The sequence below is a fragment of the Myotis yumanensis genome, unplaced genomic scaffold (assembly GCF_028538775.1).
Source record: "Myotis yumanensis isolate MYYU_CA2020_CCGP unplaced genomic scaffold, mMyoYum1.0.hap1 SCAF_7, whole genome shotgun sequence".
Classification (NCBI taxonomy): domain Eukaryota; kingdom Metazoa; phylum Chordata; class Mammalia; order Chiroptera; family Vespertilionidae; genus Myotis; species Myotis yumanensis.
Window position 1 is genome coordinate 31,237,651 of NW_027223758.1, and position 71,852 is coordinate 31,309,502.

The 71,852-nt window shown below is 46.9% G+C and overlaps 1 protein-coding gene and 1 long non-coding RNA gene across 2 annotated transcripts; one reads left to right on the top strand and one right to left on the bottom strand.

Moving 5' to 3' along the window:
* Positions 1-6,498: 6,498 nt before the first annotated feature.
* TGM3 (transglutaminase 3) lies at positions 6,499-43,372 on the bottom strand. The gene is made up of 13 exons (XM_070420052.1): positions 43,282-43,372; positions 34,533-34,706; positions 33,610-33,852; positions 32,602-32,720; positions 31,779-31,907; positions 28,937-29,114; positions 28,695-28,830; positions 19,083-19,186; positions 16,858-17,103; positions 13,093-13,401; positions 10,117-10,274; positions 7,526-7,659; positions 6,499-7,110 (listed from the first exon to the last, which is right to left on the bottom strand). Exons 1-13 carry the CDS (start codon positions 43,286-43,288, stop codon positions 6,963-6,965), a joined length of 2,085 nt encoding a protein of 694 aa, XP_070276153.1. The 5' UTR covers positions 43,289-43,372; the 3' UTR covers positions 6,499-6,962.
* LOC139013759 (uncharacterized) lies at positions 41,826-48,021 on the top strand. Its single transcript, XR_011472120.1, has 4 exons — positions 41,826-42,027; positions 46,287-46,518; positions 47,622-47,689; positions 47,773-48,021. It is a non-coding gene; the product is annotated as an uncharacterized lncRNA (long non-coding RNA).
* Positions 48,022-71,852: the final 23,831 nt, after the last annotated feature.

Genomic DNA, 71,852 nt, shown 5'->3' on the forward strand with positions numbered 1-71,852 from the left:
TAGAGTAAACTCCTGCCCCCGAACTGAAGAGATTGACAGGCGAGTACAGAGAATCTCTACTTACAGGAGCAGAAGCCCAGGAGCAGCAGCCTCCATGGGAACCATTGCAGAGGAGGGAAACCTGAACTGTGATTGACAGATTGCTGGAGGCTCAGTGTGGACAAGTCTGAGAGTTAAAAACTCCATGGGGACCCCGTCTCAGAGGATTCCTGAGACTTTTGTGAGTTTACCTCCAGGAGCCCTATCTGGTCCTCACAGTGAAAATCAGAGCCAAATTGCCTCATGCTTCAGGCAGGGGTCAGAGGTAAGCAGCTATTTAAAAAGACTCCAGAGCATTCCGTTTTTCTTAACAAGGGCTGACTTCAGGGGAAACTATTTTACTAGACCCGAACCTGCTGGAGTTTTTCCAGAGTCTAGCTGACCAGGGGGAGGGAAATACCCAACTTTAGCCCTCACTAGCCTCCCATGTAGGAGAAAGGAAATACACAGCTAATAAGCTATTATAGCAAGGTTGCAGAATTTAAGGTTGATAGACAAAGTCAATCATTTTCCCATATCCCAGCAATGAACAAGTGGAATTTGAAATAAAAACCATAACATAATATTGCTTACTTTAGCACCAATAAGAGTGAAATAGGTATAATTCTAAAAAAATATGTACCAGCTCTACAGAAGGAAAACTACAAAACTCTAATGAAAAAAAAATCAAAGCACTAAATATAGGACAGCTATCCCATGTTCCTGGATAGGAAGACTCAATATTGTCAAGATGTCAGTTCTTCTCAACTTGATCTACAGAGTCAATGCAATCCCAATCAATATCCCACTGAGTTATGTTGTGGACATCAACAAAATGGTTCTAAAGTTTATGTGGAGAAGCAAAAGTCCCAGAATAGCCAACGCAATGTTTAAGGCAGTGATGGCAAACCTGTGAACTCATTTTTTTGGTTGATTTTTCTTTGTTAAATGGCACTTAAATATATAAAATAAATATCAAAAATATAAGTCTTTGTTTTACTATGGTTGCAAATATCAAAAAATTTCTGTATGTGACACCGCACCAGAGTTAAGTTAGGTTTTTTCAAAATGCTGACACGCCGAGCTCAAAAGGTTCGCCATCACTGGTTTAAGGAGAAGGATGACATCAAAGGACTAATTTCAAGACTTATTATAAAGCTACAGTAATCAGCACAGTGTGATATCAGCAAAATAATAATAATAATAATAATCCTATATAATAAAAGGCCAGCGACCATGACGGCATAATGACCAGAATGACCGATTGACCAGTTGCTATTTGGTACATTGCCCACCTCTTGGTCCCTCCCCCCAGCTTGCAGGCTCCAGTAGCTGGATGGCCAATGGGGAACCATGGGGACCCGGGGTGGGTATCGGTGGAGGGGCAGGACTGGGGACTGGCAAATGGATGGAAGATGGCCCTGATCGTAGGCTAGGCCTAGGGACCCTACCCATGCACGATTTCGTGCACTGAGTCTCTAGTAATAATAATAATAAAATACACAAATAGATCAATGGGATGGGATAGCCCAGACCCACATAAATATAGTAAACTGATCTTTGACAAAGGAGCGAAGGCAATACAATGGAGCAGAGATAGTTTTTTAAACAAATGGAGTTGGAACAACTGGCCATTTATATGCAAAACAATGAATCTAGACACAGACCTTACACTCTCCACAAAAATTAACTCAAAATGAATCACAGACCTAAATGTAAAATGCAAAACTATAAAACTTCTAGAAGATAACCTAAGAGAAAGCCTAGATGACCTTGGGCTTGGAAATGATTTTTTAGATACAACACCAAAAACACGATCCATAATAGAATTAATAAACTGAACTTAATCAAAATTAATAACTTCTCATCTACAAAGGACACTTTTGAGAGAATGAAAAGATAAGCCACAGACTAGAAGAAAATATTAGCAAATGACCTACCTGATAAAGAACTGTATTCAGAATATGCAAAAAACTTTTAAAGCTCACCAAGAAGAGAACAACCTGATTTAAAAATAGACCAACGATATTAATAAACACCTCAGCAGAGACGATATATGAATAGCAAACAAGCATATGAAAAGATGCTCCATGTCATATGTAATAAGAGAAATGAAAATTAAAACAACAACGAGATACCACAGCACACCTATTCGGATGACTAAAATCCGGAACACTGACAGCACCAAATGCTGGTGAGGATGTGGAGCAACAGAAACTCTCAGTCGTTGCTGGTGGGAATGAAAAATGTACAGCCGCTTCGGAAGATAGCTTGGTAGTTCTTACAGAATTAAACATACTCCCTGACCATACAACCCAGTGCTCACACTCCTTGGAATTTACTTCCAAAGAAATCACTGGCAAAAGGGGGAAACATCAGGATGGGTTTAGACCAGAGATTTTCAGCCGGTGTGCCACAAGAATTTTTAAAACATGCAATACCTGACTATTTAGTCAGGGGCAAGGACCTCTTTTTGTTTAAATTGTCAAATAAAAAAATAGAACACTCAGCACAACAATCGCTTTCCCGTGTGAGTGAATCAAAATCATAACTACTTTTTTTTTTTTTTTTTGGTCAGATCGGCAAAAAAATATATTTTTTGGTGTCCCGCGGAATTTTAGTCATTAGTGTATGTGTGCCATGAGATGAAAAAGGTTGACAATTGCTAGTTTAGACCAATTGGTATTGAACAACAGAGGAAACCAGGACTCCATTAGCAAGGAAGAAGGAGACATGGCTGTAGGCCACCAGAAGCATCTGACACACTATCATGGTGGCTTTGGCTCTGAAGGTTTTGGACCTTCAGAGAAGGGTTTGAACCCCAGTTTCTCCACCTCATGGCTCTGTGGTCTTGCACAAATAACATGCCTGAGCCTCATTGGTAACCTATCCCTTAGGTTTGTTCGGAGGATTAAATCAGGTATTGCATGGAAATGCTTGGTTTAGGGCCTGGCACATAGTAAACATTCTCAAGTGGCAGTGTTTAACTGGGTATTGAATTGCATCGTCTCTTCAAAAGTGTAAGGGTGGGACCCAACAGACGGACAGTTAAAACAATAGATAGAAGGGGTTCCCACGAATCACACTGTCCTTTCAGAGGAGTCACGGGTACAAGTGCACGCGTGAACACACACACTCACTCATGCATCAGACCTTCCGTGTGCACCGGGTAAAAACTCTTTTCCTGGTTAAAGAGGGCAGGGATGAAGTGCCTGGCCTCTGTCCTTGAGGAGTTCCCACACTGCTCAGGATTGCCTTCAGGGTCAGTGTGTCAGCGGTGAAGCTGTGCTGCTCAGCGCTCCCTTCAGTGAAACTAATGTGCCGATTATCTGCACAGAGGGCACCTGCAGCCCATTCAAGACCTGACTCAGCTTTCGAGCGGCGGCCATGATCGTCCAGCGCAGCCCCAGCCATTGCTGCCCAGGGTGACCTGTGTGGGAACCTTTGTACTGTGGTCCCAGCTTCTCAGAGCGGCACCTGGGCTCTTCTTCCCAAACCTCTTTCTTTCCGCTTTGTCTCTCCTTTCACAGCGGCAGACCGGCATTGTGGTCTGAAGGCTTACACGCTATTCCTGCTCCCACTTATTTTTTCATAGGCATCACCCCCAATAACTCTCTGTACTTCTAACTCCATCTTGACACTCCCAAGGATCTAACTGATGCATTCTATTTTTTTTTTTTTTTTTTTTTACCTCATTTGATTCTCATTTTGAGCTCCCACCAGGCGGGGACCCAGGTAACATCTGCCTGGTTCCAAACACTAGTGCAGTTTCAAAGGGCAGACTTCTGCCCAGGGAGGAGATTTTCTGAAGAGCATACCTGAGGCTCCAGAGATTGTCCCTGAGGCAGCAGGTTTGGAAGGAGCAAAGAGTGGGTTAAGGATGCCAAGATCAGTTCTGGGAAAAGGCTGATCATGCTGTTGATTACTACAAGGAACAGTTCCCCACTAGGCATGTCCCCAGCTTCTCTCTGCCCCTGGGCAGGTGGTGGGGCTTACCTTACGGAATAATTTGGGAAGAATAGCTAGGTGTGTGTGTGTGTGTGTGTGTGTGTGTGTGTGTGTGTGAGACTCAAGTTCACCTTTGCTGCTCTTGGCTCAAGGGTCCTCCAAGTTCCTGTGGGTGTTTTTGCCACCATGGAGGGGAGTGCCACCCTAGGCCTGCATGGCCCATGTCTTGGTGGGTCAGGGTAATGGAGACTGCTGGTTACCCCAATACCCAGTTCCCTTATTTCTATAGTGATTGAAACCCTGACTATTGGCTGGATAAACGTCCTCCAAGCTAATGACCACATTCCCCAACTTCCCCTGCACTAAGTTCCAGCCAATGGGATGTGAGCAGAAGTGAAATGTAGCATTTTAACTTTCAACTCTCAGATTGTTCCCTTAGTGGGAACTATTCCTTCTTGCTGGGTTGACTGGGGACATTTTGCCTGAGCTGGAATAGCCACCTGGAACCACAAGGTGGAAATTACACGTGGAGGATGACAGACTCTTAAGACCAAGCAGCCTGGGTTCCTGGACGGCCTCCTTTGGCTCTTTCACAAGAAAGAGGTAAGTGCCTACCTTGGTTAGGACCCTGGCATGTTGGGGTTCTCTGCGGTGACATCTGAGTATACACCCTAACCCAAGCCTCCTGTTCTGGGGTTCAGCTAGCAGGCCCCCTTGCATCTCACACTATGCTGCAGCCTCCAACTTCAATTCTACTAGAAATAAGTGCAGTGTTGGGCCTCTGCCTGCTATTTCTTTGTTTTATTGCTAAAATTCTTCAGAACCCACACCGGGTGGAAGAGTGTTATTAGATATAAGACACATGTGCCTGGGGTTGATTAAAAACTCCACATGAAATTTTAATGTCACACCTTAGGAATCGCTCTCGAGAGTAGAAACCCGCAGGCAGGGATCATGCTGTTGTGGATTTTTAATCTCTTTGGAGCCTGTGCGCAGCCCAGAGCCTGGCACTAAGCAAGCATTCAGGAAATGCTGGCTGACAAGGCTGAAGCCTGAGAGAATGAAGGTCCCGGGCAGGCCTCACGGGGCTGGGAGGAAATGGAAAACTCTGGATTTCTTTCTTTCTCTCAGAAACCAGAGCAGAAGTCTGTCTATTTCACCTCCCCCTCCTCGCTGGGGGCTGGTGCAGAGTGTCTGAGGGACAGTGGAGCACCCCATCTCCAGGCCAAGTCAAGGAGCAAGGGAGGCCCTGAGAACATTGGAGAGAGCGGCGAAGCTTCAAGATGAGAGACAAGACTGCCATTCTCAGGGGAGGCCCACTGTGCGGAGACTGGGCGCCCAGCTGCGTGAGGACACCGGAGCTGCTGGGAGATCCTTGACCTTGGGAGCAGGGCAGGTGATGGGCTCAGGTTCTTGTGCTGGCTGCCCCCAGGGACATTCTGGAGGAGGGAAGCTGGGGCTGGAGCACCTCAAAATGCAAGAGGAGAAGAGGGGCCCACTGGGCAGCTGCTCGTCCATTGTTTGGCGAGGCAACGAGGTCTGAGCACCCATGGGCAGTGGACCCCAGGAAAGGTAAGTGGGCTCCAGCATCATGAAAGCACCACGACTTCCAGTGCAGGGGGAGGTGATGGGTGAACCTCTGGGGGCCGACACTGAGGGGCATGTTGCCCGCATCAGGGAACATGTGGTGCAGAAAGCCTGCATTTACACGCCGGCCACACAGAGGGCATCGCTGGCCATGCTGCAAGAGCACTGGTGAAATAGGCCTCGGGCCTTTTTCTCCCAATTCTCTCTCTCTCTGCTCTGACCCTGAAGGAGCAGGCGGCACATAGGAGGAGGGGAAGGAAGCGGAGGAATGGGACAGAGCCTTCTGCAAGCCAGAGTCAGGCCCCAGCTGAGCAGAGGGCGGGAGCTTTGAGCTGGACATGAGGTTGGACTGGTCTCTTACATTCAGAAAGTGAGGTGTGATTGCCCAAATGGGATCCGTCAGCACAAGCAACAGCAAAGCTATGGGGTCTGCTTGGAGTTATTTCAAGGGGCAAAGACTGGGGAGCCATCAGAGCGTGTGTGAAGGCAGGGAATGTTCCGCTGAGTTAGCCATGCTGAGGCCACCAGAAGTGGCACATTCTCTCCTGGGGCTAGAGGAGGAGTGTGGCACCAGGAGGAAAGAGCCCAAGTGAGCCGCGAGGCCAGGCCATCACAGGTCCTGCTCTGTTCCCATGAAGACAGAAGCCTTCTCACTGTGACACCTGTGAGGGCCCTGAGCTCTGGAAGCCTGCGTGACCAGGAGCCCCCTCCCAACGCGGCCTAACCTAATGTGGACATCACATTAGAAACTTTTCCTAAACTGACTTGAAACATCTCCCTAGTTTTGCATCTGGAGCCACACATAACAAGCCGTGCCCTCTGGATGTTGGAACATTAAAAGCAAGTCTTCCCAAGGCCATCTCTTCTCCGGAAGGACCCGGCCCCAGCCCCTCTCTCCTTCCCCACCACCTTAGGCGAAGCAGCAGTCTTATGGAGTCGGTGCAGTGCGATGGTGCTCTTTTTAACATTTATTTTGAGTATAAGGGTGTGAGTTGCCATGACAGATGGCTAACCATCCCCTCCCCTCCACAGTGGCCTGAAGGAGGAGCAGGAATGTCCCAGCTGCAGGCTAGGGATCAGCAAACAGTCCAGACCGTCTTGTTCCCTGTATCCATCCAGAGAGCCGCTGGGTCAGGTGCCACTCCCCCTGCTGCACGGATGGGTGAGAGGGCTGAGCCGGACCATGGGGCTCACAGGCAGGCGGCCACAGGGAGAGCCAGGGGAAGTGCAAAGTGGTCACGTCTCAGGCCGGGTGGAGCCAGCCCAGCCTGGGAGTAAGGGAGGGGGTGTGCTGAGGCTGGAGCTCCTTGTCCAGGCAGCCTTGGGGGACAGAGTGGGTTTCCCAGGCTGGACAGGCAAGCCCTGCCTGCTCCGTGGTACCCAAGTTTGTGTGGCGCCTCTTGGGCCCTTCACACTGCCACGTCGACAGACAGCATGGCCTTGATCGCAGGGAACTTGTTGCAGGAGAAGTCAGCGACCAGCTGCTTGGTGCCACTCCGGGTGGGCATGATCTCAAAACGTACCCGGGACTGCTCCTTGGGGCGCAGGTTCGGCACGCTGGTGGGGAAGGGCATGAATGAGTGTTGATGGTGACATTCACAGACCGCAGGCTGGACAGGCCTCTGTGGCCTCAAGTCCTGCTCTGGTGGGGGCTGGACAAGGTCACTGCTTCTTTAGCTCCTTCTAGCTGCTGCCTGGGTCCCGGGTCCCTCCAGCCCTGGGACCCATCGGCAGGGGTGGTGGGGGTCCTCTGATCTCCCAAATATGCTAAGCCCTCGGGACCAGCTCCAAGCTTTGGTAACCTGGACTTTCCAGGAGTTTAGGTTTGGTGAACCCTAAACCAAAGGCACATGTGTGTGCCTATGGGCAGATCTCCAGTTCTGATGCTAGAGAACCTCTGTGTGCCCTGCCTGGGAGGCCCCCCTCTGGCCGCCTCCCGCCATCCCACATGGGCCCCAGGCCTGAGACTCACTCGATCTTGAGGTTGCCCAGCAGCAGGCCGCTCCCCTCCACCATCAGCACGCAGTTCTTCACCGGCTCATCCAGCGGGTTGGAGAAGATCATCTGCACGTTCACGGGCTTCCGCATCCGGGCCTGGTCCATCAGCTGCAGGGAGAGAGGATGGGAGTGAGTCAGCCGCCACTCACTGAGAGCTGACAGGCTGGGCGGGCGACTTGGTGACGGGAAGATGTCACTGAGGACGAAGGTGGAGAGGGCTGTCTGTTTAGTCCTCCTAAGTGCCAGCGCCATCCATGCAGGGTTTTCTAGGAGATTGGTAGAACCCCCCCCCCCCCCCCCCCCCCCCCCGGCATGCTACAGAAAGGACACCCATGCTTAAGGGAGAAGCTGAGAGCACTTTAACCTCCCTGCCGGGTTCACAGGCCCCCTTTCCAGTTCTTCCCAGGACAGCCTGGCTCCACTGTGGGCCGCTCTGAGGGTTGGGAAAGTTTTCATTCGGAACTTAATAACAGTATTTTTCTTGAACCTCCGCTCACTGGTTCTCTTTCTTCCCTTCCAGCCTGGAGGCTCCCTCCCTAGGAGGCTGCAGCTTACTCCCCTCCCATGGAGGGGCCCTCACCACCTTTCAGGCCATTCTCCTCTGATGACACCCCATCTAGTAATGCCCTTCTAAACTTCTGGGGCCTGGATTTTCCCCATATGTCATGTTGTGGTCTGGACAGGGCTCCAGCATTGTGCCATCTTTGGTCAGAAAAGCAACCTGGACGATCTGTTCACTCCCAAAGCTGAAAGTTATGGTTCTGCCAAGGAGGGGACACAACTGGGCCTCAGCTTCCTCAGCTGATGAAACTAGTCCTTCCGTCCTGCCCTCCTGTCCGGGCCTGGAGGAACCAGATGAGATCAGGGATGGGAAGGAAGCGTGTTGGGAATAGAAGCTAACAGCCAACCAGTACCAGACAAGATAAGGAGTTTTGGCCTAATTATTATCTTTTCATATAGATCGCCCCTCAAGAGTTTAAAAAATCTGCGCCCTGCTCTCAGTGAGCTATGCATTGATTCATTCAACAGAGACAAGAATGTCTTGATTCTCTGGAGGCCGAAGTAGAGGAGAGAATGCGCTGAGAGGAAATTCAGATGAAGATGGCCCAAAGAAGAAAGAGCAGATGCCTTTTAACAAGATTCAATAAGAAAGTTCTCAATGGCACATTTCCGGCCAGAGTTCCTTTCTAAAGATTTTATGGGCTCTTTAAAGACTTGATATGGCAATCCCAAAGAAATAGCACAAAAGTGTTGAATAAAAGATAACGCTATGAGAAAGGATGAGGATATTGAGTAAGGGAATATAATGGGGAAAACCTAACTTCATTTAAACACTGATCATTTTAACGCAGAAAGTTTTCATAACTGAACGGGCTGCCACCCAGCCTCGCCTCCCAGCCTCTGGAGCAGGAATCGGCAGTCAGCTGTCCACCATGTGTCCAGGGACCCTGCTCCCCTTAGAAGTGCCCTGGGAAGTAGGAGGGGCCTGAGCAAGCAGGGGACGAGCAGGGACTGACAATGAAAACTCTGTGGGTGGCAAAGAATGCAAGCCAGGAGCCAAGCGTCCCTGTGCCAGTGGAGAGGGGTGTTTCTGTTTTACAGACACTGATGATCGCTCAGAGAGTATGCTGGGGAGACAGACAGAGGCCCGGAGCCGGGGGAGGGCCGCTTCTCATGGAGTTTATGTCTGGGAGGGGACTCCCACCAAGCAATTGCACAGATAGAGGGGTAACGTCAACTCTGACCAATGGTGTGAAGCAAGAGGACACGGGCTCTGAGGGAGTTGAACTAGGGGCCAGGCCTAATCTGGGGAGGGGGTGGGATGCCTGGGAAATCCCCGCTGAGGAAAGGATACCCTGCAAGGGAAGCATTTTCTTATCCCCATGACACAGTTGGAGCAACTGAGATGCAGGGATGAAGGGACTTCCTCAGGGTCACTGCTGAGAAGTGGTGGAGCCTGGGTACAAGGTTACAGGCCCTGCTCGGCTTCCCCCCTATTGGTAATGGGCCATCCAGCCACTGGCTCCTTAGTGCAGGAGGTGGGGGACCGCCCCACTCATTCTGAAGCACCGATCAGACTCACCAGGACAGTGAAAGGGTCCCCTGACCTCTGTCTGGGTGCAGCTCAGGCAGGGGTGGGACCAGGGCAGCCACAGTTACCCAGCTGTCAGAAATCTGTGGCTTGGGAGGCTGCTGGCAGTGTGATAGAACAGAAAAAGGCCTAGCTGTCTGTGTCCTGAGCCTGGCATGGCCCAGGACCCAGCAGATGCTCAGGGCTGAGTGGGTGTGTGAGTGAACAGAAGAGTCCCTCCAGCCACTCCTCAGCTGGTCCCCCCAGTGGGTTCTAGAACAGGAAGCAAGAAGCCATGGGGCCATGTGCCTGTTTATCTCACCCATCGGGGCAAGGATATTGGTCTGAGCGAGATCTCTTGGCTGTTCCATCTGGCAGAGGCTGGACCCCAGTCCTCTGTCCCTTCCCCAGGGAAGGGCCTTCCTTGTGGTCTGGGGGGGGCTGTGGCTCATGGGGTTGGCTGGCGGGGGAGGCACCCCTTCCCCACTCCTTACCTTCAGGGTCAGGGTGGGGTTGTCCAGGATGACGTCCCTCTCCACCACCACCTCGGCCTCATCGGAGGCCCGGCACACGGCTGTGGTCCGGATCATGTTGTCCGCCTTCAGGTACTTCTCATACTGAGCATATGTGATCTTCACAGGATGCTGGACTTCTGGAAGGCGAAGTCAGGGGAGCAGAGTGAGAGAGCTGATGCCAGCCAAGTCCGTGCGAGCGAGCCAGGAATATCCGTAGCCCCGAGCTTGACCGAGCCCTCCCTGGGCCGGGCCCTGGAGGAAACTCCCCACCTTGCCCTGCGCAGGCTCCAGGCAGGGCCCAGGGCTCGGGCTGGTGGGGCTCACAGGGACTGAGCTGCCTCCACACCCAGAAAAGGTCGTGGGGGCGAGTTTCCTCCCGAGGGACAGGGGCCGAATAGGAATGTTAACTCACTGTCTAGTGATGATGACAACACAACAACTAGGAAGGGAAGCCAGGGATTGACCAACTGCCTGCTTACAGCCTCCCAGCTCCTCTAATAGCCTGGGATGCTATTGCCACAGCACCCGAACCACCTCCCCACCTCCCCACCTCCCCACCTCCCCACCTCCCCATTCTCCCTCCCCCCCCCCTACCCCCACACCTCCCCACCTCCCCGTCTCTCCTGCTTCCGAGTCATCCACACACATCCGTCAGACAGGCTTTAAAAGAAGCCCCCACCCCCTCTTCCAGGCCACCTCTAAAAGCTTCCGTGGCTCCTCGGAATACAGTTCAGACCCCTCAGTCTGGCCCTGCATGGCTGAGCCCTTCGCCTCTCCAAAGAACCTCTGTGCTCTCATGTTCCTTCGACAAAACAGGCCCAGAGTCACCTCCCTGCTTAGATTCACACGGTTCCCTCGGAGGGAAATGCCTTTCTCAGCTTTTCTCCATTTATCTGGCTACTCCCCAAACGTCACTCCTCTGTGGTCCAGGGCATCCCACTCTCCTTCACAGAGTCAGCTGGGTGGCCTGTTCCTCCCCCCCCGCCCCCGCCCCCACCAGTGTCCTATACCCTCTAAGGTAAGACTGTGAGGAGGAAGCAGCCTCTGCTTTGGGGGAGCGGGGGGGGGGGGGTGGGGGGGGGGTGGGGGGGGGGGGACATGCCCAGTCTGCCCCCAGTGGGGAGACAACAGGCCCTTGCACCACTGGTCCTACCCGCTCAGACAGTGAACCCTGGGGCTCCCTTCTGAAGAGGGAGGGACTAACAGAGTCACCCAGAAAGTAGTGAAGCGTCAGGCCTCCGAGAGCGGGCGCTTCACCTGCCTCCTTCCCTTTCCCATTTCACTGTTGCCTCCTGCAAAAACGACGCGTGTATTTTTTGGAACCATTTTCCTCCTGTGAAGGATTTTCGGCCTTCAAAACCAGCTCTCCCCCTGAGCCTGAAAGTAAGCAGCGGCCAGCCGGCTGCTGCTGGTGTGGGAGAGTTTCTTCGAGAATTCCGGGAGAAGTCAGCCTGCCTGCCAGCCGGCATGGGGAATGCTGCCCTCAGACAGGTGTGGCTCTCTGCGTCTGGGGTTCTCTGCAGACAGAATTCTTTCAGGATGGGCTGTGTAGTTAATCAGCCTTTATTAGTTCCTGCTGTGAAGCAAATAGCCACCCCACCCTTGTTAATCTGCTTTGTAAGTCCCAACTTTTCATAACAGCTTGGGAGATTTTGCCAATGCGGGCACACCTGCTTTCTGAGGCTTTCTCCGCTCCACCTGCTCCCTTTTTGTCTGTGCCACCCGGGGGCAAGGACTCACTGTTCCTCCCAAATTCTCGGGCCTCCCAGAAAACCCATCACTCACCAGGCAACTCCACTCACCCCCTGGCAGACCACGTGGCATATTGCCACCGTTCTAGGGTCAAACCTGAAAAGGGGCTCATTGTGGGGTAGGGGGGGTGGCATGAGGGTGTGTGTGGCAGCTATCTATACACATCCTAGATCCGTGGTTGGCAAACCACGACTCGTGAGCCACATGCGGCTCTTTGGCCCCTTGAGTGTGGCTCTTCCACAAAATATCACTTGCGGGCACGCACGTACAGTGCAATTGAAACTTCGTGGCCTATGCGCAGAAGTCGGTATTTTGTGGAAGAGCCACACTCAAGGGGCCAAAGAGCCGCATGTGGCTAGCGAGCTGCGGTTTGCCAAACCGCAGTTTGCTGACCACTGTCCCAGATGATGAGGGTAGCACTGGACTTTAGCATCAGGAAGCCGAGGACCGAGGCCCTGGAATTGCCACTTACCAGCTATGACACTTAATTTCTTAAGCAAGTCACAATCTCTCTAAGCATCAGCTTTGGCCTCTGTAAAATGGGGGTATTGGAATCTATTATTTTTTAGAAGATCAAGTGAGGCAGTGTATAAGGAAGTGCTCTGCACACTGTGGGAAGTGGTATAGACCTAAAGGCAGCAATTTTCAACCTTTTTCATCTCAGGGCACACGTAAACTAATTAGGAAAATTCTGCAGCACATACACAAAAAATAGATATTTTTTGCTAACATGATCCACAGAAAAGGTATAATTTTGATTCATCCACACCAGATGGCTAATGTGTGTTGGCTGCTGTCATTTTTTTTTTTTTTTTTGACAGTCTAAGGGAAAAGAGGTCAGTGCCCCTGACTAAATAGTCAGGTGTTGCGTGTTTTAGAAATTCCTGCGGCATACCAGTGTGCCTCGGCACACCGGCTGAAAATCTCTGCTGTAAGGGATACTGCGGTATGTCTACTATTTCCCAAGCCTCCCTCCTTCCTTGCCCAGGGCACGAAAGAATTTGGGTTGGCACCACCCTGACTTGCACTGCTTGCCATGATAGCAATCTCCCAAACCTCAAGACCCACGGCTTTTTAACCAGCGAGGCCGTGTGCTGCTCCTTCCTTAGACAACTGAGTCAGTTCCAATGTGAACTCTCCAACCCCAACAGAATGTCAGCGGCCTTGGACACACGGTGCCTCACAGCCTGCAGGATGAGTTACCTTCCTCAGGGTCCAGAGAGATGGTGACCGAGTCCTTCCACACCTCGTGGACCAGCGTGCCGTTGTAGACGATGGTCCAGGCCGTCATGTTCACCGTGACCGTCTTCATGTCCCTTGTCAGGTTCTTGAGCGTCAGGGCCAGGTTGACTTCTTTGCCCACTGCCAGGATGCCATTGACCTTGAACACCCCTGAGATGCTGGGCTCCCGTTCGTCTCTTTCGACCTCTGTTGACGACGTTGGGCCAAATGTTCTGTTGGGTTTCAGTTTCCCCACTGCCTTGTCAAACACTTGCCTTTCCTGCCTTGAACCTGTATAGAGGGAAAGAGAGAAGCATCTCAGGGATATGGTGGCAACCCGGACAAAGGATAGCGCCCTGCCTGGAAAGGTGGCCTGGGACTGACACTGGTTCTGCTGCCGCACAAGGATTTTGATCCAAGCAAGTGGTCCACCTCTCCAGGTCTCCATTCGTCCTCCTTAACGTGAGGCTCACAGACCAGCTGGTCTATGGGGCTTTTCCTATCAGCTCTAAGTTTCCGGGGAACTGTAGGGGGAGCTCTACCAGCAACTGTGTAAGATTACTATATGATTTGATATTTTGTGTAGGTCAATTAAGTTAGATTTATTTATTCATATTTTGGATAGAAAGTCCCTTGTAAGACTTAAAAAACAAACAGATAATTTGAAAATAAATAAAAACTGAGCTGAGGCCTGGCCAGTGTGGCTCAGTGGTTGCGTATCAATCTATGAGTCAGGCGGTCACGGTTCCATTCCTGGTCTGGGCACATACCCAGGTTGCGGGCTTGATCCCCAGTGCGGGGTGTGCAGGAGGCCGCCAATCAATGGAGTCTCACCATTGATGTTTCTCTCTCTCCCTCTCCCTCTCCCTTTCTCTCTGAAGTCAATAAAAAAATATATTTTTTTAAAAACTGAGCTGAAAAGGTTAGAATGAAGCAGAAAAAAAGGTTATGGTTTAGAATTGACTTTCAACCACTAAACCATGTTGTTCTGCTTTGTTCCTAAGGGTGCTTTACGAGTGAAGAGTGGTACTTTTGTCCATGTCAGTTGGCAAGAACTTCCCATGGTTGGTATGGTTCCAAGTTATGACTAGTTGTCGAGAGACTTCAAGTTTCAAAAACACAAAGGACAGGTTTTCTGACTCTACGTCCAATTGTGGGTCCTGCTGAATGTGGTGGTACAGGTGGCCCCAGGAGAGTGGCCGTGATGTGCAAGAGCTGAGTAACTGGCTCCACGCATCTGAGCCAGTGTCAATCACTCAGCTCACAGTAGGCTCCCTGCCTTGACCTGAAGACAGACACGCTATCAATGAGAAGGTGTTGACCTTCCAGGAATACGAAACACGAATAGAAGCCATAAGGAATTACCATGTTTATATCTGCAGACCATACTTCTAGTCCCACCTTGCCCCACCAACCTGAGAAATGTTTAAGACACCAAATGACTTACTGTAAGCACTTTACAACTTAGCAAGGCCTTTTCCATAAGTTACAGGTAACTGGCTGGGACCTCAGAGGTCCACTCATTTTAACCCATCACATTAGAATAAAGGCTCTAAGCGGGGCAGCAATTGGCCCAAGAGATAGTCTAATCTGGGGATTAGAGGCAGAGAGAGAGCCAGCCCTCAGGACCCATAGTCCTAGGTTCCTCCCATACACCTACTGAAAAGGAGGCAGGTGGCCAGATTACCCAAGCTGACAGCTCCTGGTGGGCTGGGTTCTTTTTGGCGCTTTGCCATCCTCTAGCCGAGCTGGACATCCACATCCAGGGCTGATGTCTATGCAGGGAGCTGAGCCTTCTGTGCCCAGGACCTTGAAGCAGGCATGTTTGTATAATGAGGCTCAGAGCCTAGATACCTATATAGGTCACCTGCTGGGCTTACTCAAGACTCAGCTTCCTGCTACTGTTTTTTTCGCCCTTGTGTTGCTATTGCGCAAATGCTTAGCAACCCATTTTATGAGCTTTTCTTCCCCGGGGCCCTCAGAGACAAACTGGCATCATTAAGTAAGGAGACCCGGGCAACCACAGGCAGGTGATGAGCCCTGTTGTCACGAAGGGGCCAGGGCCTTGCCAGGAGTCCTGCAGGGATTTCCCAAAACAGCTACAACCTGGCCCCATTGCTTAGGTTTGACTGGGACAGCCAGAGCCCCCAAGATGTGACAGTAAGATAAGGCACCCCACAGAATCATATATCCGAGTGCAGTGCACTCCAAAAGTCCCCTTGGGTGGTCCTTATTCCAACGAGGCTGCAGACAGTCACGCTGGGAAAAGTCACCACTATTTATTAAGTCCTCACTCTGTGGCAGGCACTGCACTTGGCACTTTAGGGCACAAGCTCATCTGTACTGATGACAGGCATTGCTACTCATTTCGAAAGTGAGGGAGGGAGGGAGGGACCAGGGCTCCTAAGAACCCTGCACAGTTCTAAGTAGTAGGGCTGGGGTTCAATTCCTGACCCGGGTGATTTGCTCCCTGGTCTCTTACACTGGTTTCGACACCATGACATTGCTGAAAACGCTGGCCCTGCCCCCGCCTTCTCCTGCCTGCGAAGCTCGGCAAGGGCAGGGGCCCCGTCTGAGTGATCTTTGTTGCCTCCCTAGAGCTGAGCTCAGAGCAGGCACTTGAGGAGGTCTCAGTCCATGTTCATTGACTGAGAGAAGGGCCATCTGACCCCAACGGTGGGAATGGCCAGCAGAGACAGATGGGGCCAAATTGAGGCCACTAATCTCATTGCCCTGGAGTTGTGCCTCAAAATGTCCACAAATACCACTGCCCAGAAGGATCGTCTACTTGACCTTGGAGTCAGACCCCGTCTCCAGTGCTCAGCTTTCCTCCTGTGTGAACTGCAGCCATCACCAACAGTCAGCAGTCGCACAGAGTTTTAAGGTTTACTTCGGGATGTATTGTGGGCACCTTACGACATCACCTTTCTTGACCCTCAGAACCAACTGTGAGGATCCACTGAAGCAACTATTTCAAAGCATTTGCTGGCCCCATTGAGGAGGGGCTGTGGCTGCTAGGGCAAGCACTGATTTCCTTGAGGCTATTTCTGAAAATGAATATCACCTTCAAATGTAGAACTTTTGTCACTATTGAGACTCCTCAAAGAGATAGGCTGTTGACTCTGATAGCAATTTCCAAAATAGAGCAACAATGTCATTTGAGTTAAGGGTGGCCTCACAACAACTAGTCTTCCTGGTGACTTTGAGGGGGAGGGGGGGACAGCAAGCATGTACATGCTGATTTCAGGGACCCAGGCATTCGCCTTACTTCCTCTAGCTTCTTGGGAGTTAGAAGTGTATATAGCACAGCCATGTCTTTGGGGTCAGGTCTTTGTCCATTTCTTTGTTCAGATCATGCTTCCTGCCTGTGTTACTTGGAGGCCAGGGAAGTGGGAGGACTGACCAATGTCTCCTAAGCACTTGGGGGTCTCCCATGGGGCCAGGTTTCCCCTGTGTGTTCAGTCACAGTGCTGTCACCCCATTAGTGCCATTGGCAATAGGACACAGCTGGAGATGAGCTGGAGTGAGAGCTGCCTGTGCCCCATGGCAAACGTCTGCTGGCGCCAGTCTGTCCTCACTGGAAGCAGTTTGGGGAACTGGGTGTTAGGTGCCAGGGAGCAGTCCTACCATTCAGGCAGAACTGGCTGAGAATGAGGGAGGAGCATGTGGATTCTACCTTCCCCACCCTAAAGCCGTCTTCCCACCCTCAGGCCCCGAGTGGCACAGCCCCACCAGCGCCCCTCCTACCTTCTGGGTACTTGTACTTTTCGGTGACATCCATGCGAGAGTAGCTGCCCACCGCCTTCGTGCTGATGTATCTGCCAATGGTGTTTGTGTCTGAGGAATTCTGCTTCTGGGTGTTGCGGCGGGCATCGTAGATCCAGGTGATGCGGTCGGCATTAACCTCCGCAAAGATGAAGGGCATGTCGAAGTCCAGGTTCACATCGCCCTCTCGGACAGCTACCACCGAAGCGGGGCCGCACTGGAACACCCCTAGTGGCCAAGATGCAGAGGTTGGGTGCATGCCAAAGCCAGGCCCATCTGCAACAGCCCACCCAGGACCTGTGCTGCTGGAGACCATCCATAACCACCCAAGTCTCCTGCCTCTGCCCTGCCAAGCTCCTGCAGCCCCAACAGTCTGCCCCCTCTCATTTGGCACTCAACGCAGACCACCAGTATCTTCTGCAATGGCACCCTGGTCAGACGCCACCTCTTTAGGAGACTAGCCCAGTCCGGAATTCTGTGGGTGCATACTTCATGCTGACACACTGCCCTCAGTCTTACTGTCTTGTGCTCAGGGTGGCCTCTTTTCTTCATCTGCGAATTGTTCTTCCCAAATCATCGAACCTCTATTCCTGGAAGACTTACCTGAACACCCAGCCCTCAGGAGTGTCTTGTTCCTCTGAGCTCCCAAGCCCTGACTGTCACCTCCCTTCTCTAGCACTCTTTGTAGGTAGCGCTGATAGATAGGTAGATAGATAGATAGATAGATAGATAGATAGATAGATAGATATAGACAGAAAGATAGATGGATAAGTAGGTAGATAGATAATAGATAGATGAATGGATGGATGAATATAAATTAGATCTAGATATATAGATATAGAGATAGAGATATAGATATAGATCTAAATATAGTTTAATTCATGAAATGCCCAGCTGTGAAAAAAGCAAGGTGCAGCAGAATAGAAAGAAGAGTGTTATCCAATTTGCATTTACAAAACAAATAAACAAAAAAGGTACACACACTTTTATGTGCCTAGAACAGTCACCTTCAACTGTTTCTGTTTCTTTAAACCATGACCTCTAGAAATAGATTTTACGTCTTGCACATATATAAGCCTGAAACAGAAGTTTCACAGGACAGTGCTTACTCTTACTATGTCCAATACATCCTGCTATTTTCTTTCTTCCCCCAACCCTTTTCCATGCCATCTTATTCATTCCTTAAATTGATGGTCACAACCCATTAACTATATTATTTTGTTGTTGTTGTTAACCCTCACCTGAAGATATTTTTCCCCATTAATTTTTAGTTGTATTTTTGAAGTGGTTGTTCGAGGCAGCAAACTCCGGCATTAACCTATGCCGCCATCTTGGTTTCCTCCCCCATTAATTTTTAGAGAGTGGAAGGGAGGGAGATGGGTGAAGAGAGAGAGAGAGAGAGAGAGAGAGAGAGAGAGAGAGAGATGTGAGAAAGACACATTGGTTGGTTGCTTCCTGCATGTGCCCTGACTGGGGCTGGAGATCAAACCTGTAATCCAGGCACATGCCTTTGACAGGAATCGAACCCAAGACCCTTTAGTGCTTGGGCCGATGCTCTAACCACTTAACACACTGACCAAAGCCCACTAACTTGATTTTATAACCACTAATGGGTTGCAGTGAAAAGTTTGAAAAACAGTGGTCCAAAACATATCTGGAGGGTTACTATCCTATCCCCAATCCCCCCCACCCCCCAAATCTGGTCACATTTGTTGCTTCTGATAGAGAGGCTGCATTGGGGAACTTAATGTTCATTATAAGTCCTTTGAGAATGATTTGAAAAAAAACTTTAAGCATGCGCACATGTTACTTGTATAATTAAATTTTTTTAAGTTTGAAAGAAATAACGAAAAATGAAGGTAATAGACAATCCTGTGCTAGGAGGAACAGACTACTAGAGGAAAGTCACTGTTGGCAGAGGATGGCTTCTTTTCCTTGTTGCCTAGCACATGCCAGGGCCTCTGCAGCAGCGATGGCATCCGTGTAGGCACAGGGAAGGCACTCAGTTAAATAGCAGCTGGAGCCAAGCAAAATTAGAAGGAAATGTTCTTTGGAAATACATTGTTTTAATCCCATTGTGACTTCCAGAGATGGAGAGGACTCAGGTGACCTTCCTGTGCCACTGTCCACTACTGTAAAGAACTGAGAGGCTGTGACTTGGAACCAAACCCAGATCAGGGGCCATCAGTGGGCCAGCAGGGGGTTACCTTGACTCCTCTCCTGGGGAGTGGCGTCCAGAACCTGCCATCCATTGTACGAGGGGCCCAGGTCATTCCGCACAAACCAGCTTTCATTCCAGACGTGGAAATTCCTGCAGAAAGAAGCAGAGACTGAAGAGCTTGCCCAAGGCCACACAGCTGCTGAATGGCAAGACCATATCTCTGATCTGACAGTGCAGGGCTCTGATACTGATCAAGTGAGTTTACTCCATGTCAGCTATTGTGCTAAACCTTGGCAAGCATTGTCTCACTCAGATTCTCACAGCGCTATGAAAGGATACTATTTGTTTTTTAATTCTCACCTGAAGACATGTTCATTGATGAGAGAGAGAAAAAAAAAGAGGGAAAGAAAAAGAGAGAGAGAAACATCAATGTGATAGAGAAACATCAATCGGTTGCCTTCTGACTGGGGATTGAACCCACAACCTAGCTAGGTATGTGCCCTGACTAGGAATCAAACTTACAACCTTTTGGTCTACTTGACGATGCTCCAGCCAACTGAGCCACCTGGTCAGGGCTGAAATGGGTACTATTTCTATGCCCAACTCATAAAAGGGGATTCTGGGCTCAGAGAAGTTAGCAGCTAACAATGACAGAATCAGTGTGGACCCAGGTATGCCTAACTCCAAACTCTACGTCCTTGACCACCATGTTCTACTGCCCTTCTGAGGAGCAGAACAGAACCAGGTTAGAGCCAGTGAACCAGCTGGTAAACCCATGCAGTTTACGCTTGTGTGCCCTATACTTATGTTTTGTGTGGGCTGAAAATGAACAGGACTGCAGTGCGAGTGCTGGGAGCCACAAAGCCTTTGGGCTGAGATCTGGATTGAAGAATGAGCAGCCCTAAAATATCCTTGATCAGTGGCATTCCCTTGCCTCCCAATTGGTATGTCTCAGTCACCAGTCCCCTCCCTCACCAGGTGCTGCCAATTAGCCAAAGTCTTATTCATTCTTGCTTCTGCCCTCTTCTTTCCTCTCCAATCCTACAGCAATGACATTAACATTGGCTTTGGCTGTCTGAGGTTCAACTAGAAGAAGATATAAGTCTGACATAAATCCAACTTCTTTTCAACTTGAAAAACCAATTTTTTTTAAATTACTCACAAGGTGGAGAAGGTAGTTTTAGGCAGAGACTCAACTTCAGAAGCCATAAAGGAAAAGACTGATACATTTGACTATTTCAAAATATTAGTCTTGCATATACCAACCAACCAAACAAACATACAAACTGTGATTCTGTTTCCAACATAGAGGAATAAGCTCATAGCGGATAGTTTCCTCTGCAGATAACAATAAACTGAAAAAAAAAAAAAAAAAAAAAAAAAGACAACACTCTGGGAGTGAACAAAGTTGGAAGGGAGGCAAAACCTGGAGGAAGGGAATAGCATGGGTTGAGTTGCACTTTTGATGACTTTGCCCTCGGATAGGCCACAGTTGGGATAAAGTTTAGGGCAGTAAAAACTCCAACAGACAGAGGAGGTAAGAAACGGAGGCTGGGTCAACCAAGGACACTAGGGGGAAGTCTTAGAAAGTAAAGAGTCAGAGAAAGAGAAGCCCACGCTTCTCAGTGACCTCTTAACCATGCATGTATGCGGCCCACTACAAGCAGTTCAGCTAAAGACAAACGTTCACTGAGACTTGAACTTCTGTCACCACAGGTGAGAGAGCTTGCAGTTTGAGTCTACCCCAGGTAGACAGCTGGGACAACATACAAAATATCAGAATGCAGACATACCCAATGTCTACGATAGAATTCCAAATCACTCAATATGTTTATATATCAACATATAAAAACAACAGAAAAACACGACTTATCCTCAAGGGAAAAGACAATCAATAGTGACTCATCCTTAGATAACCTAGATGTTGGAATTATTGGACAAGGACTTTAAAGCAGCTGTTATAACTATGCTCAATGAAATAAAGGAAAATATGCTCATAACAGATAAAAAGAGGCATTCTTAGCAGAAAAATAGAAACTATATATATGCTTAATGGAAAATTTTAACTGGAAAAAAGACCAATATCTGAAATTAAATAATTCCATGGATGGGCTTATTAGCAGAATAGAAATGACAGAGGGAAGAGTCAGTAAACCTGAAGATAGATCAGTAGAAATTACTCAAACTGAAGACGAATGAGAAAACAATGGGGAAAAAATCAACAAAGTGGGGGAAATACATGCAACATATATGGTAGACAGAAATTTACTATAATCAATATTATAAAGTACCTACAAAGCAATAAGAAAAATACACAAAGTAAAAAGTCAAACACGCCAATAATGGCCAATGAGCAGGCAATTTTAGTGACCAATGATCACTAAACATGTGAAAATCGTTTTAACCTCACTACCGTTAAAAGAAAATTAAAATGGCAGACACCATTACACTTGTTAGACTAACAAAAATGAAAGCATAGGATGATGGGCATTGTTCTGTGATACTCATTCCAGGCGGGGGAAAGTCAGCATTGCGGTGCACTGTGGGAGTTTAAACTGGTCTGACGTTTGTGACGGGCAAGTTGGCAATGAGTATCAAAAACCTTTACAAATCTGTAGATGCAATGAGCCAGCAATTCCACTTCTAATAATTTCTCTTATTAAAAAACTCTCACGAGTGCACCTAGATGCATATGGAAAGATGTTCACTGAAGCATTGTTTGTAATAGCAAAATTAATGGAGGAAAAGTTCATCAGTGAGGGAATGCTCAGATAAATTGTGGCACAGCCATGCAATCAAATATCACAGAGCTGTCCAGAATGAGCAAAATCGATCTGGCACGTACAGGGAAAGACGTCTAAAATATATCCTCAAGTAAGAAAAGCAAGTTACAAAATATGTAGGTGACGATGTGTAAGTTTATAAAAATATATACAAATATCATGAACATTTTTGGATTTAGAAAATCATACATTAAAAAAATCAGTCCCAATAATTCTATTATTTTAGATAACCACAGTTTAGATAACAGTTTGGTGTATATATTGTGCCTATGAATAGATTTGGGTGCACGTTAAACTAAGTTTTCCATTATTTATGTTTTGTAATGTTTTCAGTTTCTATTACTTCTATAATACTCTAATTACAAAATAAATGAATATTTTAAAATGTGTATACTATATAAACACTAATAGGTAATACGTTATGTGTCAACCTAGAAAGTTATCATGTGTTCTAACTTCCTTCCCTATATGTTAACTCATTTAATCTTCACAATGTTCTTATAAGGTAGGAATTATTATCCCTGTTGGACAATTCTGAAAACCGAGGCACAGAGTAGGTAAGTGACTTGTTTAAGGTCTCCCAGCGAGTAAAGAGGGAGAGTGGGATTTAAATCCAGGCAGAAGGGCTGCAATGCCTTTGCTTTTAACTACCACACTATACTACCGCTACATTTATTTATTCCTTTTTTAAAAATTTCTTGGGGTGACACTGGTTAACAAAATTATACAGGTTTCAGGTGCACAAATCCACAGCACATCATCTGTAAACTGTATTGAGTGTTCACCACCCCAAGTCAAGTCTCTATGCATCACCGTTTATCCCCCCCATAAACCCTTCTACCTCTCCCCCTTGTAAACACCACACTATTGTCCATGTCCATGAGTTTTTCTCTTTTTTTGCCTTTTTTGCTCAATCCCTCTACCCCCAGCACCTCAACCCCCCCCCTAAATTTTAATTTATCAACATAAAAAGATCTAAAAAACGATAAAATAGACCACTCAACTTGATCCTATTTGGGTAATTGAAACTCAACACACATACATCTAATGTGTGTGAATATAAACAGAATGAAATGTCTAAGGGATCTATAATGTCATTAGTATTTTTCTTTGGGTAGTTCTATTACTAATGACTCTTCTTATTTATTTTTTTATTATCAGGGAAAAATTATTTTCATTTTGGGTGTTGTGAGAGGCTGCCCGTGGGGACCAGAGGCTGCGGTGCACAAGGGCTGTCAGAGGAGTCCGAGTGCTCCGTAAATACTTGTCAGGAGCAGCGTGCCCTGCTGCATCTGGCAGGGAACAGGGAACTAAAGAGTCAGCTCCAAAACAAGGCAGAGAGGGAGAAGGCCACCAGAGGGGAGCCCACAGCTAAGTACAGATAATACCAACCAATGATATGAGTTTGGAGGAAGGCATACCCTTGTTCACTACAGTAATGAAGTATAGGTTATTATAATCTTTTGGGGAGGCAGCAGCCATAGATGTCAGAGGCCTTTAAAATGTGCATTTCCTTTAACCCAGGATATACCATTTCTAGAAATCGTCCTATGAGACTAAAAACAGACATGCTCAAGATTGACATATAAGAATGCTCATTACAGTGTTATATATAATAAGGGGAAACAAAGGGAAATAGATAGGTAACACAGAGAATGGGAAATAGGTAACAGCAGGGAAAGAGATATGGTTCAACCACTCAATGGAATGTGATACATTTAAATCTTATTTTTTGGAGATTATTTAAGGACAGAGGGAACATGCTGATAATGTTTAGTTAAAAAAATAGGATTTAAAACTGTGTGACATGGTTGATTTCCACAAGTGGGAAAAAGAAGGATGTATGTGTCATATGCTTTGTCTTGTACCCATGCCGTGTAAAATGTGCAATCCCAATTCTATAAACAACACATAGAGAAAATATTGGATAGAAAATGATCAAATATTAAAAGTATGTTAAACATCAGAGTACAGATGATATATTCTGCAATTTCTATAACTGTAAAAAGAAACAAAAGCCATCGTAAAAATGATCTCTAGGAAGACCCACAAAACGTCTTTTTGATCAGTTAGAATTTACCCAGGAGAAAGCAGGAGTGTGGGAAGATGATCCTAGATGGATACAAGAGGCAAGAGAGGGATGAAAAAGCAGTAACAGCACCAAGTTTCATATTTGTTTTCTTCCTGGTAGAGAACCCTAGGGGAAGGGTGGGTTGGTAAAAAAAAAAAAAAAAAAAAAAAAAAAAAAAGGTAAGTAGCTGTTTTAATACTTATTTGCAAGGCGGGAATTTGATAAAGAGCAGATAATAAACAAACAAGTCCTGGTTCCTCCCTCATTTAGAAGCCAACACTTTACTCACACTTCTTTGGGGTGTACTATGTGCCTTTCAAAGGCCTGAGGGCGCCACCATGGAAATTCTGGTTTGTTTCTCGGTATGTGCCACACTCCCAGCCCCTGTTCCTGTCTTGAGGGTTTAGCAGTAGGAGCTCAGGAAAAGGACAGGCTGTAGGCACTTATTGAAAGATGCATTCCTGCCCCGCCTGTCTCCCTCCACCCGAGTCAGTTCTAATGAAATCTTTGACGTTTATAAACCAGTGCCCTAGAGACAACAACTCAGTTATGCTTATCTTTGAATTTATGGGGTTAGAAGACCCAGTCTAGAAAGTGACCCCAATCCCTTACCCTTTCCACGGGTAAGCTCCTATTTGTCCTTCCAAGTGTAGTTAAGATTCTACTTCCTCCAAAAACTTTTCCTGACATGCCTGGAGAGTGCCAACCATCCCTGTGCTGTCTCTGAATCTTGCACATTTGACTTCTTTCACTCCACAATTGCCTATCTTCTCACGCAGTCGTGAACTTCTCCAATGTTGTTCCTGCGTCTCACTGCTTTTGGTGTCCAGGTGCTCAGTGCAGGGTCTGGCAGACAGTACATACTTATCATGTTTTCTGAATTGAATTACTCTGGGGCCTTGGTTTCCTTACCAAGAATCTGAGCAAGGGGCTGTAGGTACATTGGGGGCTGGCTAAATAGTGGTGGAGACTAACAGCCATGGAGAGAAATTGCAGCATTGGGAGCCAAGGACTCGGCTGATGGGTGGGGTGCCAACAGCTTTTCTCCAGAACTGGCTGACTCCACCTCCCTGATGACAGGGCAGGGCGATCCCACGTGCCTTCCACCTCGTACCTCTATAAAGTCTACAAGTAGAGTCAGGTCTGTGACTCCAGAAACTGAGGAATCAAGTAAGATAAATTAAGAAAACAAGTCTGAAATATCAAGATAAAGATAACCTTGGCCACACAGTTCCAGATCATTTGGTTACAGAGCAGGCCCCAGAGACCTCCTGTACAGGGGTCCAGAAGGGAGCCCGAATACAAGCATCCCAGACATAACTCCATACAAAGCATCCCTACTCTTAAGACATGATCACGCCAGAATCTTGTGCCTCTTAAGCCAAACCATTGTTATGTGCGGAATGGCTTAGAAGAATGTGATTTAAAGAAAGATCTGGAAGAAATTGCTGAGGTCCCCTAATCTAGCCCTTCATTTTCCAGATAGGAGATGAAGGTGCAGAAAAGTTAAGGAACTTAGGTGGAGTCACGCACCTATTTAGAGTGCCTACAGGTCTCCAGCTGTTTAGCCTTACTTCTCTGTGGGCCTTTGTTTTCTCATTTATGAAATGAGCAGGTCCCTCCCTAAGGTCCCTTTCAGCCCTAACGTCCTTTGACCCAGGAGAGTCCTGTCGAAAGAGCTTGGACACTAATTCACAGTTCGATTTTGGGCAAGTCACTTCCCTTCACTGAGCCCCTGAGACAGGGTTTAGTCTTACAGAGAAGTGGCACTTGCTGCCTAAGTGTGAACCCAAGAACCCAGCTTCTCCATCGGGATGGGCTGGAGAGCACCTACTCAGAGCCCTGGTTGGTGTCCAGCCAACCCCTCTGAAAAATTTCAGTTAAGCTGTCAGATTTCTCAAACATCAGTCAGGAGTCGTCATAAAAATATTCTCTGGCAGCTCTCTGGTGCTGGAGAGTTTACATCACCTTGGTTCCAAGGCCAGCTTCACCATTTCCTGGTCCCATGCCCGTGGGTAAATGACCAGTGTCTTGGTTTTCTCAACTATAAAATGGGGATGGCAGTGCCGACCTCATCATTTCTGAAGAGTAAAGGTAAACACTTAGAAAAGTCCCTGGCACACAACAGTTGCTCAACGAACTATTAGCTGTTGCTGTTAATATTATTAAGTACTTTCAGGTGCTTAATCTCACTTGATTCTTACCTTCTAATTCTTGGGGAAAGTCTGGACAATTTCTAAAAGCTTTCAACATTTGCAACATAGAAGATTCAGATCAAAGGTTTTCTGTCCAAACCCAAACTGTCCTGGTAATAATAGGTTAGTAATTTCACTCCAGGCAGAAAAGGACTGGTGGTTTAACTCCCCCACCCTGGGTGGGATCCATGTGGAGGGGAGGGGAAAGCTCCCTTGCCATCTCATACAAAAGGTCGTCTGAGCTGAAGTGGCAGAGAATCAAGAGATTAAAGCTGGTAAGAAACTTAAGGGAACACTTAGTTTTAGGCCAACCACTATAGCTCACTGATGAAGAAACTTGGGACCAGAAAGATGAGGTGGCTTATGTAAGTCCTAGAGCAAGATGGTGGTGGGGTTGAAACTAGGACCCAGGACTCCCTGTCCTCAGACCGTCCAGTGCTGGGTCCCCACCCATAGCCAGCAGGGAAAGGGGCCGGAGGAACGTCAGCTCCCACTGCTCTCTGAGGAGGGTTCAGGAAAAGATGGTGGGTCTTGGGAAGGAGAAGGGTGATGACACTCCCAGCAAAAGTCAGAGCTATGCGGTCTGACACCTTCCAATGAAGCCCCCCTAAAATGACAATGGAAACACCCTGGAATGTCTCCATGGGCCCCTACTTGCCCCACGGTGATTCTATTTGTGATGAATTATGACACTAATATGAACCAGTCACCAAGAGATCTGGGTTCTAATTCCAAGTTCAGCTTAGAAGCCCCACCTTCCTGCTCCCAGGGAGCCTTTTTTTGACAACTCCTTCCCTGAGTCACTCACCTGATGCTCCACACACCATCCCAAGTCCTTCATCAGCCTCTATTCATGGCTTCCCCATGCCCTGCTCCCTAACAGCACCAGGAATACTTCCAGTAGAGGGCTTTCTGGTCTCCCTGCAGTTTCTAGTCTGCAGGATAGTCATGGAAGGGTTATGCCAAACGGGACCCCTGCCACCCCTCCCGGAATCAGTCATCTTGTTGGACCAGTCATCTCCTTTAGTAAAGAAGGGCACTGTCCTAACAACCAGAACAGGTCGCAGTGGGATTTTGGACACAACAACAAAAGGAAGAAACCAGGGAGAAGAAAAGGTAACTAATTAAGAGAAACTGGAAAACAAAATCTGGCCAAAAGTAGCAATGTCATTGTCGTTGGAGAGAAAGCTGTGTACATGCAGATCATGAAAGGACATCCTAACAGAAGCTCCCTCTCCCCTATTAACACATGTGACCCTGAGTGACTTACATGAGCCTCGCTTTCCTGCAGAGGGAGCGGCTGCTTATATCACACACTTCCATTGTTGGCACAGGGCTGTTGCCTGTCCTAACAGCTTTCTCTATGAATTTTTATTTTCCTTTATTCCATTAGTTACAGCGAGCATATGCCAGTAAAGTGGGACCTACTTATTCTGGGAATAATGAGTGTTAAAGGATATTTTAGAGACTATCTCAAAGTTGAACATCTGGAAAGAAGATGGCATCTGCTCTCAGGTTATCTACCGTATCTATATGTGCGTGATTGTGTGTTTGTGTGTGTCCTTTGAAATGGATTACTGACATATGTGAGTACTTTATATATAGACACATAAATATCGAGTTGAATATACAGATATAGACACAATTACTTTCAGTTGCCATCTGGTAATAATTAGGCATGTGGCATAACCTTGAAGAGCTGTAACAATATCTATTTTATGTATATATACTGCAGTATGAAGTTATAGATATATGTATATAAGTTTTATATAACTTACTTCCAGTTTACATGTATTATACATGACATATGTGTACAGCTACATGTGCACATGGCCTATTTATTGTTAGAAATATACATGCCCATATACATATAAAACTTCTTATTTTTGGTTGAAATCCAGAATAAACTGATTTTTATTCTGTCAAGCAAGGTACATAAAAAGTATATACGAGTAAGAGAAAATGGATCGCTTTTTAAAAAGAAAGTCTATAAATTATATGAGCTGCCTGAAATGAGATAAATTTATATTTATTACTGTAAAATCAATGGCTTCAATGTTTATCTTTTAATTTATAGGGTCTTGTGGACCCTATAAATTAGGGCAGTTTCTCAGAGCCCCTGAGCCACACCTGGTATCACATGGGGTGTGAACTGGTGTCAGACTGTTCACCCGGCTGTAAAACAGAGCAAACCACTGGAGTTTGCAGAACCCCGAGAAGAGCTGTTTTGGGTCTTGCTAGATGTGTCATCAGCACTTTGGGAATCCTATTCTCAACCAGGAGCTGACACGCTACTTGCTTCCCAACTCCTGTTTGGAGCCAGGTCCCAGAGCCTGGGGAGAGCAAGAAGCTGCTCAGATTTGATGGTCAGAAAGGGTTAGACCAGTGGTTCTCAACCTTCTGGCCCTTTAAATACAGTTCCTCATGTGGTGACCCAACCATAAAATTATTTTCGTTGCTACTTCATAACTGTAATGTTGCTACTGTTATGAATCATAATGTAAATATCTGATATGCAGGATGGTCTTAGGCGACCCCTGTGAAAGGGTCGTTCGACCACCAAAGGGGTCGCGACCCACAGGTTGAGAACCGCTGGGTTAGACACTCACCAAACGCTATCACTGCCTTTGTCCAGGGGGTTTCCCATGGGGTCGTAGAACACATCCACGCTGAGGTTTCTGTCTGTGTCATGAGCTGAGTTGAAGTTGGTGATCACCCGGGCCGGAATCCCAAAACACCGCAGCACTGCAAGTCAAGGGCGGTGTGAGACTGCGGGTGGCAGTGGGGACGGCCATGGAGCACCCCACTGCTGCCCACTGACCCAGCAAAGGCACGTCACACGCTAGGGTACCTGTGTTGAGGGTCCCAGCAAAGACCCAGCACTGGCCGAATCGGACTGGCCTGAAGCCAGATTTCTTCCACTCCTTGAGAATCTCCACACTGCCGTTCCAGTTCCTGGGGTCCCGGCCACCAGTGTAGCTGCCACTCCAGTTCCCAGCTATCACACCGTTGTCATCATTGCTATTGATCTGGGCAGGAGAAAAATCCTCAATGAGTCATCGGAGAGTGACATGCAGTGTTCAGGGGACAAGGTGGGGAGGTGAGGAAGGAACCAGGGAGCCATCCAGTGAATTTCCTGTGTCTTCCTCGGTGATTTGGGGATGGTAATTGTATAATGTTCCCTTAGCAGCATTGAGTAGTTTATGAGTTTAAAAGTGCTTTGCTTAACGGGCCGTGTTTGGTTGCCCCTGACCCATGTGTCAGTTATGAGCGGCAGGCTCACATGGAAACGGGGGTTCCATGGCTTGTCAGGGGCAAAGCAGGGTCAGAAACCAGCCTGCAAAGGCTTTCTTGCCTCCATACATGGAGATCGCTGATACCTGACTTGGGGTCCAAGGTTTGAAACTCTCTTTGGTGTACTGGTTTTCTAAAAGATCACTTTAGAACTTTAGAAACTAACTTCTTCTTGGAAAGAATAAAGATGGAATATTGTTTTACATTCATTCATTCATTCATTCATTCAATTTAAGGCATGATTAACAATTAACACAACCATGATGCAGTGTGAAAAGAGCACTGGACTAGAAATTGAGAGACCCGAGTTCCATTGTCTTTTAGAGACACATATTGAAATATTTATGAATGAAATGGTGTAATATCTGGGATTTTTAAATAAATCTGTGGAGGAGGGGGTCAGAGATGAAGCAAGATTGCTCAGAAGTGGGTAACTGCTGAGCTGGTCATGAGTACGCAGGAGTTCATTTTACTTCTCTCTCTACTTTTGTGAAAGTCTGAACTTCGTATTATTAAATTTCCAAAATACAAAGCTGAAAGGGAGAGAAAGAAAGAGAGACCTGGGTAACAAGCCCGGCCTTGGCCCCGTCAGCTCGGTGGTTGTGGGTAAGTGAACTCACCCATCTGGACCTTCGCTCTTCAGGGAAAGTTAGACACAAACAAGCTCTCAGGGGTCTCCCAGCAGCCAGTGTTCAGAGTTTATGACTCTCTCACCAGCATTCATCCAAACCGACAGCGAGGGTCAGGACCAGGGTCTCTCAGCCTGCCAGTCCTGCTCCCTCTCTTTGTGGAGTCTGCAAGTGGCAAGGCCTGATGGGAGCAGACAGGCTGGGAGCAGAGGATCCTTGCCCAGGACAGGCTGGCCCAGTTTCCCACGGCCCCTCCGTGCGGTGGGTGAGGCCCGCATCCCTTCCAGGAGGGCCTGGACAGTAATACCAGGATCAAGCAAGATGGGCCTCCTCCAGGAGGGAAGGTTGTGCAGCCCATTCCCATGTCCTGAGTCACAGAGCTCCAGCCACCAAAGTGGTAATCAGCAGGGTCATCTCTGGCTAAAGCTGAGCATTTCAAAGCCCTGCACAGGTCATAATTAGCGCAGGCCCAGCCCAACCAGGAGGTCTGCAGAGAGCAGCAGGGAGGTGTAGTGAGGAAACTGGCATTGATGTAAAGCGGTTTGTCCCCAGGGTGAGAGTGAGTCAGCAGCCGCTGGAGCTCTGGAGCCAGCTGGCCTCACCCATCCTCTCCTGGGCCAAGGCGACTCAGCTTCGTAAGTCACCTGACTGCACCTTGTCTTTGGCTCCTTGGTTTTTAAGGTTCAGCCCACATCCCGCTTTCTCTCTGCCAGCCACCCTGGTTCCTACCCATCTCCTCAGTGCCTCCACGTCCCCTGGGCCTCCTCACTCCTGTCCTGCAAGGTTTGAGACTGCACTCTTTCAGGGAGCCCTCTCTGATTACCCCCAGATATTTATCATCCGGTCAGAAGGTTGTTCAAATTTCTAACCACATAATTAGTTTGCTAGCTTGGATATGCTCCAACTCCAAAGTTAAGAGACTTGGGACATGCCTAGTCCATTAAAAAAGGAGTTAAAGACATCTGTGGGGTAATTATTTAGTTTCAGAGGATTAAAGATCAAGAACTCTCTGACTTTCAGCTTTTTAATTTGTAACTCTTGAGCAGGTTAATCCCATAGTTGGACGCTTTCTGATGGAGACATTCTCTGCACACTGAGTGCAGAGTGAGAGATTCTCCCAGGATCGGCCTGTGCGTGCATGCGTGCGCGCGCGCGTGTGTGTGTGTGTGTGTGTGTGTGTGTGTGTGTAAGGGGGGGTGCAGGTCTCTCAAATGGAGAGACTGGGCGAGTGGGAAAGCCCTAGGTGGGCAATTTGAGGCCTCGTTCTGGTTTGACTCACAAGCTGTGAGCACCTCACTCAGCTCCTGGGGCTTCAGCTCCCCATGTGGATGGTGAGCGGGCTGGCCTTCTGCCTCTCTCGTCTGACAAGCACCCCCTCGGTGCTGAGGAGGGGGTGGATCAAAACAAAGGGGCGTCACACTCCAGCCTCACTCTGGAGTGTCCCTCCTTTCCAAGTCTCAGCTTGGCACCCTCCCAGCTCTGACGGGCTCTAAGGGGGCAAAGTCCTCCTGTCATCCGAGAAAGGCCTCCTGATCCCGTGGAAAGGGCTTTGGAGTCAGGCAGACCCGGCTCCAGTTCAGCGTCTGCCGCTCCCTCACTGTGTGAAGGCCAGTCCTTTCCTCAGAGGAGCCTCATGCTCCACGTGTGCAAAATGGGGCTGGGAATCGCCCAACTGCATTTGTGAGGCTGCGACAAGGTCACATGTGTAAAAGCGCATGTGCCCAACCCGTAGTTGGGTCTGATAGGTGGTAACAACTAGTTATCACTCACCATTGCACTCAGCACGCGGCCGACATACTTGGGGTCACCTCTGCGGGCCACGTCATGAGCAGGGTCACGGCGGAAATTCAGACTGCTATCCAGGATCGCGAGGCAAATGTTCAGAATGTCTCCTTCAAACTGTTCGAAATGGAACCATATGTTATGATGAAAGAAACGGCAAGTAGTGTTGGCTCATTGAGGGGACGGGGGCTATGCTGACGAGAACCATGACAAGTGCCTGGTTCCTTTCACTCTGTGGCCTCCAGAACTGAGAGCTACTGAGGAACAACCACCTCCCCCAGCCTTCAATCCTCAAACTCATCCAGAGCGCTCTCAGTACAGGAGGGTGAGCAAACCTGGGAACTCTGTGGTTTCAGATTTGGGGGGCGGGGGAGATAATAGTAATGAAGGACTCTCGAAAGGTTAAATACACACAGCAAGGAAGTTTCATCCCATTCTCACAGGAATGAATGAATGAATGAATGAATGAACAGAAACTATATTTTTGTCCCAAGTGTCTCTACTGGGCCTTATCCTCATTTGTGTATTGTAGCACCAATACCACATCATTGCATTGATTATTAGTACTAGATTTTGCCCACTAGATTGTGACCTTCTCAAAGACAAGAAATCTGTCATATTCATCTTCGGTATCGTTTCTGTGCAACCGAGGCCTGGCACATAGTAGATGCTCAGTAAATGTTTTCTGAATAAATGACTAGAAGGGCAGGCAAATAGATAGATTTGGGGACTTCCACCTGTCTGTGGGGCCAGCTTCTGAGCTTCTTGTGTAATAGGGATATTAGCCCCAGCGTCCCTATGACCCTTTTACCTGTCCGAAGTTCCAACCAATCATGCTAATTCGATTTGTGCTTCCCACAAATATGGCGCCGGAATCTTCCAGAACGTACTCCTGTCTCTCAGCTTGGCTATTCATAAAGACACTATCCGCTGTTTGACACAAAAATCAGATATCAGGGCTTAAAATCCTACAGGGAGCTATAAGACAGTCCTCCTCCCACTCTTGAATACTGGCCTGAGAGTTGGAGCAAGTCATACCTGCAGCCTTCCCCCAACCTCCACCAAGGAAGGAAGCCTTGGGCTATTATGCTTCCAACTGATATCGTGGGAACTATGAGTTTGAAAGAGAAGCTGGGATATCTGAGAGTCTGAAAATGAGACCCCAGGAATGAGACACTTGCTCCTTTAGGGAAAGAGCTATCTCTATGTTACAGAATTGTACTTTGGTCATTGTCCCTTATAATTAGACTAGAGGCCCAGTACACAAAAATTTGTGCAAGAATAGGGTCCCTAGGCCTGGCTAGCAATCAGGGCCAATCAGATTCCCTGCCTCTCCACCTCCCCACCTCTTCCTTCCCTCGCTCCCTCAGCGCCCCACCGCCGCAGCTGGTCGCCCGTCATGTTCTGCGCCGCCCCTGTTGTTCAGTGCACATCATAGCGAGCAAGCGAACTCCTGGTCTCCTGGTCGAACTCCCGAGGGGACACTTTGCATATTAGCCTTTTATATATATATAGATCATGCTATGCAGTTTGTAAAAGATCATGAGATTCCTGCAATACCCCCAAAGGAAATAGCAGGATGTCCATTTAATGGTGAATAATTTGAGGCTCAGAAAGATAGAGGGACTGTCCAGACTCACACAGCTGGATAATTGGCGGGACTCAGACCTATTGCTTCTGACTTATAGTTTCTATGCTTTTTCCATATCCCATGAACTTTTCCTAATCAAACCTAAGCCCATGAAAACCACCCCACTCATCTCCTTTCCACGGGCACTGCTTGGCTGATGGCTGGGAGTGTGGGTGGTTAGGTGCCTACCTTGTGACCAGGGGTTAAAGAGCAGTATTAACATCCCAAGTTTCAGAGTAAAGTTGTTGCCCTGGGAGGAGACCTGAAGGTTCAGCGTGTACCATCCTATGGGTGCATTAGCAGGACTGGAGATGGAGATGTTCAGAGTGTTCTCCCTCTGGGACACGAGCTGTGCATACCAGCTGCCACCACTTGTCCCACTGGAGAGTGAAAACACAGCCCTCGTTTTGGCTGATTCTGAGGGGGAGGGCCCTGTAAAAGAAGAAGGGGTCAATGAAAACCAAGGCGTACTGACTGGACTGTAGGGAGAGGTCAGGTTCCAACACAACCACAGGGGTCCTTCCTCGGGCTCATCCAAGGAAGCACCACATTGTGGCGCTGGAAGCAACTAGAGCTGTGGTTCTCAACCTTCCTAATGCCACGGCCCTTTAATAGAGCTCCTCATGTTGTGGTGACCCCCAACCATAAAGTTATTTTCGTTGCTACTTCATAACTGTAATTTTGCTACTGTTATGAATCATCATGGAAATATCTGATATGCAGGATGTATTTTCATTGTTACAAATTGAACATAATTAAAGCATAGTGATTAATCACAAAAACAATATGTAATTATATATGCGTTTTCCGATGGTCTTAGGCGACCCCTGTGAAAGGGTCGTTCGACCCCCAAAGGGGTCACGACCCACAGGTTGAGAACTGCTGAACTAGAGAGACAGACCATGTAGGCCAAATTCCTCTTGATTTAAAGACTAGGATTCTTGTGCTCAAAGGCAGGCAGAAACTTTCCCAAGGTCACACAGAGTCAATGGCAGAGCTGGGCTAGAGCCCAGAGCCCAGTGACCTCAGTGTCACCATCCTCACCTCTTGGATGCACAGTCCCATGGGCTACTCAGGTGTATGTGGGGGAGGGGGGAGCAGGGAGCAGATACCTGTGGAGACTATGAACCCCAGACTTTCTCCAGATCTAAGAACTCGGTTGAGGGTCAATGAGAAACTGAACGGTTGACCTCGTCGCAAGATGAGCTCCTGGCTGTTGTAATTGTCTGTGCTATGCGCTTGCCGATTGGCAGACATCTGCCAGTCGATATTCTGGGGTTTTAAATCTGTGGGACAGAAAAGAGAAGACCTTAGGTCCTGAGAGGCAAGGAATAGTGGCATGGCAAGGTATTTCAAACAATAGTACCTTATTTGGAAAGGTAGAAATTACCAAAGGACTAGTCAGTGAGGTGCCAAACTTCTAGGAAAAATCACATTAAAATACAAAGACATTGACTGAACATACTGAGAACTTCACAGACGGTTGGTTCCCCTCTGCCCTTCAAGCAGCTGAACCTCTGCCTACACTATTCGGACCATGCTGCCTGGTCAGCTGTCACGCAGCCCTCAAGGAAGTGGCCAGGTGCTCAGTGTAGCTTTACCCAACCAGCCAGGAGAGCTGTGTAACCAGAGGACCCACATTCTGTCCACTTTTAGCACCATTCCTTGGTGGATGGGGGCTCACATAGAATGGAGAGGAGGCTAGTTTTCTCAACTCCGCCGCCCTGGTTGGGCTTGTTTGCTTTTCCCTTTGCATCTGCTAGACACTCAGTGCCTTTTCCCACTCCAACATCCAGCAAATGTTTACTTGCGTATTTTATGCTTTATACATGCAACACCTTGGTGTTGGCCTGGGCCTCTGATGCTGGGGAGAATAGCATGACTCAGGGCAGGATTTGCAGGCCTAGAGATTGGACTTTCAAACACTCACTGGCAAGAGCAGTGTAAAGGAGCAGGTCAAAGGCCCATGAGATCTCTGGATGACACCCGAATGCAAACACCTCGAAATTCACTGCCCCTCCCCCCTCCCTCTCACTTGATTGTGGAGGTGATGGAGCTCAACTGAGCAGAGTTTACGAGCGGTACCATGAGGGCTGGGGAGGTTAGCCTACATAAACCTTTAAAGAGTTTTATTCCTCTGAGTTATGTTTGAGACGTTTCATCATCCATGCCTTTGCAAACCAAACTGATTTTTCTGTCTTTATGATGAGACCACAGCTATGCGAGTGTGGAAGCACATCCCAGCACCAGACACAACTTCTCTTTACGTGTGTCTGTCTCTCTTCACCAGAATGTGCCTTCTTGATTTTTGTATTCTGAAGCCCAGCACATTGTTGACTACATTAGGACAACTAGGAAAACAAAGGAATGAAGGAGTTCAATGAACAAACAAACAAAAACTAATGTCAAACCATGACCATCATGACTACACCTCAAGATTTAGTCCATAAGAAAAGGTGAATATGGGGCCTTTATTAAATAAATATATTGAGAGTACCTATTATTCACAGGACACTGGGTTAGGCACAATGTTGGCAGTATAAAAAGTATGAAAATAAGTTTTAACCCTCAAAGACCTTCAGCAGTGAGTAAGACACTGAATGATGGAGCAGGGTAAACCCGACCTCCCCAGCCAAAGGTGTCTAGGAGATGCAGGTGGGAAAGAATCACTTTCGAACTCAGGAATTAGAAAAAGCTTCATGAAGATGCTGGGCCCTGAAGGAAGAGGGAATTTTGTCAGGTGCAATGGAGCAGCCTGCATCCCGGGCAACAGGAAGAGAGGCCAAGGCACAGGAAAACAGGTGTGTCATGTGGCTAGAGCAAAGGCTCTGACCACAAGGGAAAGGTGAGGCGAAGATAGTGTGGCTCCAGGGCAGGCCTGGGGCTGGGGGCTCCCCTTCTAGTAGCTTTGGAGATGGGCAGAGGACTCATCATAGATACTCTTTCAAGTGAAATCCAGCCCCTCTGAGGTGGTGAGCCAGACAAAGCTCCCGGAGAGGAGAGGGGTGCTCAGAAGGTGGTCTTGCTACCAGCTCATGGTACTAAAGATTCATTCAGTCACACATCCTCTCATTTGTTCATTAATTCATTCATTCAGCAAGTAATTATTGAAAGAATACATTAAGGTTTTGCACAAAATCAGAAAAACAAAAGCATTCATGCAATTGACAAGTATCTATTGAATTCAGGGAAGGACACACAGAGGAATGAAGGGACAGAGGGAGGGAGGGGAGAAGATGAATGTTCCTGGACAGAAATAGCGAATGGAGACAGCCCAGATCTTAGACACTCTCTGGCAACCCCTATATGTGTAGATACTAGTTCTCTCTAGAGCAATGGTCCCACCTTTCAAACCCCTGCTTCCTCCCCAACCTTGCTCACGACCTGCTGTGCATCCCTGCAGGTTGACATTTGGTAGAACTTTATTCCTTGTCTTATTTGAGAAAAAAAGAAGAGCCCTGAGGACCAGGTGGGTTCAGATAACATGAACCCTCTAGAGCAAGCAGGTCAAACTCAAAGGCTAAGACAGGCCAAATCAATGAGGCATGCGGCCCGTGGGCCGTGAGTTTGACCTGCTTGCTACAGAGACTCTTCACCTCCCTCTTAAACGCAGAAGGATGCTTGTCTTCTTCCAGGTGAAGCTCTCTATTCCAGACATGAGCTCTTTGAGAGCAGAAAGAATGTCCCCAGACAGCCTCTGCCAAACACAGGGGTGAGGAAAGAGGGGTTCAGGGATTCCACATCTATAGTGGCGTCTGCCTCCCCTTCAACAGGTCCACATCCTTCTTTGCTCTGTCCAGGGTTATGCACTATACGCTGTGGCCGAGCCAATGGCAGAGGCTTCGCCCTTTCCTCCCAGAGTCCAGTGGCTCTTATGAACGTTTATATGCAAGTATTTGTTTGAATACCTGTTCTCAACTTCTTTTTCAAAATAGTTGGCAAATCCCCTCAGCCTGCTTACCTCCCCCTTCTTCCATCCCGCTGCCCGGACTGTGGAGGGATATGGACAGAGCTGGACCATGGATGATAGTGGTCATCCTGGACCATGCGTGCCCTGGGAACAGCAGTGTGGGCACTGCACAGTCCCGGGCCCCTGGGGCATGTGCAGCTGCCTTTTCTGCCCAGAACTGCCTGCATCCACACCTGTTATGTAAGGAAAAAGGAAACATCTATCTCGTTTATTTCTCTAAGCCATTGCTATTTGGAGCTTCACTGTCATTCACATATACCTGATGATGTAACCCCCCAACTTATTCTGGGGTCCACCTTTGGCAGGAGTAACACGAGAAGCGCAGAACAGAGTCCAGACTGTGAAAGGGGGTGACTAGTCAGCTGTCTCAGTCCTTATCGGCTTGACTCTGTAATTGAATCACCTACAGCAGACAGGTAAGTGGGACTGGGCTGTGGGTGAGTGACTGGGGTTTTCGCCTCCTCTTCCTGGGAGGACCACAGCACAGAGTTGCTGGCAGATGGCCCAACATGACATAACTGATACTCCAGTGGCTGGTCTCCCCCACCTGCCCAGACCTTATTCCCTGTGTCTCTTCTCTAGGCAAAGACGTATTTGTATCTTACAGATTTCTAGAGTTGATCAGGGCTGATAAATATATTAAAAATCCAGCCAAGTGTCCTTAGCATTTTTAGAGACCATGATAAGAAATACATTTCACAGTGTTTCTCTACAGGGGTCTATACCTGACGTGAAGTTTCACAGAACAACACGAACTCCTACTGCCATTTCCCTCTTCCACTTCATTTTAATTGCTGGTCTTAATCCACTAAATGATTTTACAACCTACTAATGGGTGACACATGGCAGCTTGAAAAACAGTGATGTAATCCCATATTCCCATATTACAGGTAACAAAACTGAGACCCCGAAAGGGGAAACCATCTGCTGAGGTTACCGGCGGGGTGGGGATGGGGGGTTAGAAGCAGAGTTTGGCTCAGAATCCGGGTCTTAGATCCTGGTAACTGAGGGTCTATGAGTCATTCTCAATGCCCCCTGAGCCCGTGGAACATCTCCAACTCCTGGCTGGCCCCACCACCAGCCCCAAGAACAGGTGCTTTCCTCTCCGCTCTCACTTCCTTCTCTCTTGGGCCTGTGCCATTCCCTTTATCTTTTCCCCACATTCAGACATTTGCAATCCCTGTGCAGCACACGTGGTAGGATTGCTTGGTACCCAGTTGGAGAGAAGCTGGGGGGTTCCGACAGTGGCTGAGTGAGAGGCTGGTCAGGCTCCTGGGATGAAGTGAAGGACCCTGGACTGGTTGTCTGGAAGGCTGAGGCCTTAGGCAAGGTCTCAGTGTCCCCAGAACATACTTTCTCCATATGTAGAAGGAGAGAGTGAAGCCTGCACATCCTTGTGGGGTTAGTATTCAGATCCTACATGTACTCATCACTAGCACCTGGACCTCCAGAAGTTGAGGATGCAAGTCCCCTGGGATCCCACACATAATGACAAAAGCAACACAGGAGGGTTTGAGTTTTTTGGGGGGCTGCCATTGAGGACGCCCGCTGTGCCAGGTGCTGTGCTAAGCATTTTACTTGCATTATGTCCAAAACCCTGTGAGATATTATTCCCACTTCACAGATGAGGGATTTGAAAGTCCAGTCAGGTGACGTCACTTGCCGAATATCACACACTCAGGCAGAGCCTGCACCCAAGCCCAGACTGGAAGCCAATGTTGTCTGACCACATCTGACTCCGAGCTGCCACCCTGCAGCCAACCGAGGTGGCTGGGCTGGCCATGTCTTGGCATGGCTCCAGGAAGCTGCCAGAGAGAACGGGCCGCTCACAGCCCACGGCCTGTCTCAACATAACATGGTCAGGGGGAGAGCAGAGGAAGGAAGAAGGACTCCTGGACAAGTTCACTTAAGAGAGCTTGACTCAGACCCGTGGTTCCCTACCTTTACTGCACCTGAGAGGCACCTGGGGAGTTTGGATGGGCCTGAGCCCACCCGGGACCAGTTAAATGAGAATTTCTGGCTTAGGGACAGCATTCGTATTTTTATTTTGAACTCTCCTGGTGTTTCTAATAAGCACCCAGGACAGAGAATGACGACCTTAGGTTGATATATCGTTTTACACTTATCAAAACTCTTTCACATTAATTATCTCACCTGAGCCACATAGCTCCTCTGGGAGGAGGTGGGATGGGGTGGGGACCGGGGACTCACTGCCTCCTTTTCCCGTAGGAGGAACACGAGGAGGATGTCAACTCTCTGTGAGCCCATCTCTCAGCCCCGACCACAGACTGTGGGGCCTCATTCCTGAGCGACGGGGAAATACTTTCCTCCCTTCAGCTCACACCCCAGCCGGCATGTGGGCCCTGGGGGGGAGAGTGATGCCCCGCCCGCCCGTGGAGTACGGCCCAGCGGGGTGGAGGCGGAACGGAGGACAAGTTATCCGAGGTGAACAAAAACAGCTCACTGGGGACCTGGAAGTGTGTGGGGGCTGGCAAGGGGGGCAGGGGAGCTCTTTGTGGGAGAGGTTCCCCTGAGAATTGCCCTCGATTCGAAAATGGACTTCATCTCATAAGGTTTTTCTTTAGGCTTATGAAAAGTTCCCCCAAATGAATGAGTTGTGTGGACTGAGCACCTATGAGGTGGGCTCTGCAATAACCCCATTTTAGAGATGAGGAAACTGAGACACTTCGGTTGAGTAACCTGTCCAAGATCGCTCAGTGAGTGGGGGACCGAGCGGAGAGTCAATCCAGACTCGTCCTTGGACGTGTAGTTGTAACCCGTGGGCTTGCCCCCCGTCTGTACTGATCCCAGGTAACCGGTGGAAGCATGGGCAGCCCTCGTTCCAGGTGGATGCAGCTGCTGGCAGGTCTGTGTCCGCTGACCTGGGAGCAGCTGCTGCCCCAGAGGAAAGAAAGCAGGTGGGACTGGGGTGGGGAGGGGGGAGAAAAGGCAGCGTGTCCCATCACAAAGGCCTAATGCCTGAAGCCATGAGCCTCCGAGCCCAGGGCGCGCTCTCTGCTTTCAGAGCGACCACAGATCTTGCTGGGGCTCAGGTCCCACTGAGCCAAGAAGCTGTAGCCCAGTGTGAGGAGGACCGGGGCCCCTCCTAGATTCCAGGCCAGGAGGAGGCAGGACCCCGAGAGAAAGAGCCGCTGTGCCCCAGCTCCCAGGAGAGACGTTTTGTGGCAGACCCACGGCCTGGAATGGTCCTCGCAGATTGAGGAATGAGGCCCGAGAAGGGAAGTGTCTGCAGCCAGGCCAGCACTCTGCCCAGCAACATAGTCGGCAGCGAGCCTCCTGCCCCGGCGGCCAGTGTTAGTCCCGGCAGGGAGGGCCTGGCCTCTCGCAGGCAGGGCCTGAGGTTCGTGTTCGAACCCTGAGAGCTCTGCCTCGAACCCGGGGCCTCCGAGTGGATGTGGGGATGGGGAGCGAGGCCTCCACTCCACAGGGAGCCCAGAGTCTGTGCTCACGGCCTGCATTCCCGTCCACCCTGGGGCCTGGACTCAGCGGGCAACAGACAGAGGGCGCCACGTTGCAGGGCTGGGGGGAAAGGGGTGCCGGCTGCCCTCAGTTGAAAACCCACATGTACCTTTGCACACAGGGATTCCCAGCTGAGGAGCTGACCCTGAACAACTCAGGTGTGAGAGTTAAGAAAATCTGCGATCAGTGGACCCCGTTCAGATGCGTGGTGTTCAAGGTCAACTGAACTTCATGCAGAACACTGGCAGGCCCTCCTGCACCCCCACCGCCCCACCCATAGCCCAGCTGCCCTCTCCACCAGGAGGCAGTGACTGAACCCCCGCTGATTCCAGCAAGAAGCTTAAATTGGGAACTGGACACAGTTCTCTCCAACCTACGCACATGGACCCATAGTCCCCTGGGTCACACCTGCTGACCCACCCACCTCCCATCCCCGCTGCCCAGAACACTCCTCACGCCACAAACTACTCCTGACCAAGCACGCCAGGCAGAGACACAGCTCCTTCATCTCCGCCTCCCACTGCGCCCACTGGGGCCCCTCTCCCTGGGTGTCCAGTGAATACTTTCATTCATTCCAGAGGCCCTGACTGAGCACTTTGTGGCTGAGCGACCAGGAGCTGAGCTGGGAACTGCGTGTTGGCAAACGGAAGGGAAGAAAGATTCTCTGGTCTGTTCCCCGCCTTTTTAAAAACTTATTTCCTTCCAACCAGCCGTTGTCTATGTTGGGTTGTGACCTCAGAAGGTCTCTGGTTGGTTTAGATGTTGAGCTCTAAGAGGTTAAGACCTCCTGACTCACAGGCACTGGCACACAATCCGGGCTCACGGCAGGCAGTGCAGCGGCAGGCCCGGGGCTACCCACCCACCCACGGCCCACGCCCGGCCCCGGCCCCAGGGGGTGAGCACTGCTGGGCCCATCGCTCTTTGTCCCTGGCTTCTTCTCAAGGTGAGAGTTGCCAGGACCGGAGGGAACCTGAAAGTCCATCTGTTTCAAGCCCTTCATCTTACAACCAGAGCCTGAGGCTTGCTTGGTGCTGGCAGGGAAGGCGGAGACTGCTGGTAGAGCTCAAGTGAGGGACCAGCTCTGCTAACAGGACACAGTGGCCAGGGTGCTGCTGGGACCGGGTCTGGGCTGTGCCACCCACTTTCCGAGTGATCTGGTAAGTCTCTAGCCCTTCCTGGACTGCCTCCTCCCCCTGGGGGAGGGCGATGGCCTCGGTGACAGCTGACATCTCCTTCTGCTACAGTCGACAGGATCCCAAGCTCCTCTCCTTAGCAACCCAGCGTGTTGCCGCATGTTCGCTGCAGGAAATGTGGGTGGGGGGTGGTGTCCATTTTGCTGCCCTGTCCTGATCGTGGTGATTCCTGAAGGAACCAGCATTCACCTTTTGTACGATGCTCAGCGATTTCTTTGGTAAACCTTCCTGAGGCCCTAACCACCATTCACGATGTTTTACAGGCTGGGTTCATGCCTTTTTTTGGGTTTGGCGAGGCACTAGGCCGAGCGCCCAGGACGGCGATAGTCAGCATGCCGCCTAGCGGGGGGCGGGGGGGGGGGGCTGTCTAGTAAGAGCCCGGATCCTCTGTAGCGACCGCAGAGCTCAAGGACCTGCACGCCTTGTGGTTCTTACCCACCCACCTTCCCTGGCGCTGCTCCTAGGGAGCCTGGCACACCTGCCTCTTCTGCTACTGGGAGGTTTCAGCTCATCAACTCACGTCCAAAGAGGCTGCCGCTGCTTCCAAATGCGTAGTTTACTTAGAAACATTCCCGTGCTGCTGCTGGCTTCTTTTAAATCAATTTACAGGCTGTCACGCGCTCACTGCCTTGTGGCTCTGAGATGTGCTTTTCTTTGCCTATGTTACTGACAGCTGGTAAAAGTGCCCCGAAAAACACGGGAAGCAGGTACCAGCTGGCTTGACACAGCAAAGCTTATATCCATCTGTCTAGAGCAGTGGTTCTCAACCTTGGCTGCACATTAGAATCACCTGGGAATCTTTTTAAAATCCTGATTTCTGGGCCTCATCCTCCGGAAATTCTGTTTCTTTGTTATGGGGTGGGGCCACAACATTAGTAACAAAGAAACAGAATTTCCTGAGGATGAGGCCCAGAAATCAGGATTTTAAAAAGATTCCCAGGTGATTCTAATGTGCAGCCAAGGTTGAGAACCACTGGTCTAAAGGGATGCTGAATATCCTGTCCCTTACTCAGGACTACATCCCACATATGTTCTACCCCTGGGACCACTCAAGAGGGACTGGGCAGCTACCAAGAAAGAACAGAATCTTAATAAACAAAGATCGAGCCCCCAGAGCCCCCAGGGCAGCTGTCCTGGGCTGGACACTGGCCTCTCCGCTGGCCCAGGAGGAGCCGGGCTTCCCGCTAAGACCAGGTAGAGAAGATGTCATGCACTCACCAGCCATGCTTCACCTTCTGCCGTCTCTTCCTCTTCTTGGCGTTTCACTGGGAATGGCAGGGAGAAGTGGGGAGATGAGTGCCTGCCCAGGATTGCCTTACCATTTATAGAAGCCTCTCCTACACACCCCAATTAGAATTGTAATGAGGTGGGCGAGGCACCAGGTCATTCCTGTAGTGCCTGTAAGCGTTTCCCTTACGACATCCCCGACATCCTCATCACCCAATGGCAGGGCAGCCTGCTTATGCAAGACCAACTTGGGGAGAAGAGGGGAGATAAGAAAGAAAGTTCACTTTTGTGAGTTTTTTCCCAAAGGCGAACACCTCTCCGGACTGTAGAGTTTGGGAAATTTTGTCGTGGTTTTCTTTCAGTATCCTGTCCAGAGCTGGAGCTGGGAAGTCTCCAAGAAATGTCTCAGCAGAATCCAGAAGCAGGGCATTCCTCGGTCTTTTCTCACTCGTCACACATATTGGGGTTTCCACCTGTACAAGGACGGGAGGCGCTCAGCACGCTCGCCTGCTCAGGGTAGCCAGGAGGAGCATTGGGGTTGGAGTTAGAAACACTCCGTTGCAAGGCTGGGGGGCGATCACTGAACCTCGAAGCCTGGGGAGCCTAGTCTGTGATGGGGTAATCACGCTCACTCTTCTTTTTTTTTTTTAAAATATATTTTATTGATTTTTTACAGAGAGGAAGGGAGAGGGATAGAGAGTAAGAAACATCAATGAGAGAGAAGCATCAATCAGCTGCCTCCTGCACGCCCCCCATCGGGGATGTGCCCGCAACCAAGGCACATGCCCTTGCCCAGAATCAAACCTGGGACCCTTTAGTCCGCAGGCTCACGCCCACTCTTCTTAATCACTGAGTAGAGGGAAGAAGCAAATGAGGTGATACAAGTCAAAAAAGTGCATAGATGCTGCCCTGGCTGGGTAGCTCAGGAGGCTGGAGCATCGCCCCATGCAACCGAAGGTGGCAGGTTCAATTCCCAGTCAGAGCACATACCTAGGTTGTGAGTTCCATCCCTGGTCAGGGTGCATCGGGGAGGCAAGCAATCGATGTTTCTTCCTTACATCAATGTTTCTGTCTCCAACTCTGTCTCTCATTCTCTCACACACCCCCTCTCTAAAATCAATTAAAAAACACACAACAACATATCCTCAGGTGAGGATTAAAAAGAAAAGTGCATAGATGTGATCCATAAGGGGGTAAATCCAGACCCTATCTGGATTTGAATGTCAGTTTGATTCCAGATTGGGGGAAACATGTGTTGTTTTTTTAAACTTTATTAGTATTTTTAAAAATATATTTTATTGATTTCAGAGAGGAAGAGAGAGGAGGAGAGAGAGAGAAACATCAATGATGAGAGAGAATCATTGATCAGCTGCTTCCTACACACCCCCTACTGGGGATTGAGCCCGCAACCTGGGCATGTGCCCTTGACCGGAATCGAAGCTGGGACCCTTCAGTCCGCAGGCTGATGCTCTATCCACTAAGCCAAACCAGCGAGGGTACAAATTTTATTTTTGTTGTTGATACTATTATAGATGGCCCCATATTCCCCTCTTTTGCCCACCTCCACCTAACCCCTGCCCCACTTCCCTCTGGCCATCACCACACTGTAGTCTGTGTTCACGGGTTATGTATATATGGTTTTTGGCTAATCTCTTCACCTTCTTACATCCATGCCCTTTCCCCCACCCATCTGACAGCTGTCAGTCTGTTCCACATATCCATGCGTCTGTTTCTATTTTGTTCATCAGTTTATTTTGTTCATTAGATTCTATGTATAAGTAAGGTCATATGGTATTGTCTTTCTCTGACTGGCTTATTTCGCTTAGCATAATATTCTCCAGGTCCATCCATTCTGTTGCAAAAGGTAAGAGTTCCTTTTTTATGGCTGTGAAGTATTTCATTGTGTAAATGTACCACAGTTCTTTTATCCATTCATCTACTGATGGGCACTTGGGGTGTTTCCAGAACTTTTTAATGAGGCAGCAGGGACAGCCACTGGTCTGGCAGTGGTGACATGGTTTCAACACATGTTCTCTGTAAGACTGGAGGGTAAGTCACCGACCCTCCCTGGGCCCAGGTTCTGCATTGGCGAAGAAAAGGAGGGGGGAGAGGGACCTGTTTTCTTTATATTTTTTGTTTGCTTGTGTGTTCTTTTAAGGAAATATATTTTTCGAAAGATCCAATAGGTAAATATTGTGAATATTTACCAGTACCAACACTTTTTGTGATAGGGAGTTTAACAAACTGATAGCGCTTTTTTTAAAAAAAATATATTTTACTGATATCTTACAGAGAGGAAGGGAGAGGAATAGAGAGTTAGAAACATCGATGAGCGAGAAACATCGATCAGCTGCCTCCTGCACACCCCCTACTGGGGATGTGCCCGCAACCAAGGTACATGCCCTTGACTGGAATCGAACCTGGGACCCTTCAGTCCTCAGGCTGACGCTCTATCCACTGAGCCAAACCGGTCAGGGCCTGATAGGGTTTGAGGATTCATGATAGAGCAGAAGTTTCTCACACCTTCCCCCAGAGATGGAGTGAAAATGAAGACCCAGCTCCATGATGATAAGATCTTTAGAAAAATGTGGGAGTGCTGGGTCTTGAGAAAGGTGAGGCTGAACAGACAGGTGGTTTGGAGAAAGAGGAATCTACGTCTTCTCTCTGCACAGCATTTTATACACCTAGGCCCTCTGCTACCACCTGCATCTGTTTATAATCTGTTTCTGTCTGCCCCTATCCCTAGACTGAGCTCCTTGAAGGCATAGGCTGAATATTATTCACATCTCAGAACCTAGCATGGGCTGGCCACACGGCAGGAGCACTCATATTTTTGAACACGTGAATCAATCACTCATCATAAAGATGGAAATAGCTACCCTCAATTTAGTGCTCACCGCAGGCAGGCACTGGCTAAACACTTCACATATATGACCCTTTTCCATCTTCATATCAATCCTATCACACAGGTACTATTATTACTGATATTTTTTCAGGGGCAAGGAACGGGTTAACATGAATCTGTGCAACCAGGAGACTCCCATCCACATGTGAGCGACTCCAGAGCCTGTTCACTTAACCTGGAGGTCAGCTTTTTAAGAGAGGCGGGGCCGCAGCCATTCCCAGGCTTCCGGTGACTTTACCAGAGAGGTGGCTCTGCACCCCGGCCGGGCAGAATGACCGCTGTTGGCTCTGGCCGATGACCCGGAAGTGAGAGCGGGTAGAGAGGTATGTGGCAAGGAGTACTGGACCCTGAAGAGAAGGCTCAAGTGTGGGTCTTGGCGCCTGTCGTGCCACGAGCTGGGATGTGGACAAGGCCTTCCTATGGCCAGTCAGTCCTGCCAGAAGCGCCAAGACCTGTGGGGTCAAATGGGATGAATGGATGTGAAAGTGCCCCGCACACTCTCAAGTGTGTTATAAAGAAACAGAGGGGTTTGCTTATTATTATTATTACTGCTGACATTTTTGGCCTGGGAGCCAAGAAGAACTGGACTCTGGACATTCCTTCGATGATTTGGCAAGAACACCTGCGGAGGAGACAGGGAGGCCGTGCTGTCCTTCGAGATTATATAGACATAGGTTTCCACTTCTGCTTCTGCCAGTCACCTCAACTCTCAGGGTCTCCGCTTCCTCATCTGTAAAACGGAGGAAGAATTACTCTGGGACTAAAGGAGATGATGACTATAAAATGCTTAGCACAGTGGCTGGCACTGCCTGGGTCACGTTAGTGTTGACAGTATTAGTATTCTTATTTCCCCCGCAGGAACCCCTCAGTCCTGAGTGTTGCAGATTTTGCAATGGAACCCACAAGTGTGGGCAGTGGTGCCTGACCACTGACCATGTGGTCTTCCTTGGGAAGGTCTGATCAGCCTTGACCCCAGAGGGTGTGGTAGAAAGATGCCCACCCTGGACTCAGGAGACCCCAGCTGGGCTCTGTGACTTACCCACTGTGACCTTGGCAGAATCCCTTTATATCTCAAAGCCTCAGTTTCCTCATCAGCCTCCCCACACACCTCCCAGGGCTGGAGTCAGGCGCAAAACCTTGAAATGGCAGCTGTGACACTCCTCTGTAGACAGAGGGGTGTTGCGCCAACCTCAGGGGCCCAGCTCCTGGCCTCCCCCCCCCGCCCCCGGCCGCCCCACCCGCTCCCCTGGAGCCTGCTAACTGCAGCGGGCCCCTGCCCTGGCCGGCCGCCCCGCGTCGTCTTCATGTTAGCAGCTGGGGGATTGTGCCAGGGCCGTGGCTGCACAGGGCCCCAGCCCCGACCTGCAGCAGGGCCATAATTTGCACACGATGTCACAATTGCAGCTAAATGATTTTCAATTCATAGGTGGAGTCACCCAGCTCCGAGTAGGATGAATTTCCTGCTTGGCCAGACTCCTGCACCTCGAACCCCAGGTAAGATGGAGCATGCAAGTATGGGCTTTTTGAAAAAGAAGACGCTAATTGATCTTTGCCTTTTTATCTCCTTTTAATTAAAGGATTTAGGGTTGCTGAAGATTTTGCAACACCCGGAGAAGCATAGAATCTCATGAGAAGTTACTGACCCCGCCTTTCTCGGAACACAATAATCCCCTTTCCAGACACATTTCTCTTAAAAACTACAGTGACAGGGAACTTACACCCTTCAGAGCAGCCTATACTTGCCCTAGACCAGCGATGGTGAACCTATGACACGCATGTCAGAGGTGACACGCGAACTCATTTTTTTGGTTGATTTTTCTTTGTTAAATGGCATTTACATATGTAAAATAAATATCAAAAATATAAATCTTTGTTTTACTATGGTTGCAAATATCAAAAAATTTCTATATGTGACACGGCACCAGAGTTAAGTTAGGGTTTTTCAAAATGCTGACATGCCGAGCTCAAAAGGTTCTCCATCATTGTCCTAGACAGTTTGGGCTGAAACATTCATTTCTGGGGTGATTCACTTTAAGGTACATCTTCCCCAATTTCATAGGAGCTCCGTGAGGGCAGGAACTTTGTCCTGGTCCATCACTGCTCCATCCCAGTGCCTCCCAGTGCCCAGATCATGGTTAAAGAGCCCTGAAAAGACCAGCAAGTTCTTTCTCATGTGAACTGAGAATCTGTCTCCTAGAGCTTCTACCCGTTTCCCCACAAATCCTTCATGGAGCCCACATGAAACAAGGCTCTTTCTTCCTTCCCCTAACAATGATCATGTCCTTCCCCAAGTCTGGCAAACACCCCAAGAAGTCTTCTCTTTTCTCGGCTAAGCATCAGTTTCTTCAACAATTCCTGATGAGTCATGACTTGGAGGCCTCTCCCCCTCTGAAACCTTCAATGGCTCCCCTAGGCCAATTACAGTTTCAGTTCCTTAGTCTGGCATTTAAGGCCCTCCAGTGTATGCTCAACCTTAACTCCATTATTTTCTACCGCTCTTCCATGAACTCTGCAGCAAAACATGTCTAATCGTTTTCCCTGGAGCCCAACCCGATTGTTCCTGCCTCTACCCTGTTTATAAAATGCCCTGCCTGGAACATTTCCCTAGTTCATCTGCATCCAGGTCTCGCCATTACTAAGGTTGAAAGCAATTCTCCCCCTCCACCTGATCATTTCAGTGTATTGTGGAAAGAGAGTTTGCAATGAACTAAGCGAACCCAGGTTTAAGTCTCAGAGACACATTCTAACTACTAGGAACACCTGTTCTGATAACCAAACGGACTGCGGGCAAATGGTTTAACTTCGCTGAGCCTATGGTCTCTCCTCTGAAAGATGGGTCTAATGGTACCCGCACTGCTCACCCTCCGGAGCATTCCGGGGAATCATGAGATGATACACATAAAAGCCCATTGAAAATGACAAGCTGCACTGACTTCCCTCCTTCTGGGCGTCTTGAATATGCCCCGAGTTAGATCAACCAATACACAATCTAAATCGGTTAGAAGATGATTCTAGAATTAGTGGAGTGATCACCATGTAAGGGATACAAACGTTGAATCACTGTATTGAACACCGGAAAATAATATAACCAATATGAAATTGTATACCCATGATACCTAAATAAAAATAAAAATAGAAACGTTAAAGTCTGTTAGGAGGGAGGGGGTCTAAGATGTGGTGAGGGAGGTTGGTTTGACTTCGGGTGGTGGGCACACAGTGCAGTATGCAGGTCTTGTATCATAGAAATGTACACCTGAAACCTATATGATCTGATTAACCAACGTCGCCTCAATAAATGTAATTTTAAAAATAAACAAATGAAAACCTGGCAGTGATAAGGTTCTTAAGGAGGGGAGCACAGGAGTCTGCGTGGCCCACATTTCCCGACCCCAGGCTCTGTGTTAAGAGTTTCACCTCAAACTGGGTGGAGGGGAGCTATGGGGGGGAAAAGGGGGAACAACTGTAATAATCTGAACAATAAAGATTTATTTTTAAAAAAAAAGAGTTTCACCTCAGTTAACTTTTAAGCCTCAGGCCAACCCTATGGGAAAGACATTGCTATTCCACATTATAGAAAAGAAACCAGAGGTTTAGAGAAGCCACATAAGATGGCAAGTAACTAAGCAACAAATAGCAACGTCAGGGCCTGAAGCCCGGTCATTCTGAGCGGAAATCCCATTTGTGACTCCTGGTCTCCGGCGAATCATCCAGTTCAGTGAAACCCGGGTCTTTCATTCAGGAGACTGTGATTACGCATTGACGCTGGTGATGGTGGCGTTAGTAACTCTCTGCTGAGACGAATATCGAAGCCTCGGCTTCACCGTGCAAGGCCTTGGCGGAAGAGTAGATGTGCAAAAGTCCCTTACAACTCATGCCAGCCAGGGCTCATCTCATCGAATGCTTGCTTGTATGACGTGGGGCACCCAGCCCTGGAGAAGACAGGCAGGGAGCAATGGAGTATTTTTGTTTTTGTTTTTAAAGACAAAAACTGATAGGAACTAAAAAAAAAAAAAAAGTGCATACCTCTCATAGAAAGAATTCAGAAGGAGTGGTGATTACCGATTATGGAGATAAAGAAGAGCGATTTTGTTGAAGGAGGCATTCCCTGAAGGAAAATACCACAGACAGAGGTGGGAGGAGAAAGAGTGGAGGGGGGCAGGCAGCTGACCCCGGAAGAAACTGCACATGAGTTTATCTGGAGCACATGGTATCTGGGGACATGGGAAAGGGCCAGAAAGGCCCCAGCTCCACCCGGAAACAGAGCAAGGATGCTTAATCCCGGGGCATGGGGAAGGTAAACCAGTGGGCAGCCTCGGCTCACCCTGTGTCAGAGGGTTGGTTTCCTCTGCTAAGCTGGCACCTGGCTATTTGTGAGCATGCAGCGGAAAAACCAAACAGAGAGAAGAGAAGAAACCACAGCCCGCCACCTGTGGACTCTGAGGCCACGCCTGGAAGGCGCCCTGGCACCCAGCGCATGTTAGGGAGCGGGGAGGACAGAGGGCAGGTCACCGGGTTGTGTAAATACTCAGGAGGGAAACAGATCACAGAGATCATCCAGCCAAACCCTTTCATTTTACAAATGAGAAGCCAAGGCCTTCGGAGAAATGATTTGCCTCAGATCACGGAATAACTGACCGGCATCTCAGAGCCGGAAGAGCATTTAGGGGCTTTTTTGTCCAATTTCCTCCTTTAACCCATGAGAATACTGAGGCCCAAATCACCCGGAGAGGCAGGCTTTCCCACCCTCTGCACTCTGCTCTTCTGCCGTATCATTTTAGTCCCTTCCATTCTGTCAAAAAATCCATTTTAGAAAAAGGCCTAAGAGGTTGGGCATGCAAGATTAGGGAAATGCTTTTCAATGTCATCAATAGTAGCAAATATTATTAACATCACTGAGCAGTTATACAATTATCACAAAATTTGCTTTTGTGTTCATGGCCTCACCTGATCTTTACCCAGCTCCTAGGAAGCAGATTTTTGTACAACTGCCGTGTCACAGGGGAGAAAATGGATGCCCACATAGGTCATGTCTCAGCAGAAGTTACACTCAAATCTGAAACTTTGGATTCCAAGTCCTATGCTCCTTCTTCTTCTCCATCTCATGTTAGGCACTAATTATAAATGAGTGTAAGGGAAAAGTATGTTCAAAATCACACGAGTGCTGGATGCTTTATAGTAACTTGTGCGTTCGGTGCTTTGCTGTATTTTCGCCATCCGACGTAGCCTAATCCGCTTGAATATAAATGTGATTCATGAAGAAACCTAAAGGTTTGGGAAGGGGGTGAAGAGCTGTTCAAGAGAGTGTGGTAGGCGGAGAAAGCTATATACTAGAATGTAAACAGTGGTGTATTAAAAGAGAATCCTGATTCTTTATGCAATTCAATATTTTCTCAATTTTTTACAATTATAATATACTAGAAGTCCAGTGCATGAATTCATGCTCGGGCGGGGTCCCTTGGGATGGCCTGCGGAGATCAGGCCCCAGCTTGCACCCCCAGCCTCGAAGCCCTGCCTGGCACCCTGCCTTGGCCTGATGCTGCCCCCTTACTTGTTCTACCATCCCACCTGTGGGGCGATCGGTTGGGCTGGGTCCCCCACCTGGCTCCCTCAGCACCTGGGAGCAGGGTGGTGGCCCCGCCCCCAACCACAGCTGCTGGTTGCTGTCTGTGGGATGATTGGCGGGGTGATTGGGCCTCTGCTTGCACCCGCGCCACCCGCTCACCTGCTCCACCATCCCACCATGGTCCTGCTCTTGTCAGGGCCCATCGGGGCTGGTAGTACCTCCACTGCAGCCTGCTGCCAGTGCTGCATCGCTGACACCAGCCATGTTCCTCGCCGACCCCTGGTGGTCAGCTCACATCATAGTGAGTGGTTGAACTCTCGGGTCGAATGACCACCCGAGGGGACAATTTTCATATTAGGTTTTTATTATATAGGATTTTTGATAATCAGAAAACATATGTCCATTTTTTTAAAAAACTACCATATTATCACAGAAAGATGTTAATGATACATAGTGATATACAAGTAGATTTTAAGACTTTACATATAGGATGATCCAATGTTGACATATCTTTATGGCAAGTGTAGGAATTTTAAAAGCTTAGAATGTGGTACAACAAAATCCAAATGGTTAGTATTCCCTGATTTTGTTTTGCTGCATTGTTTTGTGTCTATAATGAATATGCCTCAATATGCCTAAATTATGGAACAAGAAAGAAGGACAGGTAGGAGGGTTGAAGAGGGTTGAGCTACCTAACTGTCAAGCTTAGTCATCAAACTCATCCATATCTTTCAAATTAGGCAGCTATGAATGAGGGCAAAGGATGCATTTTCATCCCTGATTATTCTTGTTTCATGCCGAATGAACTAAGTAAAAATGGATTCAGCCCTAGATGACTTATTAGTGAATTATTTTACAGTTTGAGTATTGGCTCATAGCTGGATTGATCAGCAATTTTGATCTTCACCAAATTTATCCAATACTTGAATTCGTTAATTCTCAAGAACAAGTCGGAATTTTCCATGTAACAGATTTAGATCCCAGTTTTATGCATCCAGGAAGTTAATAACTTTAAACTGGAAGAGTAACACCGAATAATAGGGGTGCCAGAACAACAGAAAGATGAACATGGATTAGAAAACCTATTCGAAGAAATAATATCAGAAAACTTCCCTGAGGTGGGGAAGAAAAAAGTCACACAAGCCCAGAGAGTCCCAAACAAGGTGAACCCGAAAAGACCCACACCAAGACACATCATAATTACCATGGCAAATGTTCAGGATAAAGAGAGAATCTTACAGGCTGCAAGAGAGAGACGGAAAGTAACATACAAGGGATCGCCCATTAGATTATCAAATGATTTCTCAACAGAAACACATCAGGCCAGAAAAGAATGGACGGAAATCTACAAAGTGATGCAAAGCAAAGGACTGAATCCAAGAATACTCTATCCAGCAAGGCTATCATTCAAAATTGAAGGGGAAATAAGAAGCTTCACAGACAAAAAAGGGCTAAGGGAGTTTATCACCACCAAGCCAGCCATGCAAGAAATGCTAAAGGGACTGGTGTAAAAAGAAGAAATATCAAGCTCAGAAAGAAAACAGCCACACACACACACACAAAAAGAAATGGCTACAAACAAATACCTTTCAATAATAACTTTAAATGTAAATGGACTAAATGCTCCAACCAAAAGACATCGAGTGGCTGAATGGATAAAAAAACATGACCCATACATCTGCTGTCTACAAGAGACCCACCTCATTAGAAGGGACTCACACAGACTGAAAGTGAAGGGATGGAAAAATATCTTTCACGCAAATGGAAAGGAAAAGAAAGCTGGGGTAGCAATACTTATATCTGACAAAGTACATCTCAAAGTGAAGGCCATAACCAGAGATAAGGAAGGCCACTTCATAATACTAAAGGGATCAATACAACAAGAAGATATAACCCTGGTAAACATATATGCACCCAATGCAGGAGCACCCACATACATAAGAAAACTTCTGGAAGATATCAGGGGAGAGATCGACAACAATACAATCATAGTAGGGGACTTTAATACACCACTGACATCACTGGATAAATCCGCTAGACAAAAACTCAGCAAAGAAACAGCAATCCTAAATGACTCACTAGATCAGATGGACTTAATTGACATCTTCAGAACACTTCACCCCACAGCTGCGGAATATACATTCCTCTCAGGTGCTCATGGGACATATTCAAAAATAGACCACATATTGGGTCACAAGCAAAGTCTCCACAAATTCAAGAAGATTGAAATCATAAAAAGCTTCTTCACAGACCACGATGGCATAATGTTAGAAATAAACTACAATAAAAACAACCCAAATTACTCAAACACTTGGAAGCTGAATAGCATGTTATTAAATATTGATTGGGTTACCGATGACATCAAAGAAGAAATTAAAAACATCCTGGACACTAATGACAATGAAAACACAACAATCCAAAACCTCTGGGACACAATGAAAGCAGTCCTGAGAGGGAAGTTTATAGCTCTACAGGCCTATCTCAAAAAACAAGAAAAAATGGTAGTCAATCATCTAACTCTACAACTCAAAGAATTAGAAAGAGAGCAACAAGAAAACCCCAGAGTGAGCAGAAGGAAGGAGATAATAAAGATTAGAGCAGAAATCAATGAAATAGAGACCAAAAAAACAATACAGAAAATCAATGAAACCAAGAGCTGGTTCTTTGAAAGGATAAACAAGATTGACAAACCCCTAGCCAGGCTCACCAAGAAGCAAAGAGAGAGGTCCCAAATAAACCAAATCAGAAATGATAGAGGCGAAATAACAACAGACCCCACAGAAATACAAATGATTGTTAAACAATACTACGAGCAACTCTACTCCAACAAACTGGACAACCTGGAGGAAATGGACAAATTCCTAGAAAAATACAACATTCCAAAACTCAATCAGGAAGAATCTAAAAACCTCAATAGGCCAATAACTATGGAAGAAATTGAAGCAGTCATCAGAAAGCTTCCAGCAAACAAAAGCCCAGGGCCAGACGGCTTCACAGGGGAGTTCTACCAAACATTCAAGGAAGAACTAAAACCTACCCTCCTCAGACTACTACAAAAAATTCAAGAGGAAGGAACGCTTCCAAGCTCATTCTATGAAGCCAGCATCACCCTAATACCAAAACCAGGTAAAGACATCACAATGAAAGAGAATTACAGGCCAATATCCCTCATGAACATAGATGCCAAAATCCTCAACAAAATCTTAGCAAATCGGATCCAGCAGTACATCAGAAGGATCATACACCATGACCAAGTAGGATTCATCCCAGAGATGCAAGGATGGTACAACATCCGTAAATCAATAAATGTGATACATCACATAAACAAATTGAAAGAAAAAAACCACATGGTCATATCAATTGATGCAGAAAAAGCATTCGACAAAATCCAACACCCATTTTTGATAAAAACTCTCAGAAAGGTGGGAATAGAAGGATCATACCTCAACATAATAAAAGCCATATATGACAGGCCCACAGCCAACATCATACTCAATGGACAAAAACTAACACCATTTCCCCTAAGAACAGGAACAAGACAGGGATGCCCACTCTCACCACTCCTGTTCAACATAGTACTGGAAGTATTAGCCATTGCAATTCGGCAAGAAGAAGGAATAAAAGGCATCCAAATTGGAAAAGAGGAAGTAAAACTGTCCTTATTTGCAGATGACATGATATTATACATACAAAACCCTAGAGACTCCATCAAAAAGCTACTAGACTTAATACATGAATTTGGCAATGTAGCAGGATACAAAATTAACCCCAAGAAATCTGAGGCATTTCTATACACCAATAGTGAACTTTCAGAAAGGGAGATCAGAAAAACAATCCCATTTACCATCGCACCAAAAAAATTAAGATACCTAGGAATAAACTTAACTAAAGAGGTTAAAAACCTCTACTCAGAAAACTACAGGACGTTGAAAAAAGAGATAGAGGAAGACATAAACAGATGGAAGAACATACCATGTTCTTGGATTGGTAGAATCAACATCATTAAAATGTCCATACTACCCAAAGCAATCTATACATTCAACGCACTTCCCATTAAAATACCAATGGCCTTCTTCACAGATCTAGAACGAACTCTCCAAAAATTCATCTGGAATAAAAAAAGACCCCGAATAGCTGCAACGATCCTGAGAAAGAACAAAGTAGGTGGGATCTCAATGCCAGATATCAAGCTGTATTACAAAGCCACTGTTCTCAAAACTGCCTGGTACTGGCACAAGAACAGGCATATAGATCAGTGGAATAGAATAGAGAGTCCAGAAATTAGCCCGAACCAATATGCTCAATTAATTTTTGACAAAGGAGGCATGAACATACAATGGAGCCAAGATAGTCTCTTCAATAAATGGTGTTGGGAAAATTGGACAGACATATGCAAGAAAATGAAACTAGACCACCAACTTACACCATACACAAGAATAAACTCAAAATGGATAAAGGACTTAAATGTACGACAGGAAACCATAAAAATTCTAGAAGAATACAAAGGCAGCAAAATCTCAGACATATGCCAAAACAATTTCTTCACTGATACAGCTCCTAGGGCAGTTGAAACTAAAGAGAAACTGAACAAATGGGACTACATCAAAATAAAAAGCTTCTGCACAGCAAAAGAAACCATCAACAAAACAACAAGAAAACCCACCTCGTGGGAAAACATATTTGCCAACGTCATATCTGATAAGGGCTTAATCTCCAAAATTTATAGGGAACTCATACAACTTAACAAAAAGAAGATAAACAATCCAATCAAAAAATGGGCAAAGGATCTAAATAGACACCTTTCAAAAGAGGACATTCAGAAAGCCAAGAGACATATGAAAACATGCTCAAAGTCACTAATCATCCGAGAGATGCAAATCAAAACAACAATGAGGTACCATCTCACACCTGTCAGAATGGCCATCATCAACAAATCAACAAACGACAAGTGCTGGAGAGGATGTGGAGAAAAAGGAACACTTGTGCACTGCTGGTGGGAATGCAGACTGGTGCAGCCACTATGGAAGGCAGTATGGAGGTTCCTCAAAAAATTGGAAATGGAACTCCCATTTGACCCTGTGATCCCACTCCTAGGAATATATCCCAAGAAACCAGAAACACCAATCAGAAAGGATATATGCACCCAGATGTTCATAGCAGCACAATTCACCATAGCTAAGATCTGGAAACAGCCTAAGTGCCCATCAGTAGATGAATGGATTAGAAAGCTGTGGTCCATCTATACGATGGAATACTATGCTGCTGTTAAAAAGAAGGAACTCCTACCATTTGCAACATCATGGATAGAACTGGAGAGCATTATGCTAAGTGAAACAAGCCAGTCAATGAAGGAAAAATACCACATGATCTCACTCATTCATGGATAATAAAGACCATTACAAACTTTTGAACAATAATAGATACAGAGGCAGAGCTGCCTCAAACTGATTGTCAAACTGCAGTGGGAAGGCCAGAGAGAGTTGGGGGACAGGAGGGAGGGGAGTAAGAGATCAACCGAAGGACTTGTATGCATGCATATAAGCATAACTAATGGACATAAGACACTGGGGGGTAAGGGAGGGTAGGGGTTTGTCAAGGGGGGGGGGGGGGAAAGGATACTTATGTAATACCCTGTGTAATACTTTAAGCGAAAAATTAAAAAAAAAATAAAAATAAAAATAAAAAATAAAAAAAAAAAATTACGGAATGGAGGAAATTCTGCATTAGGGACTTAGATGTATTAATATAAAAGTTTGACATAGAAAACAGACAACATGTAATTGTAATTCTAAATCATGTATAAACAGTTTAATGTTTAAAAAAAAAAAAAAAAAAAATAAACTGGAAGAGTAACTTGCCAAGGATGCTGGAACCCTCTCTCCCAGGAATCGAGTCAGAACAACAGAAAGGGGGAAGACCTGGGAATGGCTCTGTTCACCTCTCTGGAACGTAAAGTCTGGAAAGTCCAAATCAGGCTGCTCTTAAGATGTGGCAATATTCATAGGACTTGTGCACAGGGAACAGAAGAAGGAAATGGAAATTTAAGTCAATTACAACACAGGACCAAATAAAGAATTTCTCAGCCACGATCGGCTTCCAACAGGCCTCTCCTCCCCGTCTGCTCCGCAGCAAAGCAATGAGGAAGACTTCCCCGGCTCAGTCTCTGTCCATGATGGTTGCACGTGGGTGAAGTTGGAGAACTAAAGTAGGTACCTGGAGACTTCGGTTCTAGTTCTGTGCTAGCTCACTTGGAGACCTTGGGAAATGGGGAATTTGGTCTAAATCAGTAGGTCCCAACTTTTTCTTCCGTCTCTCCATTACATGTTCTACACACGTGCGTCGCAAACACTTCTCACTGTCCACGTGACTGTCAACTAGGGTGGCCACCTCCACCCAGTCTCTGACTTGCCCTGAGAACCTCTGAACCAAATGATCTTCATATGTTTCACAGCCCCCAACCTCCACTCCTAAGTTTTAGGATCCTAAATTTAAATCACCATCAAAAGAACCTTGGAAAAAAAAATAGACACGTATATACTTGTATGTTCTTACACAATATCTGCAAAGATGTAAACGGAGTTGCTAACAGTGCCTTTTCTCTGGGGGAGGGAAGCTATGAGCCTGGTGGTTAAGGAAACAAAGAGACTGACTTTTCATTGTGCACTCATTGAATTTTTTTGTTGAATGCACATTGTCAGAAATTTCAATTGATTGCATCAGGGCTCACTCTTGATGTTGTACATTCTATGAGTTTGAACAAAAGTATAATAACATGTATTCACCATTGTAGTATCATACTGAGTGTTTTCACTGCCCTAAAAACCCTCTGTGCTCTGCTTACTAATCCTTCCTCTCCCCAGTTTCTGGCAACCACTGATCTTTTTACTGCCGTCCTAGTTTTGCCTTTTCCAGAATGTCATATATTTGGAATCATACAGTATGTATCCCTCCCCCTCCTGTGTTCTGTTTCTGGTTAAACAAAAAGGAGTCTGATTGCTGGATTATACGGTATGACTATGCTCAATTTTTGTAAGAAACTGCCAAAGTATCTTCCAAAGTGGCTGCACCATTTTGCATTCCCACCAGCAATGAATGAGAGTTCCTGTTGCTCCACATCCTTGCCAGCATTTGGTGCTGTCAGTGTTCTGGATTTTGGTCATTGTAGTAGGTGTGTGGTGGTGACATATGTAACAAAAAGCCTTAAAATAAGGAGAGAAGATAGGCACCATGTGAGAGGTACCCATGTGAATGGTGGGGTGGGGAACGCAACGGACTCCCCCAGCAAAGGAAAGCGCTACTCCAGGCAGCCATTCTTCCTCCAGTGCCTGCTCATCAGTGTCAGGTAAGGGTTGGGCCCTAACCTCAGACAGTCTGGATTTGAGGATATTTAGTCCCAAGAATTTTGTTTTGTTTTGATTTTAACAGCAGAGCCTATTTTTAAGGAGAACCACTTTGATTCTTTTAGGACTGTAAAGCCCAGATTCCTCACTATGACAGAAAACAAGAAATATGACCAAGGAATTGAGCCATCCAGTTTTAGGTACTTATTGTTTTCTTGGGCAAGTTACTTCCCCTTTTTAGATTTCCACTTTCTCAAGAAAAAAAAAAAAAAAAAAGAGCCTCCCCATCCCACTTTAACTTACACATTTAGGAAACAGGACTGTCCCAAAGATTCAAGAGTCATGCTCTGACTCGACTGTCCCCACAACCTTCCCTTCCTGTGTTCTATTTTCTCTCTTCCCATAGTAACTCTCATACTCTCTGTGTCTTTCTGTCTTTTTAAAAAATATCTATTTTTATTGATTTCAGAGAGAGAGGAAGGGAAAGGGAGAGAGAGAAACATCAATGATGAGAGAGAAAGATGAGATCAGTTCACAATCGACTGACTCCTGCACGCCCATCACTGGGGTTTGAGCCCTCAACCCAGGCATGTGCCCTGATGGGGAATCGAACCCTGATCTCCTGGTTCATAGGCCAATGCTCAACCACTGAGCAACACCGGCCAGCTATCTCTCTGTCTTTGTCTCTCTGCCTCTGTCCCTCTTTCTCTGTCTCTCTGTCTCTTTCTCATGTCCTTTAAAATGTTTACCTCCTGAAAAGCTCTGGAAGATGTATTGAAGTGTGTCGGAGATGAGGATTAGGAAGAGGTGTTTAGAGCTTCTGATGCCTGAATGTATCAGAAGATTTAGGCAAAAAGAATGTGTTAATGGAGGAGCTAAGAGCTATATTTAGGAAGAAATAAAAGTAAAGGGGCAATTCATTTGTAAAGGGAAACTCAGACAAGCAGAGTAGGGCTGAAGTAGACTTACAATACAAGTAGGTAGATAAGGAAGTAGGTTTGCTTCCTCCCTCATGCCTCCCTCCCTTTCTATTCTCCTTCCTTTCCACTCCCAAGAAAGGAAGAAGAAATCACCTTTAGTACCTGCCATGTTCCAGACACCATATTTAGTTCTGTAGTCACTCAGAGTTTCCCATTCTTCTGCCACTCACATAGCTTATTTTTTATGTGTTTTGACATATCTACATACCAGCCATACCATTATTGACTTAGTAATTTTTCTTTAAATCAACTGTCTTTTCTTTCCTCCACCTTCCCCCTTTAACTTACACAAATATTTTGTCCTTGTACCAATCAATAACATCCATAACAGAGTTTGGTATGTTGCCCAGCCGGTGTGGCTCAGTGGTTGAGCGTCGATCCATGAACCAGGAGGTAGCAGTTTGATTCCTGGTCAGGGCACATGCCCGTTTCGGGCTCGATCTCCAGTAGGGGGTGTGCAGGAGGCAGCCAATCAATGATTCCCTCTCATCATTTGCTGTTTCTATCTATCTCTCCCTTCCTCTCTTGGAAATTAATAAAAACATATTTTAAAAAGACTTCGGTATGTTAATTGCTTTTTAATGTAACTATGAGAATTTAAAAATGTTGGTTCCCCTGTGAGAGTCATGTGTCATACTTCAGGATACGTATAGATTAGCTCATTTGGTCTTCCCAGCTACACTATGAGGTAGGGATGATTGTTCTTATCCTACACAGGAGGAAATGCTCAGAGGGGTTACGTATCCTGCCCAAGGTCATGAAACTAGCACTTGAAGGCACTATGTCTCTAAGGCTCTTTCTCCTAACAGTGCTCTATAGTGGGAAGGGAAGAAGAAAAGAGTAGTACAAAGATGAGCTCAGTTCACAAAGATTTTGATGCGTTCGATCCAACCAGGTAGTTCGTTCTCTACAGGAAGCCAAGCCCCATTGCTCATTCTTGCCTCCCGGAGAACTCTTGGTTTCTACCACCTCATGATCAAGCCTTGTGTCTGGCACAGACCTGGTGCCTCATTTGTGCTTGTCAAGTGGGTGGTGGCTTTGCTCCAAGGGCAGGTCCTGCAGTGGCTGTCCTGGTGCCAATGCTCCTAGAAGCCACCCCAAACCCTGCTCTTTTGCTTGCCATCACGCAGATCAGCACCTTTGTTTCAGCCTCTTGCCCAGGCAAACAGGCCACAGCTTTGCCCTCATGTTGGGACTTGGGAAGGGTTTGCTATTTTAGGTAGTGGCTTTATGACAGTGGCAATTCATTCAGGAACAGTTTGAAAAATTATTTAATCTTCTCTTTTCAGCCTAGGATAAAAGATATACTTACTTGGCAAAAAGGGCGGGATCCTCTGGTACCACCCCTTTGGCCCCTTCACCTTGGTCCTGTTGGGGTGTGGTCCTTCCATTAAACCCGGAGAATGTGGTAAGGTCATGCGAGGACTTGGACTCAGCCTACCCTTCTGCAACATTCTCTGCCCTGCCAATGATGGGCTCTGGGCTTGGGAGTGTGGGGGTGAGAGGTGGAAGAAGGTGTCAGGAGTAATAGGGCAAAGAGGCTAATACTTATTATGGGTTTACTCTGTGTCAAACACTGTATTAGATACTTGATATCTGTTACCTCATTTCACACTTTTGACAACCTATAACCTTCACAAATTCGGGTTATCATGCTCATTTTACAGATGAGGAAATCCAAGTCTGGAAAATTAAGTGTCTTGTTTAAGGTGACGCAGCTAGTAAAAGGCACAGCCAAGAGTCAAACCCAGGCCTGTCTGACTCCAAAGCCCCTGGTCTTTTCACTATACCAGGCGACTTCATCTCTTGATGAGACATAGTTACAAGGGAACTTGGATGTCATCTAGTTCAGGACTTCCTAGGCTGTATGCTTCACAACACCAGTGCTTCAGAGAGGAAGAAGAGGCAAGAAGGTTTTGGAGAAAGTTGGTTTAAACAAAGTTAAAAAGATGTCTTTACTGTAGGACTTCTCAGAGCCTTTAATATTCTAATACCCACCTCCGTGCCACGCACGCAGCATCAAGTCCCGCTCACCTACGCACGCTCGCTGTGCACGCAGCCTCCTGGTGATGGATTGTTACGGCATGAGCACGTGACGACCACATAGGCTTTTATTAGTATGGATGTACACAAATCTCCAAGAAGGATCTGTCACATGACACATCATCCAGGTAACCCAGGGAGACGGCTTCTTTTCCTGCAAAATACTCAAGAATCCAGTGTGTTACAGAACAGTTTGGAAACCGTTCATCTAACCCAACTCTCTTATTTTATAAAAAGGGAGGCAGGAGACTTGCCTAAGTAATATGACAAGCTGAAGCAGAGTAATTCCAAATGCCCCACAACCTCACTCCTGTCCTTCCTGTCTCAGTAGAGAGAGAGGCTCTACCTATTTCACCCGTCATTAGGAATGAGGTAAATACCCACCTTGTGCCAGGCACTGGGCTAAACAAGCCACAGTGGAGGAGCAACCACATGCAGTGTGGTGATGGCATTGACGAAGCTGTGGCAGCACATGTGACTGCCCTTGAACCAGGATTGGGGGCTGGGGAAGGCTTCCCTGGAGACTGAGCAGGTCAAAGGCCTTTGCCCCTGCGAGGCACCAGCACGTCTCGTGAGAACCTGGAGCAGCTTTCCCGTGACCCACAGGCTCCACCTCAAGTTGCATCCTCAAAACTATTCCTTCTCTCCTGACAGTAAAAGAAGCAACTGGCAGAGATAGAGATTTCTTATTAGTTCTGCTAACAGTGGTTGAAATCTCTCTATAACATAAGCTAAACAAATTCCTCGTGTGCTTGACCACAGAACAATCTCAGAAAATCACACCTAGCAGGGATCTTGGGGATTGGCTAATCCAAATCTCTATATATAAAAGCCCAATATGCAAAATGTCCCCTCAGGAGTTTGACTGAGAGACTGGGAGCTCAATTGCTCACTATGAGGTGTGCTGACCACCAGGGGGTGGTGCGGAACAAAGGAAGGCTCCAGCAGGCAGCAAGCAAAGGAAAGCCCCAATCGGCCGATAGCCGGCCAGGCCTAGGAACCCTACCTGTGCACAAATTTCGTGCACCAGGCCTCTAGTATAAATATAAATGGGGGAAAATACAAATGGGGAAAGTGGAGCCTGAAAGCCAAGATCTCAAAGACATTGAGACCCAGCATAGGGCACACACACTCTATTTGTTAGCCCACAATTTAGGTTCAATGTGATACCTAAGCCATTTGGAAATTAAAATATAGTGTTTATGAGCCTGCATCCACCTGTATGAAATGGGTGAAGGAAGAGGAATGCCATTTCAAGTGCTCTCCTGCAATGGAGACTTCATGGAAGATCCTAGAAAACACAGGTTCCAGGAGATGGGTCCTTTAGCCTCTGCCTCTGCACCATTGCGCGCTCTTGATGGGGGTCACGTCTTCTCTCTGGATCTGTTCCCTCATTCTTAACAGGACGAAGTTGGGCTTGAGATGTTTCTTTTAGCTTTAAAGTTCCTTGGATGCTCCATGGGAGGGAGCTTCATTGTCAAAGGTTGAAGCATGGCTGACCCTTGTTTGACCTCAGTGTCCCTGCTCTCTGGTTTCATTTTTTAAATTTCTAGCCATTTACTGGGTTCATTTTCTCTCTTGAGGTTACAGAACTTGTGTTGGAGAGACTCAAGGCCCAGGATGGGCAGACCGTGCTGCTGTCAGAATATAAGTTACAACTAGCTTGCTGGGACAAGAGTGGGCCTGATGGGGCTGCTGCCTGAGCTGAGGGAGAGTCAGCCTGCCCCTGAGGGATCCTCTGGAGAATGTGGTCCCTCACCCTCTGCTGGGCCCACAGCCACAAGCCTGGGCCAAGGCCAGGCCCTAATCACTATGCTGTTGAGGTATTGACATGGTGCTGCCTGTTGCCTTGACAACATAGAACAGTTCCAGGCTGCGGACCCTGCCAGTGCTAAAGCCTCCAGCCCTGAGATCAGAGAGCATGCTTCCATCCTGTGCTTCCTTTCCACTTAGTAGGCCTTCTTCTGAGAGTAGGATAGGTGTCGGGGGTAACCATCCCAGAGGAAGGGCCCCCTGCAGTTTAGACTATTTCTGGAGTCTGGCTTTCAATCCTGAAATTTGTCCAGGAGGATGGCTGTGATGATAATGGGTCTGGAAACCCAATTCTCCTTGGAATATTCTAAGGAGCTCCCCTCTGGCTGGAGATATTATTTAGCTTCGACCTTTAGCTGCATGGGACAGAAGCATCATGATTACAGTCTTCAGTGGTTGATGGGCTGTCACACAGAAGAGGGATTCCCTTTGTTTAGAATGGGCTGCAACATAGAAGGGATCTGGGTAGCTGTTTGGGGCTGAACACAACGACAACACTTTATAGAACTCAGGTACAGAGAAACAGTACTTCAAAGGGTGTTGGATTTGCCTGCCACTCAAGGACAAGTGGAGGCTCAATGACAGAGATGGTTGGCCAACCAGCCAGGGCCAAGGAGATTATACCAGATGGTCAATCTAAGGTCCTTTCAATTTGGAGACATGAATTATGGAAAATTTCTGATAAGATATCGCCCTTCTTGTCAGAGGTTGTCCAGTAGTGCCTGAGTGCTTCCTGAAAGAAAACAATTTGTACATTTCTCCAAGCACCTCTGGATCTATACAAACCACACCTTTTCCCTCCCCACCAACTCTAATTCCTCCTTTTAGGCTTAGTAAACACCTGAGTTTCTAATTTTCTTCTAAGATTTCTATCTTCAATATTAAAATTCCTAGAGGATAAACTCTCTTCTCTGTTGAGGCATCTGTGCTATAAACTGGGATCAGTACCAGGTGCTGCTCAGAATTTTAAAAAAAGTGTGTGTGCGTGTTTCACTTTCTTTGCCAAGCTGGCGTTAATTTATTGATGGCTCATAAATTAATCCTTCTGCTTCGGGGTCTTGATGAGATGATTAGAAGTTTGACTACTGTTCATTGCCATCTTCACTCTACCTCGGGCTGTTTGGGAAGCAGAATGCCAATTTGTTCTTGTTACTGCTCTTCCAGAGAGAGTGAGTAATGACTTAATCTATAGAAATGTAAGTGATTAGAAATACTTGGAGAGACCCCAAGTCCCCCAAATCTTTGCTTCATGGAAAATATGACAATTTCTCCTGGTGGTACTCCATGGGTGTATGTTCAGAAACCAGATCTCAAGGTATAATTCATGTAGGAACATGATCAGACTTGAACTCAGAAACTATGGGTTTCTGTCATGTTTCCCTCTTTGGGACAAACCACTCAACCTCTTTGGACCTCAGTTTTCTCATCTGTAAAGTGGAATCATTCATTCATTCACCCAACAAAGCACTGTATACTAGAAGCAGTAACTGTTCACTACTCGTGGAATTGCTCCACATCTGAATTGATTAAGTCTGAAAAAGTTTAATAAATTATAAAGTGCATTGTGAACAGAAGGGGTTATCATATATAAGGAGGGATATAGAGTATTTTTTTCTTTCTAATAACGCTCAGGATGTTCATTCTGGGGAAGTGTTTCTTAGCAACAATTCCACTTCTTGTGTGGTTGCTACCACAAGAAATATAGTGAATGAGAGCAGCAATTTTCCTTTCCTCCCATCCTGTCAGAAGTGAAGTCTATGCATTTATGAGAGAACGAAGGCCAACCTCCTTCTATGCGTGAGTTCTCTTCAGTTAGCTGAAAGTCAGCTTAGCTGCTAGGACCTCTCAAGACACACACTCTGCTAAGAAGCTCTGTATATGCCCTGAACTGTATCAGGCATCAGTGCCAGGCTTCTGTTCTGGAAAAGCTTAGGAAGACAACAAGATGAAGTGATGATAAACAAAACCAAAACAAACAAAAAACCCATCGCTCTTAAGATATCTTTGCCATTCACTATTAGCCTCTGTCTCCTTATCTGTGAAGTAAGGATTACAACACACAACCTACTTTCCACGCAGAGCTGCTCCAATGAAACGATGTTATGAAAGCACTTTGCAAAGTTAAAAGACCATGTACCAATGTCAGGGATTATTTTCTGGTGCTTACCACCCGGACTTGCATTAGCAATTGCAAGGTCTGCCTGTGCCTGTGTTTCCCCATTACCCGGGCTGGTTTAGGCTGCCACCACCAGTGATGGTATCTGGTTTTCTGATCATTATCTACTTAAGTTTCCAACACTTGTATTTTCTAAGAGTCATTTTCTCTCTTTCTAAATACCTGTGTAGAATCGTTCTCCCAACACAGAAGTTGAAAACTGATTTCACCTGATAGCCCCAGCTGAGTGGCTAATGCCACCCTGTTCCCGGGAAATGTAACTCCATTTCCTTGTTCTGCTTAAGCTGTAGCCATGCCTAAGTCATGGCCACCTACATGTTAATGAATGCGACTTTATTTCTGAGCTTTAGTGACCATATTAAGACAGTTCCAGCGCCATTCCTTGCAATACCTCCTAGACATCTTCCCACAGTCAAATCTACTGGTAGACAGGAATGATTACTTAGCTTTATAAAACACTTGGTGTCACAAAGGAATTTATGACTTGTTTTATGGTTCTCCCTTACAACTTCCCTAAAAGGATGGTCAATAAAACACTGGTGAAGAAATCGGGGTCCTGGGCAACGCCATCAGCATGACAAATCACCGTTTCCATGGAAAAGACTTGTGTGATTAATGCCCCCAGTAAAATCCTATGGGGTTGATTGAGTTTTCACATTAATAATAAAGGGATTGTGAGAGCTCCATCAACACAATCAATGCAAGTGATTGGTATTGAAGGCCTTTCAAAACTCCACCAGTAAGCTCATGATTTCTAGATGTATTTTCCTCCAGCGGGTCCAAACAGTTCTCTCCTTTTTATATGGCATCTTAATTTTCCCAAAGGCAGAACAGGGAGCTTGAGGCCTGAGAAGAGAAGTGACTTGTCCAGAGTCATCGATTAAGTTGGCTGCAGACCTGAGACCACAGCACTTGGCACAAGTAGGCGCTCAGTACACGATGAATGGATGACTAAATGAACCCGAGTCTGGAAAACGTTTTTTTTTTTCACCCCCACTGCTGTACTCTACAACAAACTCTTTAGATCCCTGCCATGTTTTCTGCTCTTCAGAAATGAAGTAACTTTAAACCTAGCTACGTTCTAGTCCTGCACTAAGATGACAGCCACGAGCCACTTGTGGCTATTGAGCGCTTGAAGTGTGACAGGTCCAAAAGGAAAATGAGATGAGTTACGAGTGGATGTCAAATTTTGAAGGATTCGTGTGAAAAAATGTTGTAAAATATCTCATTAATTTTTATATTGACTACATGTTCAAATGATAATAGTTTAGATATACCAGGCTAAATAAAATATTATTAAAATATATGTGTGGTTTTTTTTTTTTATTTTAGAGAAAGAGGGAGAAGGATAGAGATTTAGAAACATCAATGAGCTGCCTCTTGTATACTCCCTACTGGGGCTCGAGCCCACAACACTGGGTATGTGCCCTGACTGGGAATTGAACTAGCGGCCTCTTGGTTCATGGGTCAACACTTAACCACTGAGCCACACCAGCCAGGCCAAATTATTTTTAAATAATTCCCACTTGTCTCTTTTTTTTATGTGGCTACTAGAAAATATTAAAAATTCTGTTTACAGCTGTTTATTGCTTGCATTTGTGGCTTGCATAGCTCTATTGGGTAGCACTGTAACCCATAGACATTTTAGAAAAAGAATGATATATGAATTGTTAAACTTTCAATAAAAATTTCCTTCAGGCTAGCCAAGAACCTAGGAAACAAAGGTAAGGGTAATTAACTTTCTTTGCAACAAAAAAGAAAGATCCTTTCTCTTTTCTCTACCTTAATCCTTCCCCTAAAGTTTCAACTGTGTTTTCCTAACCATGTAACTGAAAAGCTGGGAAATTCACTAAGGTATTGATAGGTGGTCGGTGGCTGGCCAGTCAGCCCAGGAGCAATACATTTAATCAGAAGAGCCACTGCCCCATTCCCAACTGCCACAGGCACAGAAGCCTTACTGTGCATCAGAGAACGTATTTTTGGAGTATACTCTTAGCAAACAAGTTTTAATAAAAATAATTACCACAATAACTGACATTTTTATAGCACTTTGCAATTCATAAAGTACTTTCACATATATCATCTCATTTGATTCCCCTAATCTATAATAATAAAAGTGTAATATGCTAATTAGACCAGACATCCTTCCGAACTGAGCCAGGGCTGCAGCCCCCTCGGCTGAGAGGGAGGGATCGAGGCAGCCGCCACAGCTACAAAGGCCTACTCTTGCATGAATTTCGTGCATTGGGCCTCTAGTAGCTTTATAATGATCCTGTTTGACAGATAAAGACACAAAATTCAAAGAGGCTTATTCATGATCACACAGCTAGAACGTGGTTTTACATCCTGATCTGCTAATTCGGGGCTTCAGCTCTCATCTCAGGGCACGTTAGCATCCAGCACGTGAGCTCCAACTGGCCTGGCCTGGGGCTCCGTGGCCCCGCGTTTCCTTGCCTGCTGTGCCTCTCTCACACAGATCAGCAGTGGAGGAGGAAAGGAAAGGTGTAAGAAGCAGTAGAAAAGAAAGAAATCCAGGTATGGAAATGCATATGTAACATCTTTTTTTTTTTTTTAAATATATTTTATTGATTTTTTACAGAGAAGAAGGGAGAGGGATAGAAAGCTAGAAACATCGATAAGAGAGATCGATCAGCTGCCTCCTGCACGCCCCCCAGTGGGGATGTGCCTGCAACCAAGGTACATGCCCTTGACCGGAATCGAACCTGGGACCCCTGAGTCCGCAGGTCGACGCTCTATCCACTGAGCCAAACTAGTTCGGCCATATGTAACATCTTGAATAGAAACTTCCCCACGGCACACCGTAATCCCCACTGTAACTATCTCTCATGCCGACGCAAAGGAGAAAGGAAGTGCTACCACCGACAAATCCTTATTGGCGAAAGCCCTCCCTACTGCTGGGCAGAGTTGGGTGTTTTTATCTCCATCTGAGCAAGGAGGTAACTGAGACTCAAAGCTATTAAGTTCATGTTCATTCCACCACCATAAGTTGATTTGTGCCTCAGTACACAAATCACATGTATTGTTATTATAACCATTTTTCATGCTTATTAATTAATTACTCAATAATTACTTCGGTTGTTTATATCCTCGTTCTGTTGGGTTTGCTTTGTTTTCTTTCTCTGGCTTTAGGTTCTTTTAAAAATCTGTGTTTTCGAATAAATGCATTTCAGGTTATGAACTTTCACTTTGGTTACATTCATGGGTTTTGATTACTTCCCTTGTGTATGATAGTATCAAAACCCATTTCATTAATTTTCATTTCTAAATATTTTATAATTTTCACTGGGTTTCCTTTTTAACGCATGGATTATTTGGAAGTATGATTTTACTTTCTAAAAATATTATCTATTTTTTGAATAGATAATCTATATACCTGGTACAAAATTAAAAAGGCACAAAAAGTATTTCAAAATTCTTTCAAAAGCTACATCTGTGACATAACAGAGAAGGCAAAACTATAGGGAGAGAGAACAGGTCTGTTGTTATGGGCTGAGGGTGGAGGGAGGAGTTTGCTCTCAAGTGAAAAGAGGAAATTTGGGGGGTGATAGAGCTCTTTCATACCTGTACGGTGGTGGTGGTTACATGGCTATATGCATTTGTCAAAACTTGGAGAAATGTGTACTAAAAAGGGGTGAATGGCATTGTATGTGAATTACACCTTAATTTTTTAAAAATTCAAGTCTCTCTCCCTTATCCAGGACTCTAATGGCAGTTTTCCCACTCATCAATGGTTTCCCCCCTCATACTGGAACAACCTCTATTTTAGTTATAGGGAAACTTCTAAAATGATCTAATTTTTCAAAAAGCCAATTCACAGAACAATATTCTGAACGAGAACATATTCTTCCTCAGTCTCCACATCCTCCTGTGATTCACTGGGATTAAATGACCTTGAGCACACACATCTGCATGCGTGCGGCTCCTGCAGCTGTTAGCACCTGCTAGCACTCCCTGGAAAGCTTAGGGACTCCAACAAAATTCAGTACCCACCTCTCCGGCTCCCTGCTTGCAATCCAGCTGAGATCACGTTGGCATTACGCATAAACCCTGGACGTCATCAGCTCTGCTGTGGCATCTCCTAAGTTAGAATGAAGTGGTCATAGGAGAAGCTGCTAAAATGGCATGATTATAATCATCCACAGCCAAACGAAAGCCATCTCTTTGTCATGAATGTTCCTGGCTCGTGATAGCCAAACAATCAGGATTAAACAGGGGATGGGAGAGACGGATAATAATAAGTCCATACATAGCAGCAGATGTGGTAAAAGAAAGCCCTACTGTAGCAGGACTAATTATTAATCTGGTCTTCACCCTAATCCAAAAAGTACTTAAAGATGTTGAGTCCTTGCTTAGCCATTAAGTGTTCGGGTGTTGACGGGGAGGTGAATCTCGCTAAGCCTTGGCCTCCTCATCTATAAGAAGGGAGGGAATTCCATCCATTTCACGGTTACCGGAGAGACTGAGGGAGAAAGTGAATAGAAATGCCAGCCACAGAGACGGTTCCTTCAATAACCATTGTGTTTGTCATACGAGGGCCTCTGATTCTCCTTCTGTGATGAAGAGAATAGCTTTTTGTCCTAGTCCCTCCAGGCTCTGGAGGACCAAAAGAAAAGATCAATCTGTGAATTTCCCAACCAGCATCATATCAACGCCAAATAAAATAAGGGATGATGGATAAGGGCTTTGAACCTTATAAAACACTGTCTTGGCAAGTCTACCTCCCTTACACACACACACACACACACACACACACACACACACACACACACACACCTTTCTACCTGGATAATTCAAACCTGTCCTTCAAAACTCGGCTCAAGCACCAACTCCTCCAGGAAGCCCACCTGGACTGCCTGACATGAGTTCAGTGGCCTTCCTCTGGCCTCCCAGAACCTCTCACACCACGTTGTGATTGCCTGCTGCCTTGTCTGTCATCTCCTTTGGTCTGGAGGGTAAAGGTCAAAGTCTGCATCTTTCCTATTTGCTTCTCGTGGGAGGTATGGCGCCTGGTGCAGTGCGGGCATGCCTCGGTGTTTATCAACAGATTCTGACTGATAACATTTAAGGTGTTCTTAAGGCTTATCTTACTGCTTTCACAAAGTCTTCCCTCATCTCTTTTCCTGACATAATCTTGCTTATTCAGAACAACCCAGAGTATTTTGTCTTCTGTCTTCCTCTCTCATGATACTGGTAGCAAGTCACCTCCCTCTCTGGGCCTGACACAGCAGCAATGCCCAGCACGGGCTGAAGCTACGAGAGATGAGAAGGTGCTTCCAAGGGACTGAGAGAAAGGAGCTACCAGGGGAAACGGCTCTAACTCTTGCTTCATTTCCCCTATGTATCCTTTTCCTGTGGTACCAGGAACCCATTTTAAATATGTTGTATGTGTGTTTTATTGGTTTTAGAGCGAGAGGAACGGAGAGGGAGAGAGAGAGAAACATCGATCGGCTGCCTCCTGCATGCCCCCTAGTGGGGATCAAGCCTGCAACCCCGGGCATGTGCCCTGACCAAGAATTGAACTGGTGACCTCTTGGTTCATGGGAGGACACTCAACAAATAGCCACACTCCTGGCCAGGCCAGGAATCTATTTTAGAGAGGAGTCTGAGCCATGGTATTAACTCTCAGCCATGCGTTCACTTCCCTCCCTGCCCTGGAATGACTCTCTGAAGGGTTGAATTCTCTTCTGTAGAAGCTAGCCCTTCCTTCCCACTGCTTCCCATG

Coding starts and splice junctions, on each gene's coding strand:
- TGM3 (XM_070420052.1), bottom strand. Junction 28,831..28,936: donor TGCTGGGACCCTCAACACAG/GTACCCTAGCGT, acceptor CTTGACTTGCAG/TGCTGCGGTGTTTTGGGATT. Junction 17,104..19,082: donor TCCCCAGGAGAGGAGTCAAG/GTAACCCCCTGC, acceptor CTTGGCCACTAG/GGGTGTTCCAGTGCGGCCCC.